Source organism: Lagopus leucura, unplaced genomic scaffold (genome assembly GCF_019238085.1).
Source record: "Lagopus leucura isolate 7727_CA_CO unplaced genomic scaffold, USGS_WTPT01 Super-Scaffold_100012, whole genome shotgun sequence".
NCBI classification, from domain to species: Eukaryota; Metazoa; Chordata; class Aves; order Galliformes; family Phasianidae; genus Lagopus; species Lagopus leucura.
In genome coordinates this window covers 2563268-2635356 of record NW_024962267.1, presented here as the reverse complement: position 1 = coordinate 2635356, position 72089 = coordinate 2563268, and the positions used below count along the sequence as shown (strand labels likewise).

At 35.3% G+C, this 72089-nt stretch overlaps 1 long non-coding RNA gene across 1 annotated transcript; it reads left to right on the top strand.

The window, feature by feature from the left end:
* The first annotated feature begins 16511 nt into the window (after nt 1–16511).
* LOC122181696 lies at nt 16512–69840 on the top strand. Its single transcript, XR_006179546.1, has 3 exons — nt 16512–16553; nt 62803–62871; nt 69831–69840. It is a non-coding gene; the product is annotated as an uncharacterized LOC122181696 (long non-coding RNA).
* Nucleotides 69841–72089: the final 2249 nt, after the last annotated feature.

Below are 72089 nucleotides of genomic sequence, written 5' to 3'. Positions count from 1 at the left end.
CTTTGAGGCAGCAGCAGCAATAAATTATGAACCTCAAGCTTCTATCGCAAAATCTCTAATAGAGGGAATAACTGATGTCAACTATCCTGTCTTAGATACTTATATTCTTATCATGGCATCATCTGCACATCAGTACTGTGAGAATCTTACAGAAATTTCTCAAAAGCAATTCTGCACTTCATCTCAATGACTTGTCTGCTTTGCTTTGTTTTATATACATAGATTTTTTTATTATTATTATTATTATTTTTTTTTTGTAAGGAAGTAAGGAAGATTCTCATGAATAAATTAGATTTCCACCATTCACTAAAATTGTCATGTTATTCATTCTTATTCTTTGCAATCACCTGAAAATTGGTAATTGCTACTCTGGAAATCTTTAAAAAGTTTGTATGGAATGACCCTCGATGAAGGAGATTTACCCATATTTGTGTCTTTCCCAACAGACGATACTGTATTATTGGGTGCAAATCAAATACTTTCAATAAAATTCACTCATCCTTCCTACGTAGGAGGTTAAGCTTGCTTGCCAGAAAGTGCTTGTGTCTGACACTGGATAATGAGATTTTGTCTGAGCAGCTGTTGTGCCCTTCAGATCTGTTCTAACAGTGATTTTACAGCCTCTGTGGAAAGATCAAGGAATTGCTTTCTTTTCCAGAGTGCCAGTAATAGTTATTTTCTGATCTGGAGTGTTGTTTTATTGTTGTTTGTTTGTTTGTTTGTTCTTAAATCACTGATATAATGTTCTGCTTATACCAAATATCAAATTATTTTGGCAACAGAAAACAGTAACCTATGAGTTTGATGTAAAGCGTACAGTAGCCAAAAATTTAATAATTGTTCTGTTCTCCCTAAGTCTCAGCCTGCTGGTTGGCTGGTTGTTCAGTTACATGTTAAGCAGCTTTATCACATACAAATATACTTTTGCTCCGGAGTATGAGCTAGCAAACAACTCCAGGTCAGCATTTTCAAAGCAATAACAGTGAAGATCATGACCTCTTCTTAGCCCTGTGGCTGTGAACAACAGGTGTTCATGATGCCTGCAATCAAGTTAAAGATCAAGTCTTTAAACAAGCAGGTCACGGTTTTGTGGTAAGCTTTCATTGCTGCCATTTTGGACAAGATTTTAGTGCTTTCTACCAATAATAGACCACTTTTCACTTTTCAGAATAAATCTTTTATAAAATGAAGAGAGCTACAAGTAATGACTGTGGTCTCAAAAAATCAGAAAGATAGTTAAATGTTACCAGCAAATGTAGATGTCTTGAATGCTGAGCTGTGCAATATTTATGAAATATTTGAATATCTGGTAAAATCTTCAGCTATTTAGATTAGTGCTTAAAAAATGAAATTCTTTTAAGCATTTATCAATGGTTTGGATTTATCCAGATCAAGAGATCTGTGTTCAAATGACATGCTTTCTTTATTTTGCCTGAGGATCAATTCAGTGACCTTCAGTCAGGTCAGCTACCTAAGTATAAAATCCCATTTTCAATAGAGAGCAGATACATTCCATAGTAATGGGATTTTGTGGTCTTTCAGTAAGTTATTCAACCTAAATTCAAAAACTGTTCTACATAGTTTGAGTGATTTTATTTCCTGTGTCTGTATCTATTTCTGCTAATGATTTGTGCCTAGAGATCATATTTTTGTGAAATGAAACCATCATAATGGCTTTGTAGAGAACTAGACTTCATTGCTTGGCCAGAAGTTATCTTCATATCACAAAAAGAAAACTCTTTTGTTCTGAGTAAGTGAAAAGGTCACATAATTTCTGTGCATGGTTCTATATTTCTTCACCCAGAAAACTGCAGCAAGGTTGGATCCCATAATCAGAAAAGCATATGCAAATTATTTAAGCTGAAAGATATGAATGAAATTATTACCAAAAAAAAAAAAAAAAAAAAAAAAAACCAAACCAACAAAAAACAAAAAACCAACCTGTTCTTTTCTCAAGTATCTCTGGCTTTTACCACAGATATTTGTCATGAAGCTGGTAAGACAATTAGGTTTGCCCTGTTAATGTTCATGTAAGTTGCAGGTGTAAACCTTTATAAATCAATGAAATGACCAGGCTTTTTGTTAACAAAGGAATATTTGAAGACCAGGCAGAGAAGCTATTTAAGCAATTTATTTGCACTATTTTTTAATTTATGATGAAATTTGACTCTAATTAGCAAGACTGACTAGCTTAATTAATGTCTACCCAAGGCAGTCAGCAGAGCTACTGTTTCGAAGGAAGGTAGAAATCAATACTTTTTATTTTGTTAATATTTCCACAAATGTGTCATTATTCTTTTCTGTTGTGCCTTGAACACGAGTCTCTTTAATTTCCCATCACTTTTCTTTTCTTAGCTTACTCAAGCATTTGTTTCATTACCTTTTTGCTTGCTCTTACTAGCAGGACTTTACAGTTGTTAGACTAAACTACTTCCAGAATAATGATTACGGTGATAATCAGTTTGTGATCTTGTTTTAGCATTTTAATTAGTTGTAATTAAAATGTTGTTTTAAATCCATCTTTTTTTAAAGTGCACATCCTTTTCCATACCCCCAAGTCTTCATTTGAAAGGCAGTAAAATACTACTGCTATGTAAGATGGAGTTGCTTGTAATGAAGGGGTACACATAACCCAGCAATAGATTAGGGTTTGTATGAACTCAGGTGGGCTCAGGTTGTAATTGCATTCTTTCCCACTGTGAAAAATACTGCTGCCAGCACTACTGAGTACTCTAAGTTATTGCTGCAAAACAGTGCAAGTGAATGAGGTCTGAAGTTTTCCCAAGCTGTACTGTGGACCAAACTGTACCTGCTACGTCCAGAATGGGAAAAAATGGAGAGATGCAGCTCAGTAAGGATCCAGTTGGTCCCGATAATACAATGATTAAAACATTCTAGAAAAAAACATTCGCACAGGCTGCGCAGAGAAGCTGTGGATGTCCCTCCCTGAAGCTGTTCAAGGCCAGGTTGGATAAGGACCTGGACAGCTTGATCCACTGGGTGGCAGCCCTGCCCATGGTGGAGGATTGGAACTGCAAGGTCCCTTCCAACCAAAGATATTCTATGACTTCATAGGTTCTTTGCAATTATCTTCCCAATTTACTAATTGCTTAGACACCATGAGCACATCAGCCATCCTCCAGACAAAATGTATTTTACTGTTTAACCTTGCATCATTTGTGACGGGTGGTTGTTTTATTTGTTCTGTTTGTTTTTAGTTTTATATCAGAAATCTGCTTTCAGACATGCTGACTGCTGCATGTGTAATGTAGTACATTCTTAAAGAGAGAATCCTACGAGTATCAACACTATGGAAACACTTTCTTGTCTGTAATGAAAACTCTTCATTAAAGCATATAATTATATTTTCCACTGAGCTGTTTAACAGGACATCCCTCATTTGTTAGTATTAAAAATACCATTGTTACCTGTACAGATTTCTGCTGGTGCTGGCGTTGAGCAAAGGTCCTGTTTGAAGAGATCATCTTCCCTTTCTCAAATTGCTTCCTTACTGTTGCCAGGCCACCAGACACAGTGGAGGATTTGGTTTTCTCTGGAGTCTAGAGGAATAAAGTAAGGCCAGTTGATTTCCACTTGCAGTAAGAACATGTTTTTTTGGTTGTTTTTTTTTTTTTTTTTAAATTTTTTAAAAATAGCTAAGAGCAGAACACCATAATGCTTATTAATTTAAAATGGAGACTTTGAAAGCACTTGACTATGTCTGTACTCTCTTATATTCTTATATTATATGCAACTTCAACTCACATAATCTGTAAATTTTTAAAACTTCAATACTGCATAGGAATTAGCATTCAGAATAGATATATAGTAGTAAAAGAGTTATTTGACGTTTGTCATCAAAATATAGAACACGTATACTGCTAAGATTAATTTTTAAATCTCATTGGCCTACTTTAGGATGTTTATTTGAGATCAATAATTAGGACTTGCAGATTATAAATTTGTTTTGGAATTTATTTAACACTAATTGCTAAGTGTGTCTGTGTGCAATAGATCCAGCTGATGTAGCTGCATATTCTTCTCTGCCAAAACTACTGTCTGAGGACTCCACTTTCCTCAGAAACTTTGTTGCATATTTTCAGCCATGTAATGCTCTTTATTTGCAAGAGTTACTCAAGTCATTGGCAGGGAAGACAGACAGTCATAAATAGCATAGCTGGCAAATTCTTAGACCACTGAACAAGAACCATAAATTGTGATTCAGAGAACAACAGGATTACCTCTAGTTGAAAAATAAGGACTTTTGGCTAGAATCTTTAACACAGAAATAGTAGGTCCCATCTACTTGCTTGCCAGTAGCAGTCACTTTTCAGAACAAACCTTCTCTGCAGTTCTCTCTTCTAATTGTATATTTTTAGTTTTGTTGCCTTCAGTATCGCCAGCTGGCTCTTTCTGTATTTTCTTAGTAGCTATTGTGGAAAAACATACAGAGAACTTAAGGCAGACCTCTGTGAGATGATCTTTCCTCTTCATAAAGGCTAGAAGAGTGCCTTCAGGCTTCCTATTCTGGTTCTGTTCCTTATTTGTGCTACCTCTCAGACAGCAAGCCAACAAACCTTTAAGCATTTGAACTTATTAACCAATATGCAGAAAATAAAATCCCTAGTAATTAAAAATTGCATTGTAATGAAGATTACCAAATAAATCTGCTGAGTAAGCAGATACTAAGAAACATAATTTTTTCTCCCAAGGGAAGCATAATTCTATATAGAAGTAGATGAGTGAATGTGAAAAGTAATTAATGAACAAACATTGCAGGCACACCTTGCCAGCCTTTTGAAGATATTTAGAGTAGTTAAATGCAGTTATAGATCCTTTAAAGAAGTACGTTGATTCCCTTCAATGGAACCTCATACACAGTTCTTTATTCAAGCAACAATCAATTTCAAATGGAAACAGCGAAGTTTAGAGTATAAAGGAAGCAGTTGGGATATTCTTGACAAAATTAGATTGGTTAGATTGGGGCAGGCTTCTTTAGAGAGGTAGAACTAATTTCAGCAATGAAGGTGTGCAGGAAGAAGGAGTTAACACCTCCTCAGACAGAAGAATTGAAGGCATCTGCTCTTAACACACAAAGGCAATTAATGCCAGCAGACACCATTTTCATGGTTTGAAAACACCTGGTGACTGCTGGCACCAGGTGGCTTCTGAGCCAGCCAAGTACTGGGAGGTCATCACAGCTGCTGCAAGCCCCTCCTCCCAAGGGCAAAGTGCAAATAAAATTGGGAAATCCTACAACTCTTTTTCTATGTAGGCAGACATAGTGACTGGTTGGGGCTAGACCTGGACTGGCTTTGTTCTTTTGCCAGGTGCATGCTCTGCTTTACAGAAATCCCTCTTTTACAGTTAGGGAAAAGTGCGTGCTCTCTGTGCTCTGAAATCCTAGTGTAAGTAGAGACCAGCTATTTTTCTATTGTTGTAACAAGCCAGCACAGTGCCTCCATTTCCTGATGAAAGTTGATTGAGCTACAATTTCCAGCTAGGATTTCAAGGGAAGGTAAAAATGCACTTTGTATCCTTTAGTCTTTATATATGCATTAATTAATAGAACTGAAATAGACTTTAGTGATTTTGCTGGCTGATATCTGAAAATTTAACTTTCCTATTTTCCTGATAATTAAATGTGTACTGAAGTGGTCTGCTACTAAGATAATAAGTGAAATATGACCATAGATAGAAGGTGCAACATTATCCTGCTGCACAATGGGATTTCATATTTGTTTGTATTTTTAGATAGTATTCCATACTATGGGTATAGCGGAAATACCAAGTCATGACATGAACCAGTGATTGAGCACCCAGGGGAGCTCAGGTGCATGCCCTTGAGTGACCAAAAAGGATGGATTCAGGATCCATCCCTTCCCAAACCTCATTTAAGGGTTGGCAGTGAATGCAAGGGTATCTTGCTAGAAGTCCCTACATACCTGAGGCCTTTTAAAGGTAATCAGCTTTTTTCCTTTGTTTCTGTGCCCATGGTTGTTGCATTTGAGCAAATCCTCACTTGCCTAGGTCCTTGCTACTTTGCTGCTATTGTTGTCCTTTCCATTGTGTTACAATGAGTAGTATCTTATTTGAATATCAAATTAATACTCTTTTTGATTCTTATTTCCTTCATGTGCAAGACTGTGAAGCTGTATGTTGTAATCCTACCTCTCTTCAACTCCAAGTTGAATGGATCTATCTATGTCTTTAGCAGATTTGTCAGAGAATACTGCTCTCTGTAAGTCCTACACAACAGTCTTGATTATATAACAAATAAAAGGAAAATTCAGACTAAGATGCAATGTGGAAGTTACAGGGGATGCTAAAAAGTACTCTAGTTTATTATGCAAAGAGCTAAAAGATCCCCTTTTTTAATCAGTAGGTGCTCAGAACACACATCAAATGTATTTTCAATTGAAATGTCTAGAAAGCAGTATGTAGTAGGATCGCTCCCCAGTCTCTATAGCCTATAACAGTTCATTGCTTTTTACTATTGAAATACCTTTCTGAGCCTTACTCTTACATTAAAAGCTTTGTGGAATCTGTTGTTGAACTTCTCCAGGAGAGAAGTTTTTTGTTAACATGGTTTTTTATTGTTTTGGTAAAAATTACAGTATTTTCTACAATAACGGCAAGTTTCTACTATAATAAAAAAATAGGAAGTTTATTTTCTTATAGTGAAATTTTGGATTGCTTCCACCACCATCAGAAGTGTCATATTTCATTTTATTTTTTAACACTTTCATTGTCTGGTAGTTTCATCTTGGGTTTTTGAAGCTGAAGACCAACTTCTTTGCTTTATCTTGCAGCAAACTTGTACCTGAAGTTTTCATTAGATCTTTTGATATTCTAACTTGATTCTCACAAACTATAAGCTCTGTTTTCCACATTCTCCTATGGTACTGAGTGGGACAAAGGTTTTTTTCTTTTAATTAAAATTCCTTCAACTTCTTTAAACTGTCTGTACTATTCATCCCCATCACTTTTTGGTAGTAATAGTAAACTTTCTGTAAAATGCTCAATTCCTAGTGAAAGGTGTGTAGAGATAGTTAAAATTACAGTAGTCAGGTTTTTAAACTAGTTCTTATATAGTGACTTTATTTTCAATTATTTTAGTATGAAACAATGCCTTCTGTTATATCTGATCACATAGAGTTGCTATTTTGTGATGTAATAATTCTGTAGTTTGAACAGCTGGAGTTCTAAACTGAATCTCTTGAATGTGCTATTTATTATTTCATGATTGAAAATACTCTTAGTGATAATCTGTCATTTTTTGTTATCATGAGCTAATAAAATAAGTATATTATTAATCTCTTATGCTTTCACTCCTAATAAATGAAATTCATGCAGCAATGGAATAAAAAAAAGAGTAATTCCATGAATTAAAGGCAGTTGTCTGAATGACCAAAGGTACATAGCATGAAAAACCTCATTCAGTAGAGACAGAGACTGATGGATCAATATGTTTACTATGTAAATTTGATAATTTATGCTTTAAATTACTATCCACACAGTGTTCCACAAGCTTATACAGACATGGAATGCTATGATGTGTTGGTATGCAGAGCAAGCACAGAATTAAGAGCATAGTGAAGCACTGTTGTCTTACGCTAGAGGAGTTGCTGCTCTCTGCCTTGGACACAGCAGCCTCATACAGAGCCAGTTTTTCTTTCAAGGAGACAGTCTCCTCAAAGTCCATCAGCGTGTTCCCAGCCTTGGCAGTACTCTCTTCTGGTAATCCTCTTACACGTTTGCGACGACCCACTGCAAATACAAAGGGATCATGATTCCTGAGTAGGAAACAGGTGCATTTTTTTCTCAAAATCTTGAAAGCAGAAGTAGGAACTCAGTGTAATAACAACTTGTTAGCAATGATATCTTATTTCCAGGTTAGAAGTTATTTAGGACAGACAAAATGAATTCAGTGACGTTTTTGAAACTAGGGAACGTTTTGGTGGAAATAACATTGTATTTTAAACATCCAGTTTTAGGCATGTTTGTGTTGGTAGTACTGCAGTGTGGGGATAATATTAAGAAACTATTCATTGAAAATGTTTAGGGAAGTGTTGATGTTCAAAGGCTAGTTCTGAAAGCCTGTGCTGAAAATGAACTGCAGTAGTGTCCCTGAAGTCAAAGAGTTTTTGCTTGGAAAAGGAATTTTGAGTTGCCTGTAATACCTGTGAGCAATACCAGCTTTTAAATATAGCACAGAATTCAATTAAAATAGCTGTAAATCATTCTGTACCCTATTAACCGTATGTGACAAAACACAACCAACATAGAAAAGAATATTTAACCCACATATGATAGCACTTTATGTGACTTTCCAATCTCAAAATGTAATCTAGCCAATTTATGAGCACAAGCAGCTAGTCCATTTTCAGGTGTTAACTATGATCATGATCAGTATGCAGTGCAATAGCACTGCTTCCATAAGGCTATTTCAGCTTGGGCAAGGGCTGTCAGCTGTCACTCCTTTTGAAAGACTCAGCTTTCTAAATTCAGACAGTGATACTCTTGATCATTTGTTCTATTTCTGCATCTTTTATTCTATCCATCAGGTATTGCAATTAGGTTTCACTAAAGAATTGTCTGATTTGCAGAAATGTAATTTCATTATAAATTAAACAGTTGAAATAAAGCATTTGCTAAGGGAATTTTACAAATGATGTTGGAAAATACTTGCAGGTCATGGGATAGTTCCTGGCTGTTCTTCAAGCACCCACAGGTATCACTGTGCTTTACTTATTTAGGGTTGTGCAAAAGGAGGAATCTTACTCATCACGCGTAATGCAAGGCAAGAATTAAAGCTGAACTGCATTTTTCAAAATTAGAGGATGTGAATGTTCTTACCTTTATGACAGTATGTTACAGCTTATCTGTCTGCAGTTCAGAAACAGTGAATGTGGAGACAGTGGTTCAGAGTACTCCTGAAAGAGCAGCGCTGACTTGTTAGCACCAGGAAGTCTTTAGTTCTAATAAATTTATATGAATTCATTAGAAAGGTGCCTTAAATTTAGCATTGAGGTATTTTTCCTTCTTGTTTCAGATAAAGAGAAAAAGAATATGCTGTAAGCATCTCTGTCATCTGTAATCAGAAGCAAAAAGTTTAATCTAATCCACATGCTGGAAATTCCTCTTGTCCTACAAAGGTTTTTTTACAGTCCATGGAAAACTGAGTTGAATAACACTGAAGTTCTGTAAATAGGCCACTCCCATTTTGGGAGGGAGGCACCAATACTTGAGAATTCAAGAACATGTATTTTTAGCAAAGCCAGCAGAATCTATTTTTTTAATCCTTGTGCTTGTACTGCACAAATCAGTGTGCCCTGATCTTCCCTAAATCCATCAGTTTCTCCTTGTTGTTGCAGAATAGGATGAAATAAATTTGTCACAACCAGCCCTGCTTTTATTCTTAAACAACTGCTTTTTCTGAGATTGCAGAAGCAGGCTATAGCTGAAATGAATTGTCTTTTTTTTTTTTTTTTAAAAAAAAAAAAAACTACTAAAGAAACCCAAAAAGCCTCACACTGTAAAATAACAAAAACACCCACAGAAAAACACCCTTAAAAATACGAAGCATGATTTTTCTCTTTGAATTTATCAAAGTTGAGGAAATTACTGAATTAAAAACTAAGAGTAAGAAGCAGGTAGGAGTACTACAGGTATATCCTCCTGTTCTATCAGCTTGCTACCTGTAGATGTGCTAAAAAATTAGTATCTTTGCTTCATACGGATTCAGCTGTCTCTTAATGTATATATAAAACACCAATCACATACTAGAGTGCACTTTTCTGTCTTTCAGTGCTAATCAATACCATTTACAGAATGGTGTTACCTTCATAAAAAAGAAAAAGCCTTTCCAAGCAGTTACTTTTTTGTCATTTTTTATGTCAAATTTCCCAGTCCACTGAAATACATCATCCCATGGAGACCAGCTCCACTGAAGCACACACCACTCCTTTTCTGGAGCACGTAGAGTGGTGCAGGTGATTTTTGTCTCCATGTTTTTGAGTGGAACTTGCTGGATGTTTTTAAGTCTTGAAGCCTGTGTAGCTGTTGCCAGAGTCAACTCCTTGTTCTGGAAGCCTAACTGTAAGGGTTGTACATGTGCATGACAAAAATGCAGGTTCAGTTAATCACGTTTCTTCTTACCTAAGTTGGCTGAATTTGATTATTGTTTTACTAAGATGGTGGCTGGGAAGAAAATATACATATCATAAACCTCCCCTTTTTCTTATGAAGTGACCGTTGTTTAGCTTTGGCATTAGTAAAAGCAGCAGAGAGACTTTTCAAAATGCTATCTGTTCAGCTAGATAGAACAGTGCCAGGGAAGAGGTATCCCACCAAACAGGGAAGAATGCCAGAGCATATCTAGTCTGTCTGCCCATTCACTGTAGAGCTGTTTAGCTGGTATAGGTGTTCAGGTCCAGTTATAGTAAGCAAATAAAACAAGCAATCACAGCCTTCCATAAAATCAGACATAGATGCAAACACTCACTGAGGAGTAGCATTCAGTGTAAACACACCCAGCTTCTATGTATTTTCTTCTCACCCTCCTTAAAACTTTTATGTGAAGATAATTTTCTATTTACATTTGTTTCTGTATGTTTGTATTTTGGATGCAGTAATGATCAGCGAAATAATTACTACAGCTTAAGAAAGTATAGAAACAGTTACAATAAATGAAAGCTTGCTGGAAAGAAAATGGTTTTCAAAGGAAGTAAAATCGGGAGAGATTAAATTGCTGTCCTCCAAGTGAGAATTCTGTACATTAAACCAGATGTAAAACAGTAGAAAGATTGAATGTGTTCTTTAAAAACAGAGAAAAATAGTCAGCCAACAATATCATTTCGTTTCAAAGGCATATGGCAGTATTTAACATAGACTACTACTAGTATTATATTTCTTTGCCCCTGCTCTAATTTTCAAAAATGTTTGCAAGTTTAAAACATTTCTTGGTGTTGTCCTAATTCAGCAAGGCATTCTTGGATTCTGCCTAATTGTAAGCATGTGAATCAAGAGAAATGGGAATACTCGTGTGGTTAGACATTCTTAAATTCCTTGCTGAATTGGGGCCGATTAATTTAATGGACTGTTTTAAGAAACATTTTAATAGATACATATTATTAGCCACTTGAGGAGTGAAAGTAATAGAAACTATTCTCCTGTTACCTTTAAAAAAGGAAATGTGCTATCCTTGGAAGCTAGTTATTGTGTAAGTTAATACAAAATCCTTTTGGATAGACCACAGGTTGCTTAATCCCTCATACTTTCTCATTCATTTTGCTCTAAGATTTTGCTTGTTCAGGACTACTCAGGGGTGTAATATCTTCTGATTCTTTTGAGGATAAATGTGTGTTTATGATGAAAAGTTTTGTCATAGGAGCCTTGTGTTTACCTGTGTGAGGTATGTCAACAAAAGCTGTTCTCTTCTGTCATGTGGGACTCATATGATTATTTCAGACTATGTAATTCTTTCTTAAGGATAATATATCAACTATAGAAAGTAAATAAAGCTTGACAAATTTTTCAGGCATAATAAGACTGGAGAATTCTGTCTTACTGCTGATCATACTCAGTGATACAACTACATTAAATATCTGTTTTGGGCTTCTCAGCATTTTCGTAATAGATTAAATAGCATTCTAAGCATTGCCTTCATTGTTCTTCAGTGGAGACAGTGGAAGTTGTTGGTACTCAGCCAAAGAGCTTGCTGTAAATGTTACTTGATACTTCTAGAAGAATAAGGCTTTGGCATAATTGAAACACGTAGTAAAAAGTTCCATAGCACTGATGTGGTTTGAGGGTTCTGCTTCTGCTGAAAAATTGAAGCATTTAGTATAGAAAACCCAAAACTCATGGGAGAAATAATCTGTGGATCAGCCTTATCTTATATTTTTCAGGTTTTGAAGATTTATTCAAGTGCATAGTTGCAGATTTTAGCTCCTAAGTTCAGCACCACTAGAAGTTGAAGAGTTTTCATCAGTGCTTTCAAATACTCAAATGAGTCTATAGGGAATTTGCATCTCATAAGACTGTCTGAATGCAAAATGTTACATTACAGCTCTCACAGGACCTTTCAGGAAAAAAAAAACACAACATAAACAACCCACTGTCCTCTATGGGTCTATCACATATTTAGAAAAACTTTCACTTGTAAGAGACATGAATTGTTGACTATGCATTTTTATGTAGTTCATAGGCTTTCTTATTCCTGACAGATCAAAACTGCTTCTGAAACATACATTGCTCAATTTAGAATCAGAGACATGGTATGGAATGTAGGATTCATTTCTCTTGTTAGAAAGGAGAAAGAAAATCTTTAAACTGAAAGAGCTTAAAAGGAAAAAGGAAAAAAAAAAATTGCTTACAACCATTTTTATAAAAAAAGATTTTTGAAAATCTCAAGAACATACAGAGAAGAAAAATATTCCCACGTGGAAAAATACTATTGTATCTAATGGTAAAGAGGGTGAAGAGCTGATGTGATAACAGTTACCTTTCCAAGAAAAAATGAGCAGGTTGAAAATCTCTTTAATTTGCCAGGGGGAGAGGGATTTGGGGAGGGTGGGAGGGAGGGAGAGGAGGGGAAAGGAGAGAAAGATGATATCCAGTGGTTCAATCTGATAGGAGTTCCTATATTTAGTTTGAAAAATAAGCACAATAAATCTATGTAACTACCAGATGCTTGCACCCACCGGGTATGCCCTTAGAGTGGCTAAAAAATGCAATTGAGATTGACAGCTGCTGCCTTTATTGAACAGTGAGGGTGCAGAAATGGACATAGTTCCAACAGAGGTGGAGATGGGGCGTGAAGAACATGCAACTAACTTATTAGTGTATTTGAGCTGATGGATTTTATTCAGGTAACAATTATTTGAAAAAGCTAGGAACAAGACAGTAATTAGGTATGGGAACAAAGGAAGATTCTGTTTAGAAAACACTGTTCTGTATGTCCTAAAAACAGAGCAAACAGCCACTAACATGCTGCCCGATGTTAGATAAGTACTCAAAGATGCTTATCCAAATTGGATGCTAATTCATTACAGATTAAAAGTCAAACTATCGTCTTTTCAAAGATGGATTTGTTTTTGCCAGTAGAAATTAATTTGGACCTTACATGCTGACCTGTCATTTCTCTTGATTCTTTTTAGATTAAGTATGAATTCTCTTATCTGTGACCACATAAGTCTAGGGTAACTCCATTGAAGTTGGTGGACATGATGAGACAGAAGGTAAGGCCCATTAACTGCAAAGGCCTGTAAGTTTTTGTATTCATCAACTTGTGTTAATTGATAAGAACATCATACAGTATTTTTATTACGGAGTCAGTCTAAGCCTATTCTATCTTCTAATCAAGTTCATCAAACTCTTCTGTTACTTGCACAGTTGCAAGTTTCTTATTATACTTTATTATACTTTTGTGAAAGTAATCCTCTTCAATTCAGGATTCAGCCCATTGACTATCAATTAAACAAGTTTATTTCAAGTAATTAATTATGTGCTGTAACATTTAAGTTGTCTGAATCAGTGTTCATTGTAAGTCATTTGAAATGCAAATAACTTTCTGTAAAGCCCTACAGCCCTAGAGACCAATGTAGACTAGTTGTAAATGACTTTAGCAAGGATCTTCTTTTATAAGCTGTACTGGGACAGACTTTTAAACAGAGCAGTGGATGAAATAGATGTGCAGTAATGTATACCTCATTTAAATGTGCAAAATAGTTGCTGTGATCACAGCACTGTAAAAAGACTTTAAGTTAATGTGGGCTTTCTGAAACCTGAGTAACAACCTGCAATTTAAATAAATCAACTGCACTTCTGATTCTTATGTCACTTTGTCATGTCCAAATGCCTCCAGCTCATAAATAGCAGATATGTTTGCAAAACATCATGTGTGTTACCTACATACTAATTCAACTGATAGTTTAACTTGACAATTATTTGCAGAAAACAATGTTTATACCAAAAACAAATGAGAAACTTAATTAACCTACAATTTATTCTTCAGAGAAAACCCTACCAATTACAGTTGCTCTCTCCTGTAAATAATTTTACAATCAATTGTAAATAATCTTTCATAAAACATGCTATTGTCAATATTTTCCCATTTTTTTGAAGACAATCTAAATTAAGCACAGTGGATTTTCCAGTTCATAGTAGGTACTCAGATGAATCTTATTACAGAGGATACACATAACAGTTAAACCTAATGCAGAACCTGGTGACACTGGGTTACCTGTACAACTGCTACCACTTGCTTGCTCCCCAAACTAAGCTTTGTTTGATTTAGTTATAAATAAAATTCTTGCTATAGCCTCGGGCCTATGTTAAGTGCACTCAGCAATAAAAGTTGATAATACATCCTTAGGTCATTGAAAGGTGGCATTAGTTCATTGAAATAATTTTTATTTTTGAAGAGTTTAAGTGCTAAGATTTCTTCAGTTGTGTCAATCCTTTGGTGAGAGTCCCTTTGTCCAGAGGTGTGTTTCTTCCTAGACCTAATAAATATTCCTTAGACCTAATAAGTATCATTAGTAAAGCTCTGTCACTTCAAAGCCATTTAACAACTTCTGCTGAAGCTGCAACTTGTTGCCTCTGGAAATGAGAGGTTTCACAACATTGGTGTTTGCACAGTAGCGATACCTTCAGAATTGTTCATTCTCACTCTCCTTCTTGGACTGCAATACACCATTCTTATTACTTGCGAAGGTACAACTTTTTTAAGGACCTACACAATAAATCAAACCAGTGGCTTTGAGTAAAATAATCCAAATTGAAATAAGAGCTTTTTTTATTTTGATTGTTTTGTTTATCGTCTTGCTTTTCTTATCTGTGTCAGTTCTGAGGTCTGGTTCACAATGTGTGCTGACTGATTCAGCAGCACAAATGAGAGGCACTGTCATTCAGTGTGGTGACAGGGTTAAATGTGAGGAAAGAAGGGAATGAGGCTCTTTAAGCCAGCATTGCCAAAGATGTGTGAAAAGTGATTTCCTACTAAGAGCAATTTTTTGCTCTTGCCTCAAATCAATTTCTCTCTGGATTGTAGAATGCAGTTCATTATAAATTTAATGTATTATAAATGAGGAAATTTCTTACAAATATTCTTCCTCTTCTTTGCTACAAAATCTTATCTACTGCCTTTTGTAACAAAAGACTTTTTTAGTTTTGTCAAAGCCACAAAACTGGCTTCTGTCTTTCAATGTTATTATCAGTCAAACTTAGGTTTCCTGTTACTCAGATGTCTGTGGAGAAAATAAAGTTATTGTGTTTAAAAAAAAAAAAAAAAAAGAAAGAAAAAAGATAAAAGAAGGTAAGGTAAGGCTAGGGAAACAGGTAATAATTCTACAGCAGAAAGTAATCTTGGCTGCTAATGACGACAAGTTTGATGCCCTAACATTTGAAGAGCATAACTACATCAAAATAAGAGTCAGTAACATTTTTGAAGTCACTGAAAGCCAATAAATATAGCTCTCCAAACACCATATGTAGATAATATTTTTAAAAATAAATCCACTTTTACAGTAATGACTTTGACTGACAAATAATCCTGATCTCTGAAGAAATGATCACTCGTCCTTCAAAACATTGCAGAAGAGAGATTTAAATAAGTATCACAGTAGTTTACAGATAAAACAGGTAATGGTGGCGTTAGTTAAAAGAGGTCTTGCTCACTGAGGTTTACTTTTTGGTCTACTTGAGTCTGGAATTGCTAAACATGCCGTGAAAAACCAAACAGAAGGATTCTTGTGATTCATGTTCTTTTTTTCCTTTTCCTTTTCAAAGGAAATAGTTGTTTCTGTCTTACTAAATAATACCTGAATTTATGGCATGTGGGTAAACAAGTGTTATGTCTACTTAGCCATGTGATTATAAATGTTTCACTCTAAGATATTAGAAAAAAATACACTTCAGTTTTGTCAGATCTTTAATATCAACTGATGCTGTAATTTTACATTGCAATATAACTGAATTCACACTAGGTAAGTAACAGGTAATTTTTAGCCTGCATGTTAACTTCTTACTTAAGAGTTTCTTATGGTGTTACAAAATGCAGATTACTTTGGTAATGTTTGGTAAACATTAATATGCTGGAAAGGGCTTGTCATTCTCAGAACAGTAAATATTCCCCAGCCTGAGCTTCCAAGAAGTCCCCAAATGCCATTATGGAACCTGCTCTAAGTGACTATAACTATAAGTTGCTGTGTGCCTGGGACTAGGTTCAAACAAGTATCAGATGCTCGTCCCTCGTGCCATTTCATTTCACCAAGATGAAACTTTTATTCAAGTCATAAAGTATATATAGTATTTGTCTTAAAGAAAGTTCATTAAAATATTGATCTTATCACTAGAGCTTTCACTGTGGTGGAAAAAACTGCTTCAGCCCAATGAATTACAGTTAATCTGTGTGACATCTTCATTCTTTTCCCTCTGCAGTATTAATGACATAATGCTGATGGTATGAGTGTTCTTCATTCCTGAGCTGATCCTGTTTGTTTGAAAACTGCATTCAACTACAGCATTACAAGTCTCCAATAATGGATGTAAGTATTCAGTAGTACTCACGGATAGATTAAAAAAAAAAAAAAATGTTACACATGTCAGTGTGAATTATTATCCTAGTTTTAGTGGTTTAGAATTTGAAAAACAAAGGGAGGTTGATGTTTGAAGTATGTCATTGAAATCTCCAGGGAGGGGGGAAATTGGTAGCGTTACACTACAGGGCTAGTTACTGGAAACATTAGAGCTATGTTCATGAAAGTACTTCTCCTGTGATCCACCTTTAAAGGGAGGTCTGTTATTTGCCTCCTAATCTCTGCCTGAAGCTGCAAATAGTTTTTCGAAGCTTTTGAGGAGAGGTGCCTCTTTGAATATCTTTTGTCTTTCTAAAATGTGAGGAAAAGATTCGGTAGAGGGAAAAGGTGTGGCAATTCTATAGGATCTGTCAATCAATCATATAGGCTTGGTTCAGACCCCAGCCCATGCTTTTTGTGCATTGACCATGAGGGGAAAAAAAAAAGTTTCTGCAGATTCACTATATTTAATCATTTTAGCTTTCTTCAGAGTAAGCATTTAAATTTATCTGTGCTGATGTTTAAGGTGTTTTGTTTTAATGTTAAATTTAATGTATTTGAAAGAAGAGTAACATTTTGTAATATAATACAGAGTTATCCTGCAGTTTATCTATAGTAAACTTGGACCAGAAGTTAGGAAAATGGAACACCTTGGGTTTTGGAGCCATTTAATGTTGTGTAGCTATGTTGTACTTGTTATAGTAACAGAACTAACAGGAATGATACAGCTTGCTGAGGCAGCGTGGTGTTTACAGTCTCAAAGTTATGATACATGTTTTACCCAAATGAGATAATGTATCTGGCTAAGCTCTATGAATCTGTCATGGTGCTGCACTCGACTGAGAGTAAGGTTGAGCTCATTAAAATTAAGATTTGCTCTGAACTCATCAAACAGTATGAATACTCAGCTTACGAGACTAATGAACAAGTAAATTTTATCATCTTGCCTTTTATCGAAAGATCCTTTTTCTCCTGCTCTATTCTAGCTCTGTGCTATTAAAGAAAAAAAGAAAACAAACAAACAAACAAAACTATATTTGATCAATGAGTGTTCTATTGAACTGAATTCTTCAATACTAAATATTCTTTTAAGTTCTGCCTAGAGATGACACGTTGCAGTTGATATGGCATGTAAAATTTACAAGCAGAAAGCCACAATTAAATGTTAACATATTATAAAAATAACACAACGCCAAATCCAAACTATCTCCAGTGAAATATAAAATCAAATTACTGCTTTTCATAATAGACGAATGCTGTCCATATTTTTGATAACTTATTTGTAGATTTGGGTTGTCCTCATCAAAAATTATGAGATGAGTAAACTTTAAATTATTGACCTTTGAAGATTTCAAAAACATTTGACAATGTTCATAAATGAAAATTATATAGAATACATTTGCAAAACATATGAATCCATTCTGTTATATTTTATTGAATAATTACTTAACAGACTTATGACACCCGTCAAAAAACAAACTAATTTTGCATTGACAAGCATGTCACATTCCCTTATTAGAAGCTTCCCTTACTGTATATGTGTGATTGTCCATTGCCATTTCTGTGATGAAGTGAATTGTTTAATTTATGTATAAAGGAATTAAATGCACTATTCTCTCTGACATTACCAGCATAGACTTGAGAGAACAGGAGGAGTAAGTGGAAGGGGGAGAAATAAAAGGGAGATAGTCATGTAGTGAGCTATTTTTGCACTAGCATGGTGATACATTGCATACACTTACTATATAAGTGCAAACAGAAGTATACAATTTAGGAATCTCAAATATGTTTGCATGTTCGTGTGTTGTATAACAGGTATTTGACTTTGGAACCAAGTGTAATCAATATTGTTTCTCTATTAAACCAAAGCACAGGCTCTCTTAAACTGTAGTGTGGTCTTCAAAGTAGGGTCCAGGATCTGGACAAGACAATTGAGCTGCAGGAAGAAACTAATTTATATCAGTATATTTTAACATTTATTTAACAATTTAACGTTTTAAATTATTTATTATATCTTTCATTCTTTTTAATACCTATTTTTGTGTACATAATATATTGGTACTTATAGAATAGTACATGTATATTATTTAAATATATATATATGTACACTGGGAGGGCATTCTCAAAAGTGTCTTACTGGTAGGCGTATGGGTTTGCCATCAGAAATGTTTGGAGACCACTACTGTAGACTACTGAAAGAGGAAATCAGATCAAAGTGGTAAAACTAACCTTCAAAGTTGTTCTGCCCATTCCCTGATGACATCTTCTCAAAGATTGCTCTCCCCCTCTTCACACTGGACTCATTCAAGATGTCAGATTGGCTCCCAGGATGACTCTTCACTGTTGATGAAAGTGAACTCCTCTCACTTTCTGCTTCCTGTGAGAAAACATCACAGTGATGTGAGTTGAAAGCTATTAGTAGGAAACAGATATAGTTTTCAGGGTGGAAAAGGGTATAAAGAGGGAGTGGATTGGAAGACAGTGCTCTTATGGGGGGGGTAATGGGCTACAAAACGCTCTGGGGTAAATTCTATGGCACTGTAGGTTGTGAATTAGTGGGTGCAGCTTAGTTTATAATTCAACACATCATCATGCTTGGCAGTGTCTTGCTGTGTCTTGCTTGCTCATCTTTCCTTTCAGAAGTGAAAAGGTTTCATGGTAAGGATTGCAGTAAAAGATGCCATCTGCTCATATAAATGCTTTTTTGTGCATAGAAATGTTGACAGAAAATTTTATTAATTTCATTACCTGGTATGCAAGGTTTTGTAAACACAACAAATGAGACCAGATGAACATGGGCATTCATTATTCAGAGGCCTGTTTTTCGGTTATACTTTGATATGTATTAATTGAATATGGTTTATTGCTATCGTGATCCAATGTTCCAGTATTTACCGAATATCATTAGTTTCCCAATGTGGTCTCAGCCCTATGAGGTAAAGTGAGCAAATTATAGCTTAGCAAAATGTTTGTGTCAAACTTTGTGTTTTGGGGTGTTTCTGCTTCCTCTCATACAATATAGTGCTCAGTACGGAGAAGTGCAATGTGTTGGATATAACACCCATAAAGTCTTGACTACAATTGTTATGTGAAAGATCTGAAACAGCAGGAATAGTAAAAAACAAAAACAAAAAAACCAAACAAACAAACCACAAAAGAAACAAACAAACAAAACTACTTTTTTTTTAATTTATATTTTTCCAAAGGAATAAGGTGAAAAATCCTCTGTAAACTGGGGGAGCATACTGGTAGCCTGAATATGAAATAATGTTTCCTGTGCTAGTACAGGGATGGAGAACGGAACAAGTCACTTGTAAAAATTATCACTATTCCAAGTTTGCTTCAATTAGAGTTGCACAGGAATGGGATATAATAGATCACAGCTTTTCAAACGCTGTATGCAAGTTCTCTAGATTAGATTTCTGTTTTCTTTAGTCACACTAAATAAGATATGGTACTTCATATTGGCTTCAGACTGTTAGATAACTGCTTGGAACTTTCAATACTATGAAATAGTATTTAATCTGACTTATAATGCTAATTAAAACAGGCATTTAATTACCTTCTGTTCTTTGTAGTAATAGTGTATTGGCATACAGCATTTTCAGACTCATAACTGACAAAATGACAGTGTGAAACACAAGTTATATTTTTGGTGTAAATAGCTAAGTGTATGACAAAAGGAACTTTTTTATTTGGTAAATGGAATTAATCAGATTTCTGCAGTTTTCCAATTGTATAAGCTATTATCATGGGCAGATGGATATCAATTAGGCAGAAACTATTCAAACAAAAAATTTAGAAGCCTCCAGTAAAGTTAAATCATATTCCTGAAGTCAGTTTTCACTCGCAGTCTGTGGGACCTGCCGATATTGTAGTTGTAACTCTGAAATTTCTTTTGTGGCCTTGTCAAGTCAGATTTGATCTACTGCTAGAACTCATGACCTGGATTAGATCACTTAGCACAGTTTCATTTTGCTCCAGCGTTGTAAAGCACCTGAAAATGAACATCCATGTGCATTGCAAAAATCTATTTCATGGCCTCACTGAGGTGTATGCAAGACTTTCGAAACAATTTAAGTGAGATTTTAAAAATATACTTAGTTCACAAATGTGGAACTTCTAACTGTTAGTAAGACATAAGGAGAATAATTATAACTCTTCCACTTCTGGCTAAAGAGCACTCCAAACCTTAGCTCTAAACTCAGCATTACAGAAGAAGCCAGGGCTATGGCAGAATGGTATGGTATAATGTCTGTGCTAAAAAGAGGTCTGTGAGTACATGCAAGTTTCCGTAAACTCATATCTTCCTTTTAATAAGGTAACAGTCAGGTCTGTAGGAGCCCTAGAAGGAAGGTATGATTCTCAAGATCTCTATATGAAGCCACTGAGTTTCAAGACATCTTTTAAAGTTAATTTATGACAGCTTAAAGTAGATCAGCAGTCAGGTTGTGTAATGCTGCTGGGGAAGCTGAACCAGTGAATGAATGTGGGGGAGGATGACTTAATAAAAGAACACATATTAATAAAATGTATATTTATCTGCATAGAATAGCCTACTAATTCATTATAACGCATCCTATTTTATATGATACTGAATTTAGCTTCAGTCTTGTCTAGGAATAACATATAACAAGAGTTAAAGGAGCACAAAGGTAAAATCATTTGTACGCTTGCTGAAATAATTCTTTAACAGCAGTCTTCTGAAATAATTATGTAAAAATATTTGCTGAATTATGTTCATATTTATGATGATATATTATGAGGTATGTACTATCAGTAGTAAATTATTTTATGAAACTGAAATGAAGTTGCTGTTTATAATTTTTGCCCATAATGTTGTTTATGTGAGGATAGGCATTTCTATTTTCAAAGAATTCAGATATTTTGAAGCTTATTGAGAAAAAGACTGAATAAACATTTGCACTTTTTTAGTATTACTAAACTATATGAGAACTCTATTTGATCTTGTCTGATAGATGAACCGACATATAACATAGAAAAGTGGGAAACTGGGAAATGAGTTACTGTGGGGATAGTTTCTTCCTGACCTCAATAAGTGCTTGATGATTTTAGAGTAACCATTCCAGCATATTTAGTGTGTTTGGTATTCAATCTTAAGTATGACCAATTGTATAATATGTAAACTCATCAAATGTTTAACTGCATTCTACCATTCTATCTTTCAAATGCATTTTGTGATTACTGTGCTCCAAAAGTCAGATCAGATATGTTCTTTAAATGTCACTTCAATTTATCAACATGAAGGAATTCTGTACTTAGTGGTTCCAGCTTCCATCATGCTCAAAAACTACTTAAAGTTGCTATTTGAAATCTACAGCATTCCAGATTCCAGGTGACTGGCATGTAATTCATTTCCAAGATTCTGTTGGGAGTTAGCTTTGTGAAGCCATGCCCATGGCCAAAGAATTGTGAATTTCAAAAGGAAGACACTGGTGGTTTCACACCTAAACATAAGACTTGCAATTTATGCCTTTAATATTTGGACACAAGTCCATGGTACTTTCATGCTATATTCCACCCATTCTAGTTGACATGATTATGTTGCAGAAGCACATGCAGGTGCACTATTTTTCTGGAAATAATTAGGATTCTCAGAGGTTATGGAGCTAAAGATTCAGATAATCAGAAAGAGAGCAAGTTTGGGTCAAAGGCAAGTGTTTATAAGACACTAAGTCTGAACACCACTGAAAATGCCACAGCAACATAGCATGGCCTGTATCCTACCCTACTGCATCTGTCCTTCAAACGGTCGTCAGGGAAAGCAAGGAAAAAGACATTTGATTTTCTAACAAAGAATTGTAAACATCAGGGCAGAAGGCCAGCAGTCACTCATTGGGGTATTTCAGATGAAGGGAAGCGCATAAACATATGGAGTCCTTATGATTAAGTCTGAACATATGCAACTGACAGGGAGTCAAAGGAAGTCTATTAAGAATGTTTAGAGAAAACTAGGGTGATGCAGTGACACAATGTTTTTCTTAAGATGCATAGTTATGAGCTAGCAACTGACATTCCAGTGAAACTGGAAGATAGAGTCCTGGAGGGTCTTGTCTTCCTGGTATAACATGGAGCAAAAATTAGTTTGCTGTAAGGATCAAGAGAGCATGTTTACCTTAGGCTATTGCTTCATCTGAGAGAGGCTACAGAAAAGCAAGGGGATATAGCTGCTCAGCAGAAATAATTAAAATGAAAGAAATAGCTTTTAGAGGTGATTGGGGCGAACATATAAAGTAGCCTATTTATTAATCATGCTGTCCATTAACGAACCCTCATGCTCTCTATTGTAGATTAGAATACCTATAAGATGAAAATATTTTCAGACAAGTAGCCTTAATTCTGAGAAAATATGAAAAGCTATTTAAAAAATAAAATGGTACCCTGAGTATTGTAACTCCCATGTTTCAGAACATATGCTTGTGGCGTCACCAGTCATTACACATATTGTCTCATCATTATCTCCCCTATCCCTTCCCTCCTCAAAAAGAACAGTGCTGCTACCATTTTGATGGAAGTGAGTGTGAAAGAAAATTTTGAATACAATGGATGATAACTTTAGTAAATAGACCAGGAGGTACAACCAACACACTTGAAAACCTAAGCCTGGTTTGTTTTCAAGGTATAAGGAACTTTAAATAACTCTGTGGGATTTTCTGTTTTTTAATTTAGTAGATTTAGAGGAGATAATTGGTTTAAAATTAATTTAAATTATTTTCCTGACTGCTTTTACTGTTATAACCATTTTCCTTGACTATTAAGAAAAGTATTTTTGGAAGGATCTAGCAAGTGGAAAATTTCTGGAGTAAAGAAAGTATCTGTCTTTCTGCTCCATGCCACATTCATGTTTCCCTTCCACGCTGCTCTGTTGAGTACTCACAAGTTGTCCATCCAACTCAGAAATGTCACAGTAGCGCAGTGCCAGTAAGATAATCCCTTAGAGCAGACTGGGTTACGATCCAGGCACAACAGTGGGTGATTTTAGCACCTGAGGTTGGCTTGGCCAGAATGTAGGTAGGCTGAGAGCAATGAGATACTTCTCTGCCAAGGGGATCAGGAGACAGCAGGTGGCTGAAATGAATAGGATGTTTTGTGTGGGAAGGGATATAGCTTCAAACTGCTAATTGTACGTGCCCCTTTTTCAGGGCTGGTTATCTGTTACATTTGCAACCCAGTATTAATGGTGATGTTTTGGTTTATAGCAGATGAAGAGTTGACTGTTGTATCTGAAATCTGGCGCAGACAATTTGTAATGAGGAAATAGTTATAGAGAGAAAAAATGAAGGATGGAGACAGGATAATAAGAGAAATAATAATAATAATTTTAAAAAATGGAGTTGCACATGGTGTTAGGTCAACCTGAATGTGGCTGTCTCCTGCTTCTCCACTTCTGCAACCACCCAGTGCCTGGCACAAATAAGAACAGCTTCAGGATCATATTGCCTTAGTATTATGTGTGCTTTCAGCAGCTGTTAGGATACCAGAGACTCACTTTAATGATGTTCTAACTTCTGCTGTATTAGAACAACAATAACAAAAAAACACTCGAAACACAGTGTTTTCAACTATTTGCTGTCATCTCTGAATCCATATACTGTTTGTACTCTTAATCAATCAAAAAAATTCTGAATACATTTGTCTGCAGTTACCAGAAATGGCTAAAAGTCTTCAGAATTTACACTTTCTTATTATTGCAAGGTCTGAACCAATATAAATGTTGTTTATATTTTTCTTGTAGCTTGTAGTATATGTTTGTAACATCTTCAAATTTTGACTTCTGCAGTAGCTATTCTTTTATTTATAAAGTTTATGCAAGCTACTTTTTGGACATAAATTTTAATATATCTTTATATCGTTTGGCCACGTTTCATATAAATTTTATGAATATTGATCTTCAGATTTTTTTGCCTAAATATTTTTATGGACAGATTTCTGAGATGTTGGTCACCATGCCAGCAGTTATTGTCATTCAAGCTTATTTTCATATTTCTTGAAATTTAGAAAAGCATATTTATCGAACAAAACAGAAAAGCCTTTTAGATATAAAATATTACTAGTTGACTTTAGTGCTCAGTTTTTCCATCTGCAAGCCTATCTGAATCTCAGGTTTTGATTTGTAGTGCACATCATTCCCATTTTTCAAGACTGCAATGGAGTTTTTTAGTGTTTGTAATTTGGGAATTTCAATAAACACTGTTGATTACAAGTTCTAGGAAAGCTCTTTGTGCTTTTGTGCCATGGTATTAATTTGTCGTTCTAGTTCCACAAAACATTTTATTATAGACAAGTGAATTTCATTTCCTTTAACTTCATATTAAGTAGCTTGAAACTGGTGTTTATTGTTCCAAATCACTTTGTTAATTTGTCTTTTCATTTCTACCTACTTCTGTCTTTATGCAAAAAGAGAATAACTGTATATTCCTCTATAATTACACAGACAGGGGGGACTGATAATATATTTGTCAAAAATATGATTATACTTCAGTAAACTTAACATTTTGAATATATTCTCTTTTAGATGCTCTAATTAAATTCTCATAATTTTCTTTGCTAATTTTAGCTTTTATCACAATGATCTGTAGTTATTCATAGTCTTTAAATGCCTGATAGGTGAATGGTTTCTTTTAATGGTTTCTGAGTGAGGACAGTGCTGATCTGGAATGCAGTGATGACTGCTGGGGCAAAGAGAGCGGCGTTATTAGCACTCCACAGATTATTTTTTTTCTAAAGTAACCAATTCCATATGCATTTTCTTTTGTTCCTTCCCTTCACTCTCACAGTGGCCCCCACATGGCAGTTTCCAGGATGCCTTTGTGCCAATTCACAGGCAGCAATCCTGTTTTGCTTGGGTTTCTGAAGGATGATTTTCTTGCACTATGCTCCTGCTGAAGTGGTAGGGCTCAGATTTATTTTAAGAAAATGATATTTCCTGCTGTGAAAAACTTATTGAAAGGTGTTACAATTACCATAAACTCCTTTTAATCTGGACAAATTTAATTTGCATACTGTTTTATTGGGATATCTCCCCAGATAACCTAATGTCAGTGAGTGGCATAGACATCTGCTTAATAAGGATAGAATTACCATAAGTGCCACTTATTGAAAAAGCACTGAGGTAGTGCCAAGAGGTGCTTAATTAGAGGCTAATATATGCAACTTTTGCAAAAATTGCTAAATGAAAACTAAAATAAGATTTTTTTTTTTTTCCTGATTACTGCAGGCTTTTATAACTGTATGTGTGTGGTCGGGATGGGAGCAAGCATGCAGTTGATACAAAGACTTGTGTGGAGCACCCTGTTTAGCAGTGTTTACTGTTTTTTGTTGGACACAATTTGTTGAAATCTGTCTATATCTAACTTTTTATCATTTAATTACTTCAGTTTACTTATGGCTCTGATATTACATTCCTTTTTTTGATGGGCTCCTCAGAAAAATGTGACGCAAGAAGCTATTTTTATGTTCTGATATCATCCTCTAGACATGATGAAAAGTATGAAGCATTGGACTGCCAAATTTCATTGAATGTGCAGTCATTACACTTAGAGATGTCAAAGATAAAGATTCCAATTTCAATCAGCCTACTGATTGACTATGCTTCATTTGGATAGTGGATTTTCCACTCGTTATGCAGTCCTGCACTAATCTGAAAGTCAGTAAGCCAGAACACATAAAGTTTTAAATAGAGGAAAACTATTTACTAAATTACTATTACCTTTTTGAATGCATTGAACTACTTTAAATAGAAATAAGAATTTGCAGTCACTACATTAAGTAGGCTGCCAAAATCTATTATTAATGTTCAAAGTATTTAATCTTCTTTTAAAATAATACATGTTTAACAGTATTTGAAAAATGCACACGAAATACCCAGAATTCTGGTATGTCAATTTCTCATTTCCATCCCATCATATCTTAACTAATTTTGATAAATGTTCTATTTAAATGAAAGTTACCTACCACCAAACTTTCATTTATTTATGATCCCCACTGAAAGAATGTGTCTAAAAAACAAAAAAGAAGGGCAGAAGGAATTGACCCAAAGAGAAATTGTAAAAGCATAGGTTAAAAGGAAAATAATGAACCAATAAATGGATCATGACATAGAAAGTAAAAGAAGTAGTAGGATAAACATTTATAAATTTGATCTGTTGCTATAAAGCTAACTAAAATCTTGATCCCACAATGCATTTTATAGTGACTGTAACTCTAAATACCCAAGAGTTGCTTTTTGAAGAATTATTTTCAGTGGAAATTCAAGCGCTTGCCTCAGAGCTTTGCTGAACTGGGTCTTAAATGTTACTGTTACCTAATAAGCCTTAGTAGTAAATGCGAGGTCCCATCACAGGAATTAAGTTCTTTAGTCATATACTACCTTTATTTCTAAAAATGTTTTCTTACTCTTCACTGTAAAGATACCCCAAACTAGTGTTCATTCTCAGTCGTAACTCTTCTCAGGCTCACTTTTTGGAAGACATTTTAATCACTTATGCTGCCTGTACATTTAATAAGAAATGTAAAACCTTCTATCTTCTGATCTGCCTGATTGCTCTTAATACTTGATAATATTTGTGACCAATCAAGTCTGGACTGGAATGGAGGTGCTCTTACTGAGGTAAAATATGTTGTGTTCTGCTTATTTTTGAAAGCTTTCTAGCACAATAATTTTATCCCTGAAGCTGGCACCTTATATTCCAATTCAAAACAAGAAGATGCTTAGCTGAAGAGTACACGAGTGATTTGGATTTAATTCTAGCTCTGAACAAGCTGAAAATATCTCCTGTTAATGATTCAATCTTTGTGAAATATAAAAAATAAAACAAAGTGGCATAGCCCTTGCCTGCCTGGAAGAAAGCCTTTAGAAATGCCAGCATGAGACAAGTCTGTTTCTGATATATTTCTCATTTGTAATTAAAAATATGATGGAAATCCGTTCTGGTGCAATTTAGAAGCAGTGAGTGCATGGAATCATGTCTACCATCTGCTGAAATGCTGGTGGCATTATTAAGATGGATGACAAACCCCCTAAAGTGACTATTACTGAGAAGTGCTAATAACACCTGCTACATAAACTCTGTGAAGCCACTAAGTAAACTGGGGAAGCCACTTCTTAGCTGATTCTCTGCAATGCACCACTTCACTAAGACAGGATTTCTCAAGAGGTTTTTAAAAAAACCATCATGGCTGCCTGGAACCTGCTTGTTCATTTTATCCCCAGCCCAGATCCAGAGATGCTTATTCTTTTCAGCTGTTGCAGACAGTTTTGAAATAAGACAGTATTTTCATTTGGAGGAGGGGTATAAAATAACTCTCTTGTATACAGAGAACAGATGCCCTGAAGAAAAATAAGATATATTTGCAGAATTGTCATCTCAGAATGGGGCTCAACATGAAGAAGAAATGTTGAGTGGCTGCATTCTCTTTTAAAATTTGTATTATGATTATAGATTTCATTCTTAATTATCAGTTTACTGATTTGCTATTTATTAACATAGCAAAATTCAGACAGGGTCCCTGGTATTACTGCCTAAAAAGTAACAGCCTGATTGTATGGGTCAAAAAGGTAAACTCATTTAGTTGTCAAAACTGATCTCTTCCTACTCTATTCTATGAAAGGAATGTCAGTTATATGCAGCTTGTTTTAAAAACTTAATTTTCAATTTTATGGCAGTTTTTACAGTATGATAACAAATAGTTGTGTTAAATCAGCAACTGCACAGCGCGATTACTAAGAAAGTGTAGAGCATGCAGTAGTAACAGATACTTTCCTTTCCAAATGAATAATGTGCAGTGGTCCATTTTGACAGGTATTTTCTAGAGGATATAGGACACGCTAAATAGATGCACATAAGGAAACTGAGGCCACAGTTAAGTCCCATGATAATAACCAAGAATTTTTTAATGAGTTTTCTTCAAAACTATTACACTAGTCTGAGTAAAATCTTTTAAGGCAGGCCAGCTACAGTATCTACCAAATATAAATAAAGGCATAATTACTGACACTCTGAAATAAAAAACTTAGTAGTGGTAAATTTTTGTATATCATTTTAAAGCAAGTTGAAATAAAATCACAAGTTGGGCAGGATTTATCCTAAGCTGTTACTAGTTGTCCATATAACTCACTGGCATTATATTAGCAGCAAAACAAGAAGGAGAAGTCCAGATTTGTGACAACTGTGTTGAATGTGAAATGTACTAGAAAGGGCAACAGCAAAGAAACTGAGATAGTAGAGTCAGAATAGCTTTGTAACCAGGATTAATGGGCTGAAATTTTCAGGTTTGAAAAAGTCATGGTTTCTTTCTAAATGAAAGTCATCAGTAACCAAGAATGTCACTGAAATTCTCTTTCCAAATTGTGCCATAAGTGCATAAAATGCTATCTCACTGCAAAAGAGACAGAAGTTAAGATTTGAAATGTAGGAAAAATTAAACACTGTAGCCTTCCTCAACTATCTCCTCTTGGTTGTTTTTTTTTTTAACTTTTCTATTTGCATTCATGTGTGAAACATTTCAATTGAACATGATCGTTTGTGATTCCTATTTTTATAATAATTGGATAGTAGTTTTAGCACAACATCTGGAAAGCACTGTTGTAAATAATCCTGCTCTATTTTAGCATGATAAAGTTTTCTTTAAAGCTCCTTTACTGTAGTGAGCTTAGTAATCTCTTAGCATGCAAGTGTAAAAGGAATACTACTGCATACTATGTTCCTGGGCCACCTCAAAGGCTACATCTTTGTTCTTTAATATTTTTGCCTTTATGATGCTTATTTTAAGGATTTAATTTTATAATTCTCAGTGTTCTCTATCCTTTTGTATTTTTATATATAAAATATATATATTTTATATATATTTTATATATAAAATATTATTTTATATATTTTTTATATTTTTATATTTTATATATATTTTATATATAAGGTTTTATGCTTTTTGGTTTGTTTTTCTGGTAGAAATTGAAGAGCCATTGTTTTACTGGTTATTCTGTCTGTGAATACCAGTGCCTCTACTGTTAACTGAAGATTTGGAGTTGGAAACAAATGCTGTTTATTTTGCTTTCATGAGAGGATGCGTGGGCTTAGGTTTTTTGTTTGTTTATTATAAATTCACTGACAGATCTAGAATATATGCTTTTCTTTAAAAACTCTTTTGCTGAAACTTGCTTAGATTCAGAGAAATATTGGATTAGATCTTTAAAGTTCTTAAAATATTTGTGTGCATCTGCCTTCAAGCAAAACAAAATAATAGTTATGGCAGTGACATTTTCTAACATGATCACTTTGTGTCTAGTACTGCTGCAGACATTTACATTCTTTCTGTTATTTTCCACAGTCATTTGCTATTTGATGATTTTTGCAATTATTTTAAATTGCTGTAAATTATTGAAAGTACTCTGCATTGTGAATCAGAAAAAAAAGAACAATAATAAAAAAAAAAAGTACTAGCAGAGAGGGGAGAAGCAAATGTCCTACAAAATCGCTAGTATTTTTATGTTGTGGTAGGCACTCTATTTCCCTATGGCTCTGTATGCCAACCTTCTCCCTTTACTCTCTGCTTTGTTTCCTTCCAAAATATTGCCTAGCTTCAAAGATTTGATCATTTCCCAGTATCACAGAGCAAGCTACTTCTCAATGTCCTCTGTCAATACTTTTAGAAACAGGATGAAAGAAGCATTTTCCTTCACTTGCTCAAGCTGCGGAGGTAGATCTTGCTATTGTAGCCCAATGCAGAAAAGGAAAATAGAGGCTTACTCCAACTAAAGGCAACCCATCCTTTAGTAAGAGCTGCAACTAGTGAATACATTTTAAAGTCTTAAATGTATTTGTTTACATTAAACATACACAAATTCTAAAAGCCTGCACAGATTCATTTACAAAACTACAGTAAGTAGTGTGTGTTCTAGTGCCTGCATTTTTCATTTATCCACTCATATGGAGCACAATAGGAGAATCTTTTAAGTCATTTGTTTGGTACATCACAGGGGGAATACACGCGGGGAACTTTTGGTGAGGTCTACAGCATCTTGCCCTTAAAAATCCTTGTAAACTTTCCAATATCCATTATGTGTGTTCAAATTAATTCTTTTTCCACAATACTGCTGACTGTAAAAGCTAGTAAAATGTATTATCAGCATTCCTTTTTTTTAGGAAATAGTATTTCTTTGGTCAGACAGTGGACTAAAGTTTGAAAATGAGTGATAAGGAAGAAAATGAAACATACTTTATAGAAGAAGATTGACACAGTTTATAGAAATGGTATTAAGTAAGAGAAGTAACTACAGAGAATTAGAGATGAGCTAAAAATTATAGTAAATGATGGAGACTGAGACAGAGGGCATAACTTGAGAAATTCACTGGGCTGGTTTCACCAGACTATTTTCATATCCACAGTCCAGCAGTAATTATTATTATTTCTGACAAAACTTCATATAGACATCTTCAGCAAAAGACAATACATGGCTTGAATAACTCTGAGTAAGTATACAAAGTTCAGGAACTAACTAGTCCTGAATAATATCTACTATTCTGTTTCTACTCATCATGTCTTACTGTTGGAACAAACATGCCATAACACAGGGAAGAGAGAAAAGAAAAGGGGTCGCAGTATGACAGTAGTATTTTCTTTTCATTTTTCTCCTTCTTTTACTAAATGCCTAGAGATTGCTCAGATAAAGGATAATGTGCCATGTTACCATAAATATAAGCAGAAAACATCTAAAAAAGGTTGCCATCATTATGTAGATTTTTTGAAACACCATGAAAAAAGATGTGACAAAAAAAAAGGCACAGATAAAGGGACACAAATAAAAATGTGACCGAGTTTGTAAAAGAAGGATCTTTGAAGGATCTCTTCTATTATGACAGTTGATACAGTAAGGTATGGTTAGCAGATCATTTCTACCTTCTGCACTGTAGGGTTCACAATAGCTGGTCAACCCGTATATGGGTGCTACCTTTGGTTTGGACATACAGAGATCAAACATATTTTATTCTGTATTTCTTATTGAAAATGCACAAAGTTTTGTACATTCATGTGAATTCAGAACAGTAGCATGAAACTCCTGAGTGCAGTTATTTTTGACCATTTAGCTCTGACCTCTTGATAATAACGTCAGAAAATATGGTGAGGCCATTTTGCTTTCTGCTTGTCACTGGCAGAGAATAACACTATTGTTAGAGGTTTGTTCTTAGTGGAGGGAAAAATAATAGGATTAGACAGACTGGGGATTTTATTTTCCATAATTGATAGCCTATTGAAATATTAATTGTGAGTATACTTTGGTGCAGGTGCTTATTTGATTGTTAGCTTGCAGTTGCTCATTTTCACGTATTATGCAGTGTAATCTACAACAACGAGTAATGTCTCTTTCCTTCTTGTTTAATTTATGGTTCTGCTTTACCCTGCATGCCACCACCTGTTGGTTTCTTATACTTTATGTCACAAGCTTATTGCCTTCCTAATCTACTTAACCTAGACGTCATGTTTCCCTCCCAGCGCTGTTTTCCAGGACGTGCTAGTAATGAATGTATTTACTTCCTATCTTTCCAATTCACTTTCATTGCTTCAGGAATTGATTAAGATGCCAAAGGCTGCTATTTTTTTTTTTTTTTTCCAAATGCCACTAAATAGAATGACAGTGAAATGTTTTAAGGTTTGTTGCTTTCTGCCACAAGTGATGAGTATGTGAGAAAAAGATACTTGGGATACTAAGTATTGTCTATAAAATGGTGAAAAATAACCTGAACCTAAATCTTAAGATGAAATGAAAAAACATGATACAGAAAAAACACACCTTCCCAGACATCATTTTCTGGGCACTGACCTTTGAAAGGAGGTATGTTTTTCCAAGTGCTTTATGGTTGCGTTCCCATAGAAGTTACCAAGCTCCACTGCCTCCAGCTAGCAGGTCAAAAACCATGCAACAAAAATAGCCTCAGGTAAAGCAAGATATTTACTAGCTTATGTGTCTGCAAAAAGTAGAGATGATTTTTCTGATGACCCAGAAAGCACAGTTCTTTATCTGTAAAATCAAACTGTACAAGACTCTGTGGACATTACATGCAACTTCTAAGTTAAAAGGTTTTAACTGTATTGATCTTTGCAGATTTTAAAATGTTGAAGCTTACTTCTACAACATCTAATCTTTAAGAGATTCATGTCTTTAAAGTAAAGCCCTTTCATGATTTTACTTGTTTTTGTGCCTTTCCTAAGAAGTCCCAAGGTACATTTTACTTATTTCTCCATTCTCTCTGTGTGCACACTGTCAGGTTAGAAATACGATCTGCAAATGGAAGGCGGAGTTACTCTGATTTATTCTCTCTTTCAAAGACTTGAGCTAAAGGTTACAGTTTGTCATAACTCTGAACTTAAAAGAAAGTAATTTCTGCTAGATCAGGACTTAAATATTAATCTCCTTGTATCTGTTAAAAATAAGATTACTTGCTTTTAAAAAATTTAGTCAGCGAGTTTCTTTCAAAATCTCAACTTTCTTATGACTGTTACAGCTTAAAATACACTGTGGAAAGTAAAAACAAATACTGCCCTAAATTCTCCCCAAAAAAAGAAAGGAGAGCAAAATGAGACAATACTGTATTGGTTCTTCAGTGCCATTTTCAATGTTGCTTATATAAACAGACTTCCTGTATATTGGCACTTCTATTCTACTACTAGAAATATCCTTATATTACAGTTATAGCACCCAGAAAAAGAAACCCAGCCTACTACTCTTTGTTGTTTCAGTTTTCCTGAATTGAAAAACTTCTCCATTTATTCCATATCCAAATTACAGGTTCAGTTGGTGACTTCAGGTAGCGTAAAATTAAATATTTATCTTGAGTTTTGCTGGTCTTTACTGAAAGAACTAAAAGCAAAATAATGTCCTGTCTACAATGACACAGGTAGAAAAACTGAAAATATTTTGTGAACTGTCAAAATCTGAACATTATGAAAACACCTTTCTATGTACTTTTTTTCATTTTCTATACATTTATAGTATTTTGTTAAACTGGTATGTGAATTTTTCTCATCCAAGAGCAGTTTTTCAGATATTTAAACAGATTTCCCTGTCATCCTAGAAAATATCATTGGATGAACAGGATAAATGTGTTGTTTTTTTTTTTTTGTTAGCTTATTGTGCTCCGTTAAAGAGCCAACTCATTACAACAGATGCAAATCATCTCTTTAAATTAAAATAAAAGTGACAAGCAGGCTAGATATCTTTTTAATATAGAGACATGCAGTATATATGAAATGGAATCAGACAATAATTAGATAAAAAATGAGATTTGCACCTGAAATCCATGCAATTTGTTAAAAACCAGTAATCCTAAAAATATGCAATCCTTATCTTCAGCACATGAAGAATGTTAGTGTATTCCGAATAACCAGTAAGGTAAGCAATAACAGAAAGGAAAAAAGCATGTATTAAGTCTTAACACAAAGGTGACTTTCTCTGGAAATTTTTCTTAAGGTCATCTGACTATCTTCCTTCCCATCTTGTTTCTTATTAAAAAAAAAAAAAAAATGCAGTTGATTCAACAGAATAATTTTTATTTCTCATAAAGGACTGGAACACAAAAGTTTCAGTTTTCTATAACTGATCTGTCCTACTTCTTTTTTCTTGCAAACTTTATTGTTGCATTGACTCAAACAATAACATCTCACTGTAAGGAAATGTAGATGATACATAAATTGATTCTTGCCTTTTAAGGTGAGATTATATTATAGATTGTTTCTTCTGCTTTATCCTTTTCCAAATAAAACACATAAAATCATAAAGCTGAATTTAGGGCAGAAGAATAAGAGTTCTCAAAGGTACATTAAAAGAATGTATAAGAATTTGCTATTTGGAAAATGTTCAAGTATTTGGCATAAGGTTGCTTAATATTTAGATAACTAGAGAAAGTAGTGACAAAGGCTATTGGAGAATGAATGCTGGAGAGTGCACGGGCATGATGGAGAACAAGGTGTGAAAAGTTGAGTTGTCACAAGTGCAAGTCATTTGTACTGATTTCAAATCCTCAACACCTTAAGAAAGGCAGATACACTTTTCAGAAAATAGTCATTTCTGTTTGTATACACAATTAAAGAATAACAGCAAAATTAGTGAAGAAAGTAGCTCAGAAGAACTGAAGAACACATGCGCTACAATTAAACAAGCCAAGAGGATGAAACCTCTCTGGGAGGTGATACATTTATGGAATTTGAATCCCTGCATGTGTTCTGATTAAAGGGGAAGGAATAGAAATAATTTGTAGAAAACCATTATATGTGCTCTATCTATATATCTAAGTCAATTCTGTGCATCTTCCAAACTACAAAAAGCCAGACCAGTTCAAAAATGAGTTAAATGAGAATAAACTAAGTGAACGGAGAATTGTTTCTTCAGATGACTTTTAAGATACCTGTTGAGAGCCAATGCATTTGGGGTTAGAGTAAAATTTTTCCAGAAGAATGTGAAGTTTTAATTAATACCTATTGATTATGAACAGACAGTATATCCTTTGCCTGATGTGTAATATTTTGGCATTAGATTAAAGGTTATAATAACAAAGGAATGGAGTGCATTGCCTCAAAAAAAGAGTAAGCTAAGAATTAGATGAAGCCCAAATCCACAAGGTTGACCATATTGCACTCCTTCAAGGCCAAGGTTTTTAGAAAGGATAATTGTTTGGCCATTCCATGCATTCCTTATGATCCACTTTCTGTCATCTGTAACAAAAATACAAATGATGATAGTGCTAGCAGGGCATAAAGACCTACAGTTGTAGTGAGGTTTCTGTTCTTCTCAGTGTTATGCCTTTCCTAAATTAATATAAATGTTCTGTAGGGTGTTAAGAGAAAGATGATGTAGCACGTTTAAACAATTATAATTAATGTCCAACCTTTTACGTTAAGCATCTGTTCCCTTCATTTACTTTCTGGCAGTGGTTCATATGTTTTCTGTAAAGGACACAGTTTAAATTTAATGAACATATACCAGGTTATTTATATGAATGGTTTTAATAAGTTCTTTGAACAGGTTTCTCTAAAAAGTAAGCATGAAATTACTTTCTCTGTTTGGATGCATTAACATATTTTAAGAAAAACGTACATAATCACTTTCCAGCAAACACAACCCCTAGTTGAATTAACATTCCAATGCTTTTGATTGCTAATAAAGTAAAGTAGTTGTTGCATGGATGTGGCAGTCAGTATAGTAAATTGATGTTTTAATAGAGTATGAATTCATAAGAAATGATTTCTTTCCCTCAGGAAAAGGGGACATACCTTTTTGTTTGATTGGAATGGGACATCAGTTTATTTGTAAATAATGGAGAGCTAGGGATAGGCTTTTATTAAGATGCTTCAGTAGCACACTTACTCTTTAATACTCCTAAGGAGTTCAAATTGGATGAACTCATGCAAAAGTAATTTGACTTGACCAAGTGATTTAGCTTCAAAACCACTAAACTTAGACTCTTGCTCTATTTACTCTATTTAGTTCTTTATATATTCTTTTGTATTAATATGCAGTCTTAATTCACTCAAAGAATTAGGATTAGACATAGTTCACGTGTAGCTGACAGAAAGAAAAATACGTAACTTTTGCTTTAGAACCAGCAATACAGTTGATCTAATTGTTCAGAACTCGCTTAATGATTTAATGCTCTCTAATTGCACTGATTTTTCTCTGTTGATTTTATAGGCAAGTAACAGTACTGTTATGGAAATGCAACCTGAATGAGACATTTTAGTATTTTTAATCAGAAGAATTTTGCTGTCTTAGACTGAAAATATATTTTTAATGCAGAATAACGTAGTAACACGGACCCTGGTATTGAAAGTCTAATTAGTCAAGAGATGGTCTGTTTAAACATGGTTATGACAGTTGGCGGTCTTTTTCTGAGCATAAGGCTAATGAGCACATTCATTTATGTATAAGGTAAGTTTATTAAAGTCAGCTGGCACAAAGCGTTAGAAGACATTTTATTTCATTTTTAAAAGTTCCACTGTGATTTCTATGGCCTTGACTAAGCTTTATATATAGTCATTTTTACATCCTTCTCTGTTGCTTCCGGGTGAAGTCACTACAATATGAAAGAAAAATACGTAAGCTAATTCTGTCTTTTAACTCCCCTCCCATGGAAATACACTGTGGCTGGCAGAAATCAACGCTTAAGGAATCTGTTTGATAAAATCTTTGTGTGACCTTGCCTTGTGTTGTGATACAAGAAATTTCATCTTTTCTGTTAGAACTACAGTCCAAACGTATCCTCAGTACATACGTACTACTTCTGATAACATCTAAGTACATATGTACTACTTCTGATAACATCTAAATATGGATACATAGAAAATTTATGTGGATTGTTATGTTGGTTCTTCCTAGGTCCTTGAACAAATAAGAAATAGCCCTTTGTCCCAACATAAACAGTATCAAACAGCAGGAAATTATAGCAAATAATTGCCTTGGGTTCATGCAACAAAGCACCCCATTGATTTTAAACTACTAGAAGTAATTTAGGGAAAAAGTACACAGCATAAATCTTATAGTGAAATCTGAAAATGAGTTTAAAAAAAGTGGTAACACTTTCAGCTTTTATTATTTAATAGTTTCCTATAATTGTGCTTTCATCAATTACAGTTTTCATAGCTTTGCTTTCCTGTCAAGCTTCCAGTCTATTCTTCGTCAATCTGTGTAAGTTAGGGCTGTCAGAACTAATAACTCTCCTTTCATTTAGCTATACATAAAAGGGCAATGGCTTCTGCACAGATCTCATTACAGTCAAATAACATATACTAATTGGAAATCTCAGTATTGTAATGCAAACTAACTTATTTGAAATGTAATTTTGATTTTGTAAATATTTTTCAAATTGTAATACATATGACTAAAAATTGAAGATGCTTTAATGCAGCTTTCTGAATGTACCCTCAGTTATTAATGACTTCAGTGATATCATTCAGTGTCAAAAATATTACAACTTAAGTAGATTTCTACTAATTTTATTTGGATAAAAATGCATATTTTATTAACTATCCATTCAAACTCATGGAATCTCCTTTAATGCCTAATACGCCAGCTTCAATTCCAATTGAGAGAGAAAATAATGTTTAGCCAAGTTTAGAAGACCTACACTGACCTATACTCAAATATTTTTCAGATGCATCTTGGCAAGTAGATGAAATGAACGCTTTCTTCACTCCTTTCCCCTCACCTCCCATTCCTTCTACTGAGTCTTTGCTTCTCTTTTTTATTAGAACTTCTTTTCATTTGGAAGGTCACCTGGCAAAAAGGTATATACTTCAAAATAATTTTTTTGAAGCATGCTGATGAAATAATAATACTAATGGTCAGGTTCTAAGCTGAAAGTGAATATGAAGAAAGCATTTACAGGACAGTAGTAGTTAATTTTGCAAAAAACAATATTTTAAGAGATTAATAAGATATTAATATTTTAATATTTTAGTAGTGGAAGAGACTGACAAGAGGAAGTCAGTCCCCAGAAGTTCTGTGACTGGGAGTAAGTTCTATTACTTCCTAGGTAATTATTGTTTAAATACAGGTGCCTGTTAAGTGAAGAATGCTAAGTAAAAAATAATAATAATAAAAATTATTATTCACTCAGTGAGAGGTTCTTTATATTAACAGTATTAAAAAAAAAAAAAACAGACTACTCCCACAACAGTGGTCATGCCTGCAATACTGAATATAATTCTTCACTGGAAACAGAAATTTTGCCATGATGCTCAGCTAAATGAGCAAAATGGGCTCTCCTTTGAGTATGTCACTTAACAAGAATCTATGTGTTGTATGTGTAAGGTATCACAGAGATTCAGTGGTCCCATAAAGTTATAACCTTTATCAAATTGGTACCTGCTACTTACTGTATTATGTATCTAACACCAGCAAAAAGATTTTTCATGAATCTCATGAATTTCTATTGTACTGTTCACATTAAAAAAAAAAAAAAAGTTTTCTAATACCTTTTTATCAGAAGGATTTGGTGTATGGATTATACCATGGTCAGTACACACTATCCTGAACCCCAGTTTCTGGACCAGAAAGCCCTATTTAAATCATTCTAGGCACTAAAGTTAAAAGAGAATGGTAGAACACAAAGGTTGTATCAAAAGAGAAGGTTCTTGTAATGAGTGAAACCAGTTTTGTCAGGCTTGTGAAAAAGTTGTACTGAAGTTCTAATGAAAAGGCTGTGGGTATTATGAGATTCCTACTCCATGATCCAGACTCCATTTATCGTAAGATAGCAGGTGTGTCTCTTGAGAGTATTGAAGTAATTAAAATAATGCAGTCAAAACCTGCATTGTGTTAAAAAAAAATCAAACTCCATGAGAAAGGAACTTTGCCATTTGCTCTCATCTACTTGCAAAACAGTGTTATTTAGTATAATCACACCTGCTTTCATATTTTCAAAAGTGATAAAATCATAAAAATCTCAGAAATATTTCAGGAATCATTTTGAACTGCAGAACTTTGCTTTTCTGGGTTGTGGAAAACTCAACCTTCCTGTTCCTTTATTCAGTGGGAAATTGAATTGCTCCAGCCTGGCAGGGGCCACAGTCCAATGGCAACAGTGGCAGCATTGCCCATTCCCATCAGGGCAGAGAAAAAGGAGTGGCTGAGTCTGGGAAAGCTGCCCAGCATCCTTGGGGCACATCTCCATTCCCTTCAGGTGTTTTCCCAGCCCGGGCACTCACCTTTCTGCCAGCCAGGATCTCAAAGCGACTCTGCAGCTCCTTCACAGCAATGGTGGAGCGCTCGATCTGGCGAGGGCCGCCCAGGGGCTCCTCCTTGAACACCTCCACCCTCTCACTGTCTGCCAGTTCTTTCTCCACGTTGCTGCTCTGTCTTGTTTTATCTGGCACTGGAGACCGCAGGGCTGGTAGGCGTCGGAGTGTCAAGCTGGATCTTGGAGCACTGGCACACTCCCATCTCTGCGTGAGGAGCTTCACAGAGCCCTTCTGCAGGGGCAAGTCAGGCAGCTCCAGTGTGCCCTGCCAATACAACATATACATGGGCTCAGAGACAGGTAGCCCTGTGCTGGCAGAGGCCCCCATGGGGCAGCTCAGGATCCCTTGTGGGTCATGTAACAGGCCACAGCATACTCTGTTCCCAGGGCCAGTAGCTACTTGCCAATGGAAAGAGAAATCCCAGCTACCAAAAAACAGGTGTAGGAAAATGCCAGTTCCACTCTATTTCCTTACATGCACAACAAACTCACTCAACAAAAAAGAAACAAAAAGAAACCAAACCCTATTGTTGTTTAGAGCTGGAAAAAGCATCACAAAGAATATCCACTCCAAATCCACTTAGAACAGTTCATGGTTTGGAGCAGATCCATGATTTCCTGCTCTGGAACATTGTAAAAGCATATGTTCAAAATTGCACAGAAGAGTTTGGTCACTGTGGTGTATTTTCATTAAATGGAGACTGATTCCCAAATACGGATCTGTGGATGAGTGGCAGGATAACATTATACCTATATCCATTCACCAGGACATGCAGATATGAAGCTGGATGCTCTTGGATGAGCTGTGTGTGATTTAAGGAAGAGGGAAGCTGGAATGTTCTTGGTGTGAGGGCTGGTGTGTGCACAGCTGGATGTCCGACCAGCAAGGTTAGGGAGGGATCTGTGCAGTTATTATGCATTTCAGACACTTGTATGGTGCTTCCCCAGCCAAATGAATTTTGTAGAAACTGCTGAACTCCTGTTTGTTATTCTGTTTATTTGTTTATTTGTTGTTTTTTAAGAGGAAAACATTTTCCTTTAAATAGCTGGAATTGATATCTAGTGAGGTGGGGAAGTTGCAAGAAGGATCCTTTTTGTCCATCTGCGAACTGTTAGCATCTGAGTTTATCTTGAGTGCTAAATACGAGATTTGTGTATTAAAGTAATCTGTAATGTGATGCTAGCACGTGCAAAAAGAACTGGTCTCAAGTATTTTAATGAGTAAGCTGTAGACTAATTAAGCTTTGTTCATTTTTTCTGTACATTCCAGGCTGAAAAAATCCAGTGTTAGTAAATGAACCTGGAACAGCTTCAGTTGTGATGGTGTCAGTATTCATGTATTTTTAGCTATGTATTCTAGCAAACTCTACTTAACTACTTTGCATACAGCTAGAAATTTTGGAGTCACTGGCCACTGTGACTTTGTGTTTTGTCTAGTACTGCACATGTAGTTGCATGAAGCGGAGGAGAATGTTGGAACAGAATTGGAAAACACATTCCAGGTATTGTTTCTACTGAAAATTAAAGAGTATGGGGAAATGACTGTATAGATGTGTTTCAGGTGATTTCTTTTCTTCATATTAATCCATTGATGTTGTGATGCTATTATAAGTTTAACAAGTTTTATTCTGTCTTAAACTACAGTCAGTAGTTAAATAGTAAATACTAATGAATAGTTGTTAGCACTTTAAAATAGGGACCAGTGTGAAATGAACTTGAGCTACTAAAGCAGCATTCAAAAATTTGGAAAAACTAAACAAATTCAAAGAGGATTTTAATTTTTTTAAAAATTATTTTTTACCAAAGTCACTATACATTACTATTTAATAAGAGTGAAGTTTGGATGTAGTAAGAGGAAAAAGGACAGATGTCTTATTTAGAGCAGTGAATTTGGAGGGTGTGAGGATAAGAACTGCATATAGCATGGGGGCAGTATCTGTATAAAGGAGATGAACGGAATGTCTTTATGTTTCTCAATTTGATATTTTACTAGGTTTTTGCGGAGCAGCCCCAACTCCCATTTAATACAACATATATTGCTTGCTCATTGTAGAGGAGTTGGACTAGATGACTTTTAAACATTTCTTCCAACTCAAATGATTCTATGATTATGTATTCCATGTGGAAAAATTGCTGAGATTGATATTTCATTTTGAAAAGCAGTCACTTTGGAAGTTTTATGTTTTACTCTAAGATTTAATCAATCTCAATGCAGTCATCAAGTCTGAAGTATCATCTGAACCATCAATAGACTAAGAGTTAGGCTGTAGTTCTGGGTACAGTTTGGACATAGGGAAAGCATAAGTAGGATCTACTGTATCCATCTAAGCTGGTAGCGAGCAGACCTTTCCACTAAGGCAACATATGGTCCCTGAACAGATTTAATCGTGGCAACTGTATGAGAGCATTTTTAATTCATTTGTTATTAGCAATACCAATTAAATATTTGAAGTTATATGTATTTTTATATGAAGTTGCAGCTCTTTTTACTTCTACGAAACATGTACCTTTGATGTTTTTGTTGTTGTTCACACAAGTGTATAATGTGGCCTTTCATACAGCTGAAAGAAAATGCAGGGGGGCTATTCCTGAAATACGATTATAGCAATATATTATAGGTTATAGCTATTGTAATGGGTATATTAAAGGTTTGAAAAGTCTTGGGAATTGGGTCCAATATCAACATACTTAGAAGTCATGGTAAGGAATAGTATTAATTTCTAGATCCTGAAGACTGAACAGTTTCACATCTCCCTGTTAAACTGTACTGTTGCTCACACTTATTGCAGGCTTTGGTGTTCTAAGAAAGCTGTATTTTTATTGCAAGCACAATCAATATTTTCATTCCTTTTTATTCCTTGAAACAGTATCAGGGCTTATTTCAGCATTACAATATTCCAGCATAATTCTGTTAAGAATAGCTTGCTGTGCAAAATGGCTAAAAGAATTACATTACAACAGTATTGGGTATAATGCTTGCCTCATGTCTAAAAGCTGCACTTTTAAAATCAGGCCCATTAAAACTTAATTAAAGAAAGGATTCTGCGCCAGTGAAAGGGGGCAGTGTCTTCGTACAGAATGAATATGTTAACTAAAGAATGAGCTAGGTGTGGTGTTCAGATATTTTATTCTTAGGGTTGACAGGACAGTTGCTGTCTATCCAGAATAGAAAAGCAGCATGCATTTAGGAAGAATTTAAAACAAAGTGGGGCTAATGAATGAGTGAAAAGTAATCAGTGCATGCTGCACTAAAAGGTGTTTAGACAGATGACTGCTGGTTTCTTTCCGATTTGATACAATTATCAGTGTTGTAGGGCAGGGCACAGCATTTTAATGCAGATAGAAGATAGGAGGGATACTGTATTAGCTGTGAGAACCAAAGTACTTCTACAGTCTGAAAACACATCCCACTACAGAGCTCCAATTGCACAGTAACTTTTCTAGCAGGTAAATTACCAAGTGCTGATATCAAATCTTTCTGATCATTTGACCTCCGTGTTCTCACAGAGGCTTATTCCATCTTTCTCACAGCACATTTGGAAAGGAAAATTGCTACTCCATCATTTTTCACCTGAAGCCTGCTATTTGTTTCCTGAAATCAGCCCCAAGAGGTTTGATTTCAAGGGGTTTTTTAGGCATAAAGTGCTTTCTAGCAAATACTCCAAAGTAAATGTTCATCTCTCACTCAAAACTGAATTTGAATACAGAGAGCATGCATTTAAAACAATACAGAGAAATAAGTACTAAGAACTAAAGGCCAACCGTTCATCAAAATCTCACTTCATTAAGCCCTCCCCTTGTATTATGTCCTATTACATGCTTAAATTTGACTTAGCTTTGATCTGCACTGTTGGGTTGGTTTTTTGTTTCTATACTTTGTTTTAAGACGAAGTTAACCAGAATTAGACTGGTCTGCAATATTTCACTTGGGAATAACAAACACAGGAGAAAACACCAGGTATCTGCATTGGGAAATTCAAGATCCCCCTTCCTTGAATGTAACAGGAAAGCATTTCTTGCCTCAAAGCTTTCCCCTTCCTCCCCGCCAGGAACTGGCTCAAAACTTGTCTCTGCCTTAGCTTTTTGGCAGTTCCAACTTGCCCTCCTCTTTCTCTTTCCCCTTTACTGATATATCTGTCACCTGTGCTTTCTCCTTTCTGCACCTTTCCTTTCTCTACCACCTGTGCATGTTGATCTAAGCTGTCTGGTTCCATCAGAGGTCTGAGTTTTAACACAAAATGAAGTGCAGCTGCTCAATTCACCTGTGGCAAGAATGTTCAGCCTCACTCTCAGCACTTCAGAAGTGCTTGTGTTTTATGTTGACTTGATGGACTGGCTGCAGACTATGCAGACCCAAGCTTTTCCTACGTTGGGTGTATGCAGTACTGTAACATTCCTTTTCTCCTGAGTTTTGCTGTAATTGTGCTTCAGAATGACTCAGTACTAGAAGTTCCCTTTGTTGTTTTCAGTGTAGGTATTGTGGTGTCTCTGAAAAGCAGTCTGGTGTTTGTCTCATTCTGCCTCACAGCACTCAACATAGGTTGAACTGAGAATGTTAACTCCTTTTCACTGTTCTAGTCTGGGACTTGTGTGTACTGGACAATAGATAAAATGGGTGCATTTGCACTATGTGCATGATTAAATTGCTACTTTGAGGTGATCAGATAGAAACTGGATGGAGATTTAGCAGTTCATAGACTTGTTGAGTTGGTGCACTTGTTTTGTTTTTTACTTGTAGCAGTAATTTCATTGTAATATCTGCACTTGTCAGAAATAATTCTGCAGAGTGGTGAGGCACTGGAACAGGTGACTCAGAGAAGCTGTGAATGCCCTATCCATGAAGGAGCTCAAGGCTAGGTTGGATGGGGTCCTGGACTGCCTGATCTGGTGGGGGGCAACCAGCCCACAGCAGGGGGTGGGACTGTGTGGGCAGTAAGGTTCCTTCTGACTTCAGCCATTCTATGAATATAGCCTTAAACCTGAGGAAATTCATTCTGAATAAATATTATATGTTGAAATATTTGATGAAGATTGCTATTATGAACATCTGGTTCCAGTCAGCGTGCACAGTCATGAATCCATGGTGTGAGGATCTGTAGCTCACTTTCAAGTAAATTTTAAGAGAAGGACCAACATGTTGTAAATTGGGACTGTGTCTCATGCAACCCAGTAATTATTGCAGACCACAGAAACACAACCCACAGGACTGAGAGGAATTGACAGAACAAGAAGCAGTGGACCTTTTCATTTATGGCAGTCCTGGGAAGAGAGGCATGGAAAGCAAGAGAGGACCAGAATCTAAGGTAGTTCTTCTCTCAGTCACGTGGATAATATTCACTGGCCACGTTACTAAACGATCTCTTTACTGAAGATTCCTTGAATGTGTACATGAGAGCTAGGTGCGTGCTATCAATTGAAGAGCTTGGAGTTTCTTCTGCAGGTAAGCAGATCCTTAAGGATCTGTAACATTTTTTCATTTGCATTTCGGATGCTTCTAAATGAAGCTGTTCAGATGAGCATATGAAAAGTGCCAAAATAGTTCTTGATCACTACAAAATTCCAAGTACTTCCAAATTTCCAGTTGTATTTTTAGGAAAATAATTTAGTTTGAACTGTCATCTAACATGCCAACCATTATTTTGATACAAATACTCATAGCTAAATGACGACACTTTATCTCAAATATTAGTTAGGAGATAAGCTTAAACTAGTAAATGCTACAAGGTTCCAATACATTGAGGTAAATAACATTGAGGCCAATTCTGTTAACCTTCTGTCCTGCAAAATCAGTTTCTGGTCCTCTCTTAATAGATAAAACAGTATTATTCTATCATGGGACTTAAGGACATACATGCTTATTTTTTTTCTTTTGTCCTCTCATTCTCATTTAGCCCATGAACAGAATCAGGCCTCACACCAAACAACGTATTTAAAAAAAATGCATGAAATTTTATATTTGTAAGGAGCTTGTCTTACCGCTGTGTTCTTCTCAGTCAAGTTTTCCTGTTGTGACTCTGCTACACTCATTGTGTGTCTGTTTAAAGGAAGACAAATTTAAACGTTCTCTAATTCACTAGTCTCATTTGACTAACGAACATGAAGCTTGATCGACACATGCCTGATAGTGGTTGTGAGACACCAAATCTCCTGCGCGTTTGTCTTGCCAATGTATTATTTAGTGAGGCACGGAGGAAAAGTATGCTTTCCACCATACCTCTGGCTGTCATGTGTGTACTCACCTTACACTGCCTAGCTGTGGCAAAGGCTGGAAGCATCAGCTTTTGTTTCAGTGCTCTTCAACAGTATACAAAGCATTTTTCGGTAAAATATGAAACAAAACTTTTTAAGTACTTGGAATAGGTTTGCAGAAAAACTTCAGTTGATAACTTGTGAGTCAAGCAAATAAGAAAATATCATGTATAGTTAGTGTCATTCAGACCACATTGTGATATCATACCTCAGTGCAGCTACTTGTTTAAATAATCAAGATAATTGCTTTTCAAGAGTTTCATTTAGGATGGAAACAACATATTACAAATCATGCAGGGAAAAAAGGTACAAAGATTTTCGTAGATATTCCTCTCCCTTTCTTTTTGTTTTTCTCTGATGTGGTATAGACCTAACTTGACCTTCCTGGGCAGTACGTGCAAACAGCCAAACCCACAGTTGTCACGTTACTGTCTCCATCCATGGTCATACATAATGAAGGCAACCAGGCTGGCACCCTGGTACAAATCCTTATTAAAAAAAAAAAAAACTTCAGAAAAAATAGACAAAATAATAAACTTACTTAAAGCACAAAATATGATTTTTATCCCATAACTCTGAAATAGCAACAAAGCTTACAATGGAATAAAACGTAACTATGTTGTGTGTTGATTATGCATGTCCTATGCTTCAGTCCAGCATTTGATGGAAGGCGGTTATATCTGTGTGCAAAAATGCTCAGTAAATACACATAGGGAGTCAAAGTTAATTCACTGTTGTGGTTGAAATAACATTGCTATAAAATGCTTAACAGCAGAATCTCCTCTGTCATACCCTTGACAGTTATTTACATTCCTATCTAGTTGATGCAGAGGATTGCCAAATTACAATGTTGCTATTTTTTCCTCCCCCCCCCTTCCCCAAATTTGGTCATGGCTACAGAAAATCAGGCTTTTTATTTTGCAGTGTGTTTTAAACTTAAGGCTCAGAAAATTCATGACAAATACTGCTGAGCATGAAATCCCTGTCCTAAGGCTCATTTTTCTCATTTCTTCACCTCAGTATTTCTCACCAATTTCTTACCTATTTTGTCTTTTTGAATGAATATATATATATATCTCCTATAACTAAACAGTCTGACTGCAATAACTATAAGAAAGATATTGAATTCAGGTTCTGTTTTAAAGAAATGTGTTTAATCCCTTTTAAGCAGTGTTATTTATTAGAACAGTGTTTGTTAGTATGAGAATATATACAAGATCGCTACCTGCTTATCGTTTGTCCTGACAACTCTAGCTTCAAGCTTCAAGCGTACCCATTGTAAAGCAAATTTAAATAATCTGTGTTCCTTTGAATATGGCTTATTCTGGTTAACCTATTCTTTCTAAATGGGAAACATGGAGAGAAGTCCAGTTGGTCTTGGAGAAAGAGATTTGGCAAGAGAAGTCAGAAGTTTGTAGTTGCAGCGACAAAGCTGGAATTCATGAAGCAACTCAGTGCTGCAGGATGTGTTAGAAGGTGGTCCAGGATAACACATTACATATTTATGTGGGAGTACCTTCTGTTGTGTATCTGTGTACAGATAATAAATGTCCTTGGGAATACATTGTAGGGGAGAGTGCAGAAAAAAAAAACAAAAACTTTTAATGTGGTTTCATCTTAAGCCCTGCTTGAGTTTAACTAATTATTACCAAGTTAAATGTTGGGTTTCAGAATAGATTTGTTTCCTTTTTTTCTGCACAGATAGAGCAAGGGAAAGAGGAGGAAATATTTTTTGCAACCCTGTCACTTTAGGCAGTGTTCTGAGCTCAGAATTGCAGCTACACGTAGCTGTTGTGGCTCCATCTTGGCAGAACTATACTAGCACAGAAAGTGGTATTGTTTGGGGAATGGAAGAGCAGAGCAAGCATTGGCAACATCTGTTAAATGTCTGAAATTTATGGGGTTATGGCAAGACTTGGCTTAACTGGATGACTCTGATTGGTCAGTTATTCTGAAATGGAATTAGTGCAACTGACTGAATTACTGAGAAGAATTCTTATGATTATAGCACATGGGAAAGTCCTGCATATTGGAATCAGTCAAGATAGTTGGCACTAAAAAAAATTAAAGAAAAGAATGGAGTAGTATAGTTTGTTTTGTTTTGTTCCACCACAAAACAGTTAAATCTTATACCCAAATGGCACAGATCAGTTCTGTGATGTTATTATTTCATCATTATTAAACCACTAAAATAGGGAAGTCAATGAACTGTGAGATACATATGTCTGAACCAGTGCTGTTAGATGTACATACTATGGGAGCTTGTGGAATCTACTGTAAATATCTGTAAGTCTCACGTTGACAAATAATTGCAAAAACTTAAGGAGAAAAATAAACAATAATGAATTCTCAAAGACAGAAGTTCCCTTCTTCAGTTGATACACTCTTGCTTACGTACCTCAGAGCTTTTCCAGTTCATGAACTGGAACATCTAACAAATTATGAATCTAAATAAAAATGGGTCCACCATGAGATTTTCACTGGGCACATATATTTGAGAGTTCTTGTGATTTCTTGTGATGATATTCTTGTGCTTTCTGTTCGCTGTGAACAGGAACTTTTGATTGATCAAATCCTAACATGCAGGTGCTAGGTGATCATTTGGGGTGCTGGTATCTTAATAAGAAAACATGACAAATAAATTGTCACAGTATGGAAAATACTGATGTTGTGCTAAGTGAACTGAATAAAGACACTGTACTTGATGTGTGGGGACAGGTTGGTATCAGTATATGACATGCTGCAGAAAGGGGAGGCTTTGCTAATGTGAGAAACAGCAGTGCTGCAGAATCTCTGCTTTCCAGGAAAATAGCTGTGGGAGTGGGAACTTTGGGAAGATGTTTAGGATTTCTAAGTTTCAGGTTTGGATTTTTTTAAAAAAAATTTTTTGAAAACAAGATCAAATGACGTGCTCTGAAGGATGAAGGGACAGTGGCATGCTCTAAAACCTTGTGAACTCCAAATGCTTTTTGCCCACTTATGTTTCTTCTGAGGTGTAGTGATCTTTCCGGGTGCAAACAGAACTGAGAAGGAAATATCAATTGTAGAGATATTTTTCTTTTTCTTTTCTTGATTCATTCAGCAGCACTTCCACAAGCACTTGCACAGCTTTAAAACAGTAAATTATGTATTCTCTTTTTGTTGCACCTCTTACAGAATTAAAGAATTGTTTTTTTCCCATATAGAACTGCAGAGCAGATCCAGTTGCTGTAGATTTTTTTTATTAAAAAAAAAAAAGACTGAGGAGTGTGAGAGTTTGATATTAAAGGGCATTTTGAAAGAGAGCTGCTGCAGCTGAGCACTTTGCATAACTGTCATCTGCTGTTCTGCTAGATGTGCCAGAAAAGTAGAGCCTTTTTCTAAAGTAACAAGCTTAACGGAGATAAAACTTACCATCAAGTCTAGAGGCAAGAATGAAGATACTTTAGTCAAGAGGCCAGTTTGTAGCTTCAGAATTGGCAAACACTGACTTGGAAAATACAGCTGTTATTCAAAAGATTTAAGCATTCAGCTTTTAGGATTCCAAGGTGCCTGCAACAGCTCTGGTCTTTCGTTTTACTTCTTTTTTTCAATCCTACAAATGCAGTCTGTTCTGCAAGAAGCCACTGTCTGTCCCTTGTTGCTGCTGGATGTGCAAGAGCTTGGCCAGAAGGAGATGATGCTATTTAGTACCACGTAGAAAATGAATCTTTTTTTCTCTTCATCAAGAACTGAACTTGATTGCTTTCTTCTGTCATCTCAGTTTTTGGCTGTGCCTCTCACCCTGAAAGTGGAGAAGATTTCATTACTGTTCCAGAAATAAATTATTTCATCTACTGGATAGAGATACTGCTAATACTGCTAAAACTTGGAAGACAGAATCTCAAGCCGTTCTTGGATGAACAGCTGAGTAAGTAGGAGAAAATAATAGGAGGCCTCAGCATTCCAGTTTTTATGAAGCACTTGAAGTCAAAATTAAGGTAGAGCTATTCACTATTCTTTTTTCAGATTATTATATTCACTTTCGGATGTGTCTATATTCTACTGTTCAGTTTGCAGTTCTGTGCACAGATAGTCACTGGTTTGTACAAAATTACTGTGGAAGAAATTTGACATGGAGTTTTCAGGAAACGATTATGAAATGTTCTGCAGGTTGGAGTAAGAAACACATATAAACGGGGCTTTTAGAAGGAAAAATCGAAGGAAGGAACACTTTTTAAATACCACTATCGATGAAGATAACAACAGTAGCAGGAATTTTTAACCTGGAAGACTTCTACTAAGAAGTGGATATGACATCAAGTAGCTGAGCAGAAAGAGCCTGAGCTAAATCAACTCTAGACAATTCCTGTCCAGAAGAACTTTATAGCTCTGTAGTGATGAGCTGCTAGGAACAGAGTTAAAATCCTGACATTCAGAATCAATGAAAAGCTTACATCAAACATTGTTGAGTAAAACACTACAAATCATTAATTTGTTTTGCTGCTGTAGCTTTCTCTTCCTTTACCCCAAATTTCCTCTTGCGTGGATGACATAGTAGGTTTTCTATTTATTTAATTTTTATTTACACTGTGTTGTGTTCCAAAAGATAATATTACAAACGCAATGCTACGAAGAAGAAATGAAATATTCTCAGTTTTCTTTGAACATTTTATTGAGCTCTTCTAGTGTACTGTTCTCATTTCTTGTCCCAGCAGTGAAGGGGGTTGGACTTTATTGTAAGGACAGAATGGTTGAAGAAATGGTCCTTTTTATTGCCTTATGCAGTTTGTTAAACGTGGCCATGAGAACTGCAAAATCAATGAAATGCTTTCTTTTATATCTGAAGGAAGCCGTAGGTATTTTTTTCATGATATTTAGACAGCAAGTAGTCCTATTGCTCAGCCTATTACTGTAATGTACGAATCTTGAAAAATTTTGCTTGTTTGCTTGCTTAGAGGCTAATGTGGTATGCCTTGTATTCACTTATGCATATTCTTGGGACTGAATGTAAAGTCTATTAATTTGTTTTCTCTTTGGGTCTAACTATGATTTTTTATGACAAATGAAATTACAAATTTTGCCAGATCCATGGGATGCTATAATGCTTCATCCAACAAGGTATTTTCTGTCCCACTTCAGTTAAGTATCTGGTTTAAAACTTTTTTTTTTCCAGCTGTATTTTCTTCTTGTAATATGACTTTGAAATTATCATTCTTGCTTAAATTTGTCCAGAACTTCTAGTTTATCAGTTAGGTATCTATTAATTCATCCTTTCTGATAATTTATCCTATCTGATAAAGCACTGTACGTATTTTTGGGTGCATGCATGGTGGTGAGGGGGGAAAGGAGAGAGGGTGGGGAATCTTACCATATTCCATGTATTTTGTATCCAGTTCTGGACAGAAGAATCATCTGGTGCATGACTCAGTGCTGTGATACATAGGCTTGAGTTAAGCTGTCTTGTATGAGTGAATTCCCTTTCAGAACACCTGTACTTTGAGCATGGCTCTTGAACTTTTTCAGCTGCAGGAGGCAGTTTGCTACGTTCCCTTTTTTATCTGTCTATTGGAAAACTGAAATATTATTGGCATTAACACAAACCTATTACAAAATACTTAGAAATAACGTCACTAGTAAAATTTGTGTTCAGAATCTTTTTCCAACAGAGAATAAGATTAATAGGGAAAAGACTAATAAGGAAAGACTAATAATTCTCTCTCTTCCTTTCTTGCAAAGAACTTTATCTTAACCAGACTTGGATAGAAACTGATTTGGTACATGACTAAGAGCTTTGGAATAAATTAGGTATTCTACCTTTTAAGAGCTAAATCAGTGAGGCTCTGGGAGCAGGGCCTCGTCCTGTCCCTTGTGTCCATGTCTAAGTGATTAGTGATAGAGCTGTTCTGTCATCAGCAACTCACGAAACACAGCATCTGGAAAGCTGTTGTGAAGTTGGTATCATTGCCAACACAGAACTTATCTGCTTCTATATGCAGTGAGTTTGAGTGTATTAAAACCAGTCCAGTGAAACTTTAAACAAACCTGTTATAGTTATTTTAATGAATATTTTATTTGCTAGTTTTGACAATGATTGGTCCACTTACTGTGTCTGCACTCAAATCCTCTATGAGGATTGATTTGATTATAAGTGTTTGATTATAAGTCCTTTACCCTGGAGATTGTGCTCCCATGTCTGCGAAGAGTGTAATGCAGCAGTGCTGTAAGGCTCCTTGGAATTCCTGGGATTGGGTGTTATAAACCCTGGTCCAGCAGAGCTGTGCAAACCATGCATTATGGTCTCACTGCTTCTGGACTCATCCTGTGCTGGGTTTATCACCATCCTGAGTGGCGAGTTTATGCTAAATGCATGATGCATAACCCGTTCTTTTTTAGGTAAAATTGTTTTGTTTTGTTTTGTTTTTCTAAATTTCAGTGTAGTTTTCATTCTTGTTGACATCTCACTTTTCAGAGACTCCAGGAATTCCCTGAAATAGCTTCCTGAATTTTTGAAAGCGAGAGACATCCTTCAGGCAACAATATCATAGTACAGATTCCTGATGGTGTCCTCGCATTCTATCACTTGCATTTCTATCACTTGTTAGCTGTGTGTATGTTTGTGTGGTAAGGCCTCAAAAGATCAAGATGTTGAATCTTTTTGAGTACTCGAAAAATAACCTCATTAGCAAACGACTGATCCAGTTAGTAATGTGATTAAGGAAAAATGTTAAGGTATACATTAAGGTAGAATGTAGTAATCTACATCTCTCTTGCTCTGTATCTCTCATCCTTTAACTGAGAGATGCAGACTTCTTGCTAAAGATCATTTGTCCTTCAGCCTGATTAAATTGTTTAAACTCATCATGAAAGAGCTCTGGAAATTTTGCTGATGCAGTTTTTAGAAGAACTAAATGATCTGGAACACATATTAAATTGTATGTGACTGCTGTGGTAGAAAAAAGCCACCTGGAGACTTTTTTTTTCTGGGCTACACGGCAAATTTTATGTCCAACTCCACATCAGTCCTACAAGAACATAAATATCAAACTGTGTTAACGTGCACCCAGTTGGAAAATATATACTTCATGAAAAGAATGACATTATTTAACAGTACTGTACCCATAGATTATGAGTCTCCTGTGAATAATAAACTTGAACCCTACACCATATCCAGTACTACATTACTGAAAAACTTGCCTTTTAGAAAAGTTTTAAACTGTGTCCCTGCTACATGAAGAACTCAAAAAAGGAAGAAAAAGTTCATGGAGTCTTAAAAGCTGTCCCAGTTTAGAAATTACAGATCTGTTTCTGTTGAAACATTCATCATCGTTTAAACACATAGAGCTTGATTTCATTTAAGCAGAGAGTAAACAAAAAATCAAGATCTATCTTCTGGCCAGCATTAATCATTCTTACTTCACCAAAGCAGTCCTCAACTCTGAGGTGGTCTCTGCATTAATAAGGAAAGTATCTGTGTAATGCAAAAGAGATGCCAAAACATCTTGTTTAGCAAAATGATATGAGCCTGTGAAAAAAGTTATTTGGGGAAAAAATAGTTTTTCAGAGTGGAGGCAGGGGAGAAGAGTGAAAAAGAGAATAGAAGCCATTCAAATATTGACAATAGATACCAAGAAGGGAAAGCCAATTAACGAGCTGCAAATTAAGAGGCACACAGCTTTCAGTGCTGTTAACTGCAAAGAGTGTTAGGACTCAAATAGATGCCTGTTCTGAAAGATGCATGCATTTTTCACTGCAGAGATAAAACAGCCTTCTGCCCCAAAGCAAAACAGACACCTAAGAAATTAGGAAAATATCTCTAGCAAAATTTTATTGTTTTCTAGGAGTCAATTTCTACAAACAGTTTCTGCCCTCTTAGATTCTCCTGTTCAGCTCCAATAATGTTTTACCTTCTCTGATACCCAGCTGAGAGGTTCCTCTTGTGGCCTCTACTTGTATTTAAGAACTCTCATGAGTTTACTTTGTGTGCATTGTGACTCTTATTTAAATACAGAAATTGTATAAAAGCCTGCAGTAGAAGCTGTCTTTCAGGCTATTTTATCTCTTGAAACATAGTTCAACTTGTTTTTTTTCTTTGGTTTTTTTTTCCCCCTCTTTTTTTTGTTATGGTCTAAAGAAGATAATAATTAAAGGAGTCTAAAATTTTTGTTACTATAATGGTAAAGACTCAGAGATTGCCTTTGAAAGTTATAAAGTTCATAATGTATGATGATTCTTAATGTTAATAATGTAGAAAGAGCAGTACTGTATTACAGAGCAAAATGTAATTGTCTAGGTCATTGGAGTGTATAAGAAAAATAAGTATTTCTGGTTTATTCAGTATAACTCTGTAGTCTCAGTGTATCATTAGTACAGAATTCACATTTAAATTTTTCATTCGCATACGAATTTTTAATGAATGAAATAGGAAAAGGCAGAAGGACGTCATTAAGCTTCATGAAGGGCTTATGGTAGCCCTTAAAGGCATATAGGGAATTAAATGTAAAAAAAAAAAAAAATTACAAAAAACCCTCATTTTTTTTCTACCCTTTTTAAATCCTAGCAATGGATTTTTCAGTATAAGTCAGTGTGATTAAGTTGTATTAATAATTTCCTAAGCATCTTTTGTGTGTGCCATTCTTTGATTTCAGGTAGCCTTTACAATAAGGATGCCATTTGGGTAGACATTTCAAATGCTGTCTCTTTTCCATCCTTTCTGTCCTTTGTATGACTAAACAAATATTCTGATGTATTCTCATGACCTATGCTTTGTTTTCTTTCTTTTTTTTCTTTTTCTTTTTTTTAACATTTGTCTGTTTAATTTAACTCTTTGGAAGTGGTTGCAAGATGAGATCTTGGACTTCATTTCTTCATCCTCATCAATCTTTCCAGTTTCTAAACTGGAGTCTTTTAAATAAGACTCTGAAAATCTTGGTTCTTACATATCTAAAATTTAATTAAGAAGATTGGACATGGAGGCTGACTCCAGAGACAGAATGCCAGAATCACATGGAAGTGATAGCCCAGATTTCCCTATACTTGGCATGAGGATTTTCATCTACTGTAGGAGCTGTGTTTTCCTTCAGTGTTAGTGTTGCTCTTGATGTGATAACAACGTTCCACTTTGTTCATGAGAGCAGCATGTGCTAGAGTAGCCAATCTCTTTAAGAGGTTGGGGTGTCTTAGGAGGGCACCTCATCCCTTCCCCTTATTAATGTTTGTGTTTTGCATGAAAATAATAATCGCAGTAATGAATACCTGTCTTAATTCCAATATCAGATTCTCACATAATCAGAAAGCAAAGAGTTTGGAAAAGCTCGGAAGCTGCAACAGGATTAATTGAGCAAAAATTAGAGACTATATACCTAACGGGGCAAGACAACAACAACAACAGCAACAACAACAACAGGAACATTTGTGCTTTTCAGCCCTGTTTTATTCCCAGGCTAGTTTTCTGCCAGCCCACTGCAGATTAGAGTAGTCTTGGAAACATTCTAAACTCTTCCAACTGGCCTCAAAATAGCTGCCTGCCAACAGAGAAGAGATAAATCTCAGCAGTGTCTCTTGGGAGACACTTGGGCTTGGGAGCTGGAGGGAATATGCAAGCTTTGGCGTCTGCCAGAGGGGCTCTGCAGCATTTCTGCAGTCATCAGGAGATCCTTAGCTGTGAAAATTGATTTGGTTTGGGGGTCTTCATGTGGTCAAAGTAGCACAAAGACAAACAGCTTTCTGTATATTATATTTATATATTTAATGCATTTTGTGCTATCTTGTTTGTGCCTGGGTTTACCTCGAAACAGAAAGGATGTGGTCCAACACTGTTTCATTGCCAGAGCACCAGCAGCGTATGCACTGACAAATTCATTGGTAAGATTATCAAGCTAACCATATGGTTGGCTCTTGAGGCATTTACCAGTTTATTTTTTGGACCAAAGTTTTGACTGATGAAGACATTATCAATTAACTGAGCTTTGAGTTTAGTCATCTTGGAAACAGTTCCTCACTAGATTAACCTCTAGGCTTGCAGTGACAAAGACCTGATTCAAATTTAAGTTTAGATATCAATATTGTGAAGTGAGCAGCTGTATTAGATCACTGCAAAGATTTCACACGTCTCCTTGATGAATATGCCAAGAGAGACAACATTGCATTGTATTCCAATGATACTAAAGACTTCAGGTGTAAGATACCTACTATTCTTCTATGGTCTTCAATCTGGCAAAACACAGCAGATATCTGCACTTGTTTTGTGTCTGCAAGCAATTGCCTTTTCCTCTTTCACCGCTCTCTGCTGCTGTAAATTTCTTTCCCATTCTTTTGAGAGGGTTGAAGAGAAACCATCTGCATGGTGATTACCAAGAATCACTTTTACACCATTTGAAACCTTTGTACAATCTGGATTAAATGGCGATAGTGAAGCTGTCCTCCATCCATCTGGGCAAGTATTTATAGCTGACTATTTCATGAGCAGTAACAGGTTTTCCACCAGTTGCAGTTTTCTGTAAACTTAGCATTGACTGCCTAGACATTATCTGAGAAACTGGCTAGTGGGAATTGTGTTCTACTGTATTTAAAGAAGTTTTGAGCTCCAGTAGTGTTTGATACTGAATTAATACCTACCAACAATAAAAAGCAAAAGAAAAAAAACAAACAACTACAAGGGGAGTTTTATACAAAATGGTGACAATTTTCTTGGACAGCTGAGGTATATTTAAGATCAAAGATGGTTGGATTTGGCTGTACAGAAGTACTCCAAGAGTCTACTGAGTTAGAAGATGCTACTTACATGGCTCATCTATTGGCTGATTTTGGCATTGTAAATTATTAGTAAGATGTATTTTGTGAAGTTAGATTCTGTGTCACTTGCTAAGTGTCAATTGATGCTCATGGAAATACTTAGCTACTGATTAATATTAATATATTGCATGCTGCTGTTTATATGATCAGTTGCCTACTCTCCTTGAATGTCTAGCAGTCCTCTGGGAATTAATGCTATATTTTGAGTCATGCTAATCAAAAGTTGGTAAAAAAAAAAAAAAAATCTGCTTTCTAGAGAACTATAGAAATACTGAATATGTTGACTTGTGAATGAATCTCTGTACGCCATCTCTTTCTTTTATGCCTTCCATCCTTCTATCTCTCTCACTCTATGCCAATAATCATTACAATAATTTTTCAATTAATTGTTTTCAAGCTGAAAGAAGTAAATGTGCAGCCTGAAAGCAAGGACAAGAGTCACCCTTCTCTTATTACTACTAATTTGAAATTTTGATGCCTTCCTAGTCAGGATACATTTTTTTTGTTTTGTTTTGTTTTTGTTGTTGGTGGTTTCTTTTGTTTGTTTTGAAGGCATAGAACAGACTGGTCTTATTTGGTGTAGGGAGACTTCATTGTTAATTTGCTACTTCATGTTGCTAATTATTAAAGCCAAAGTACTGCTTTTTAGCATGATGATATTTAATATACATGCTGTTTATCCTCCAATTACAGCTGAGAAACGAAAGTGTCTTGGATAATTAGCTTAATTCTTCTTTGATAGTTGGCTAACCACAATTAAAATCCTAATTATTTTTTTCAAATTTATTGATTGATCTTTTTATATTCTTTAAGTGTATGAATATTTCAATCAAATAGTGATTTTGAATGAGAGGTGTACATTAAACGGAATATTAAAACACTGGCATTAATATATTCTCTGGTAAATTATAGTGACAATTTTAAAATGACAGATTATATATTTCTTTAATAGTTCCCCAATAATTATGTCCCAAGGAAGACAAAACTTGAGCATGACATTGATTAGAAGGCCATGAAGGAGGGACTCAGCAACACCTGAAGAAAAATGTCAGTTCGACCGTATCATGTCAGGCACTGTAGTCAGGGGACAGGAAATCTTGCTGGTAAACTTTTTGCTGTAGAAGAAAAGAAAGGTGGAAGCTTAGTGTAGATTGCATGATTCAGTATGGCTGCTAATAGCTTGTTTTCTTTGAATGCAGTTGCTATAGGGGTTATCCAGGAGCCAGGCCTCGTACTTTTTAATCTCTTAGACAGGCTTATGATCTCCAAAATTTTTGCTTTGTTCATCATACTGAACTTCTGTGGAGTCAGAAGTGTGAGGATGTTATTCCAAATTATTCCAATTATTCCAAAAGCATCTTGTCTGGCTGACTTGTATATCTAATAGGGTTCATAGCACTTACCTTCTAGTGCAGTACCAGCTCCAGCACAGCAGAGGTCAGGAAGAAATCATTCATTCTTTGTAATGAGTGTGTGTTTTGTCATTGCATTGGTTGGTGTGTAGACTATGAAATAGTGATTATTTTTCTAGTGGCAATATTTTTGCCTACAGTGTACTACAGGTAAATTTACCCAAAAAGTGTTAGTCATCCTCACATTCAGTATCTGTTCAAAATACTGGCTTCATTACTTCTTTGATGCTGTCTCAGTAGCATTAACTATTTTTCTGCTGTCATGAAATGCAAGGATGTGTTTAAAATTTTTCTGTTTTAGATTGAAACTCTTGTATAGCAGTAAAAGCATAGCTTCTTTTAATACTAGTCAAATAGTTATGACTGACATTTTTTTCACAATAATTTAAGTTACATATGTAGAAATAGGCTTGTAATAGGGATCACACCTGATGTTTCTATTGTATGTTTGATTGATTCTTACAACCTTCTGGATTTTTTCATTAGGCGTTATTATTTTTAGCTCTATCCCATGTTTGACATTGGCTTAGTAACAAGTTGCTTACATGTTCCTGTCTACATCTCTAAATGTTGCTTTACTACAAAAAGTCCTAGAAAGTATTTTGAGTTTTTGGGATGAATTTACCAAAAAAAATGGAATACTTAACATTTCAGTCTGCTACATGAAGAAGTAATTAAAATAAACACAAGACCTAAATAGCATAGTTTTTTCTTTCATCATCTTGTGTTTTTTGAGTTGTTGGTGACATTGCATAGAACAGAAGTTCTGTCAAAACCTTCAGCATAGAATTTTACCCACAGTGGAGATTACCTTCAGATTCCAGAATTAAATTGTATTCTTGTATCATGTAATTGATGTTGTGTACAGAATGAGGTGGGGTTATATGATCATCCTGCATAGCATTTGTAACACCAATTTTTAACTTCAAAGGCTGAACTTGAATCATTTCAGGTGTAGCCAGATGATCCTCACAAGTTATAAGTAAATAGAGTGTAACTGGTCTTTCAAAGTAAGATGATTTTTGCTCATGGCATGCTGTTAGTATTCTTGGTTCAATAACAGTGCAGCCAACTTGCAGCAAGTAAACATAGAAGAGGCAGAAAAATGTCATCACCTCTTAAGAGGAATCAGAAAGTAGAAAGACTGCATTCTGACAAAAGAGAGAAGTTTAAATGTTTAAACAGAACTATTACAGCAAATGAAACATTGTTTACATAATGGAGCAGAAATTGTTCTGTGATTAATGCAACTGACAGCACATAACCTATAACAGAAATCCTGCACTGAAATCATGCTAATTGAAACAACTGTCATTTCATAGTGAAATGACATAAAATGATACCAAAAGAGTTCACACCGAAATATACAAAACTCAATCATAGTACATTTTAGCTAATATACAATTTATAATTTTTTGGAAATACCTTTCATTCTTTTGGGCTACATACAATTCCTGTAGAATGGGAGGCATCAAAAGATATTACATTTTTCTTATCAATTAATCTAGAAACCTTCAAGAGAAACTGACCAGAGGCTTTCAAACCAAATTTTCAAGGGAGTACAAACTTTCAGCCAGGTGAGGAGATAGAGCAGTTATTTGCTAATTCAGTTGAATCTCTGGGAATATTTTCTACCTTCCTTATATATACTTTTGTATGTTAGCATTCAGAAAACTTTGTACATCAGAATGTATGTATTGTATCCAAAGTTGTATATGCTATATGGGAAATAGCACTCCACCCTGCAATTTCTCTCTTGTTGAATAAATTCATATTCTTTTCAACTTAAAAATAATCTTGTATTAGATGCTGACTTTCATTTTAATTTAATTTTTATTCATAACAAAAAAAGTGTTTAAGGTTCTTTTTGTAAAAGAAAATCATCATTTTCTTTAGAATTCTTGATTTTCTTTATTTTTTTCAGAGGGAGAGTTTAGATTAAACGCAGAAATTTATTTAATGGTGTGAAGTGCCTACAGGCTTGCAACCTATAATTTAATGTTTTATTCATAGTTTTCTTCAATAATTATAGTTATTTATTGATCTTCACACAAATCTTTCCAATATAACTTTGAATTTAAAGTTAATGACATGAATTTTTCTCTTCTGGAGATTTAGGATCTGCTTTTGAGTTGTGAAACCGGGCATGTATGTGCAATTCACAGTCTGCCAGTTTTTGTAGAGTGCTCAGTTAAATGAATTATTTAATACTTTTCCTTCTTCTATTTCTGTTTGCCAGAACTGTTTCCTTTCTGTAGATACAGTAATGCCCTTGATTTGCTTTTCATACGTAGACTAGCTTAGATGCTGTTTTTGTGAGCTTCTTAAAGCTGAGTGATGAACTAAATGAAGATGAAATTTAAACATAAGAAACTCACTTTATAGTTTAACGTGTTCTGCATTTTCCACTGGATTTTCCTCTGGCCAAACCAGACAGTGTTCTGGAGCAGGCAATGGACCAGTGCCATCTCATATTCACATGGCAGAGCTTTTCTGCACCTCCTCAGCGCTCAGCGCTGCACATCTTTTCAGCAGAACTCATTTAACTAAAATGCCCTATGAATTCTTCCTTGAATCTACAGAAATGCAACCTTCTCATTTATATCCCTTTCTGATAAGAGACTGCAGCATACAAATCTGATCACTACAGCCAATTGCTCAATATTCACCAAATTGATCTCCATATAGTTTTCCTAGTATAATTTATTTTCCTTTTTGTCTTACAAATACCAGTCTGTTTCATCTCCAGATGGTATATTTCTATATAGCTCATTTTACATTATACCCTTAAAAAAGAAAACAAAACACTACAAGCAAAAGGGATATTAAATATTTTCCTGCAATGTGTATATTTTTAAGTATTCTGTTGAGTTGATTTCTCTCCCATCTAGCACATCCTAGGAACCCTAACACCTGATATCTTAACTAAAGTTATAAAGCATAATTTTGAGTTATTCTATAGAATAGAAATTACATTTTATGGGTGTTAGTTGTTAAATAACTTTCAGATATATTCAAATATTTAGTTAAAATGAATGATTAATTGGAAACATTTTTTAATTTATGCTGAGCACTCAATAATGGTACTAAAAATGTGTGTATATATATATGTCAGTCTTAGAAGATTGTCTTTGGGGTTGTGTTGGGTGAACACCAAAAAGGTGAATTTCTTTGTAATGGGCAGTAACAAATCTTCATCAATGCATCTGGTAGAAAACTATCCAGACTTCGTCTCCTCCTAGAGCCTCAGTTGAATGAGGATTCATTGAAGCAACACTAGATGATGACATTACTTGTTCACACAACAGAAAAACTGGATTGCAAGGTCTTTGTTTACCTTCACTTTGAGGGTTTTTGTTTACCTTCACTTTGAGTGTGATAGTTGAGTAAGACAGAGTGATTTGGATATTATTTCTTCCTTTCCTTTCTTTTAAATGCTTGGTTAAACAGCATGTTCCTTCAGCAGTTAGCCTTAATCACCTTTTGTAGGCAATTTTTTTTGTTAAATTCCATCTGTTTTTAAGGCTGAGCATTTGAGCATCTTGGTGAACTATTCATAGACTTGAAGACTTTAATGTGAGACCATGATGTTCATTTTCTTATGTAACACAAGGCATAATGTCTACACTGACACTGTTTCACTGTGGTCAAAAAGCTGTGCAATTACTTATAACTGTTCTGTTCAGAATAATATTGATGCTAAAATGGCTTTTCTCCACCGTATATGTATCACGCTCTTTTTTTCGTTAACGTATGGATTCTTATTTGTTAGGCATATGTTTCTTTTTCTCCTTTCTAAATATGATGATAATTAAGTTTCTTATTACTGAGATTTCAAGGCTGCTAAAGCTGAGCCAGTCAGAAAATTTAGCTTATGTACAGGGCTGTGATTTCTGTAAGTTGAGTGTGACTATTTCACTGCTATGTTTATGGAATTATTTTAGCTCTGTGAGAAGTAGATAGTTCTTCCCTGCCTTTTTTTGATGGAGAAAATTACAACATGATAAGACACTGCCATTGTGTCTCATGCAGTGAAGTGTATCTGGAGTTGGGGATTTCAATTAAATAGATATTAATTGCATTGTCATACCCACTTTCTGGTTCATGATGGGAAGTCAGAAAATGAGGGTGGAAGTCTTCCCTGACAGGAAAACAGATTAGTTAATACAGCGTGCCTTCTACATACAAATACTTTATGCAAAAATGGTAATGAAATCTAAGGCTAAGCCAAACCATATGATATGTATGTAGTGTGGAAAGGAATTTATGCTTTCCCTGAGAAAATGACTAGGGAACATAAATAACATAATTTTTGCCTGGATTAGGTGGCAATTTATAGAATGTATTTCAAAGACCTTTAACAATTGAGCAATATGGTAAAAATAGATTATCATAACAAGAGTAACTGCTCAGGATACAGATAGGCAGATATTTTTGAAATGTAAATACTATGGCACTGTTTTCTTGTTGGTTTTCTATTTGCATCAGCAAGGGAACTTCAGTGTGTGCAAAATACAACTTGTTCCTTTTTCCTTGAGAGCCTTCAAGATATACTTGAAAGTCCTTGAGATGTTTTGTTAAAATACAGCACATTCCACTTAAAATAAAATTTTTATAGGCAAAATGTCACTGCAAGCTTCACATCTGATATTTAGTCTTAACGCATACTTATAAGCAGAGCTACACGGCATCCTAAAACCACAGTTTCTTCTTGGAAGTACAGCTTTCAAAATGGATGAAACACACAAAACTGCCTAACACTGTAATTAATGTGCAAATGTGTCCAAAAAATAGTGTTGTTACATAAGGTAAGATGGAATGCAAAAACTTTATGGGATGTTTATAATATGGTATAGCAGTACAAATTTCTGCTCTTTCTCTAGATCCCAAGTTCTAAGACAAGTAGGTATGTGAGGGCTATTCACTTTTTTTATTTCATATTTGTACCCAGACTTTATAGAATGTGTGTGTGATGTTTTGCTACCTCCTGTTTTATAAGGCAGGGCAGAGCAGTAACTGCAGTGCTGTATAACGAATCTGTTTATCTTCCTGTTCCAGAGAGAAACTTTCTCTGCCCATCCAAAGCTGCATTTGCAAAGGCAACTCTGTTTTTTTCCTGGCAAATCTGTAAGTTCTCACTTCTGCATGCATTTTGATCAGCGCACACATTTCCTAAGCTCCTAATTCCGCTCACATTCCCAAAACAGTGTGTGGGGTTTTTTTGTCTGTTTGGTTTTCAGATTGTGGATAATTCAGAGCTTGCACAGACCAATATTTTGGGTGTTTGGGGATGAATTCAGAGTTTGCATCTCAGGTATAAAACCAGATGTTTATCACTGAGCCATTCCTTGGCTTTTTTTTTTTTTTTTTTTTGCTTTTTTTCCCCCCCCTTTATCTTTATAAGGCTGTTATTCCATAACACAGCAGCTACGGTTTCCCCATGCTTCTGTGAAATGCAGTGAACAATTTAAAAAGCATTGAAATAACTAGTGGCCTTGAAGATGTGAATAGGAAGAAGGCTTTCTAAAGGCCTGTGTTGTACGCTTATTTTTCACGTTTAAAAAATATTTTAAAGTATTGCTTTTAATTTCAGGTAATAAATTGTTAGGGACTGCTGGCATTCAAATTAATAGTTTCAAAAGCAAATGAGAGTTGGGTGTGGAATTTTAAGTAGAATATTTGCAACTGTCCATAACAAGGAATGTTATTCAGGTTGTAATTTTCTAGATTGAGAGAATCATGGATAGAAATCCAACATCATATTTCCTTTGGGCTCCTTTTCACGTTTTGGACTTCGAGCTTGTATTTTTTCTGCTTTGGCAATACAAATATGAGAATGGAACTGATCTATATTGGTGGCAACAGCAAGCAGACAAAATTTTTAGATTTGTTTAACCATCAGCAGAAGGGAATGTAGCTTAAAACAGTCCAACTTTTCCCAGTATTGGGGATTAATTACTAAAAATTCCTAAAAGCAAAGCAGTATTAGGAAATGTTAAATACACACAAGTGTTTTGCTGAAATGCTTTCTTCAGGCACGAACTGCAATAGCACCAGGACACACATGTATTTCATCTTTTCACCTTAATGGGAGGCTTTCAAACCAAATTATCATGTACAAGGGCCTGTAATGTTCACAGAAACATGAATGGAATAATAGACTCTGACTTAGCACAGCACTAGAATTTGAATTAGGCACTTTGGCAGAAGAGCTTTGATGACTTCTGTGACCCTTCCGCTGATGCTTTGACAAGTCTGGAATCATTCTCAACCTTACCCTGTGCTCCCTGTCTCTTAACTTCCCTATTTTGCATTTATCCTAAGGACACAGGTAGGAATAAAATGGCAAATCCATGTGTTTTATTTTGTAATACAAAACATATTTTCATACGCTTTCTGTGATACCAGCTGCCAAACAGAACTGCCAAACAGAGTTATCAAGCAGTGAGGACACATTGATTTAATTGAAATGAGTATATAGTTAAAATTAACAATGAAAAATGTGATAATCAAAAAGAAAGAAGCTAGAAATTTCTTGGAATTTTACTAATTCTATTATGAATTACAAAGTTTTAAATTTATGCTATTAACACAATTAAGATTTAATAATTTCTGCAAATAATGTGTGCACTAAAAGTAAAGTATTTTATAAATATAAATTATTTAATTGAAGAATTGTATGTATCTAATAAGGATCACTTACTCGTCAGCAAAGAAGCAGTCATCTGCAAGGCCTCTTGATTATGCAGATGTAAGATGACTGATGCTGGCAAGAATGAATTTGAGTTACTGTTTTCTATGTAAAAAAAGGAGTAGCTGTCAGTCATTGTATGATTATATTTGTCCACAAACAGCTGGATAAGTTATACTAATTTTCACTGGATGCTTCGAAATAGCTTTTGAGCAAAGTACTTGCAAGCATCCTCATATTGTTTTCTTCCCAAGCAAGTGGTGCAAGAAGGTGGTACACATGAAAGCATTTTCATTCCTAACAATAACAACAACAACAAAAAAAACCACACACAAAAAATGCTTCTCGCTCAACAGTCAGCATGTATAAATACAACCCCATTACGCATCTGCAACATCTGCTGCAGAAGTAATAATGAGTCTTTTGCAGTGCATTGCTTCTGAATGAAGAAAATGCTACATATATTCCATATGTATCCACAATAAATACATACAACATAAATACAACACATTTGTTTACCAAGCATCAGTGCAGTTCAGGTATTGCATTTCATCCAGAGCTATGTTTGATAATTCAATAGACATTATTGCATATGTAGTCAAAGTTAAAGTTCCTGAGTTTTATGTAAGAATGTATAATATATTCAAGGAGCAAAAGTTTAAATTATTGCTAGATACCAGTTATAATCAAAGCAGGAGAGGATTGCATAAATGTACATAATAATGATGCTATCATCCTTCTTTCACCTCTCTTGGTCAGGTCTGTATCTTCTTCCATGCCTCAGCATAAATTGGAGTCACTGTATCTCAGCTAAATTAAATTGTTTGTTGCCCGTACAGAATCACTGTAGAGACTGATCTGGCCTCAAAAGATCGTCCAAGTCTCTCCTATGTGTCAATGACAACTAATTCCTGAACAATATGAAGACTGTAGTTTCTGAGGATTATTGTTTCATGTCAGATAGTCATGCTGTCGTCTGTCCAGATTGTCCCTGGTGGATTACAGTATCTTTAATATGCATGCAAATTTGTCAGGTTTGTTTTTGTTTTTGTTTTATGACTTTGTTTATTTTGATTGGTTTTGTTTGTTTTCTTTTTCCTCTTGAATAATATTGCTATCTGAAGAAGCTCATTGTTTAGAGTCAGCATGGACTTAAATGATTCAGCAGTCATATTTAATAGTACTTATGATTTTCCATAAATTGAAGAAATTATAAAACCATGAAACAATTCTTAGTAAACAATTATTTGCTAGAAATCATTTTACTACATTTTGCCAAAAAAAAAAAAAAAAAAAAAAAAAAGAAAGAAAAAGAAAAGGAAAAAAACATTTTAAATTCTTAACAGACTTCTAACTGAGTAATGATAAGCCTTCATTTGTACTTTGGGCTTAGTTTATCAAATCATAATATAATGTTACATGGAAATAAAGAGGACTCATTTATTTCACTGACAGGTAGTACATAGATATTTTTAAACGTCTGTGGCAGAACAGTTACTAAATATTGAGTGGGTTCCACTTGAGAGAAAGCCATAGTGATTCATAGTACAAGCACCTGGTTATCAGTAGTTAAAATACTAGCTTTGTAGTTGTGACTAACGGATGCATCTGATTGCATGTTTGTGCAGAATACAACCAGAGCCTTTCACGGACTTTTAAAGGTTGAACTTAGTAGTAGGGCTAGATCCTCATATACAAGAAGGACAAATGTTTTACTCCAGTGGAAGATGTTTGATACTATGCAGAACAACCAGTCTAAGCCTATTTGCCTTGTGAATAGTCTTTAAAATGTTTTCTGTGGGTTTTTGTTTGAAGTATATTTTCTTGTGGACATTTGAATACATGGTGTACGCTGACACAGTTGCAGTTGAATACAGTCAGCTCACTAAAGGCATTTGGAACCCAGGCATAATTTAGAATTTAGCAATAACACTAACTTAACTGCATGCTTCTTGTTTGAAGCCCACGGATTATGAGGCAGCACATTAATTGTTATGACAACTACTGCTTGTGTGACATTGAAATCTAACTGCTCTTTTTTGTTACCAATTCTCAAAAGAATGGAGCCAGCAGATTTAAAAACTCAACTCTAAGTGCTGTTTGGTAATTTTTCTGCTTCCTGCGGAAAATATGGGAATGGATTACTCTACACCATAAAAACTAAATTTACAAAAAATGCAGACTTCTGACCACGTTCCCTATTCTTGCTGGTCTGGCAACCTCAACTAGAAGCTGACCTGCATTTTGGCTAATCAAGATGCTTTGCTTTGTCTCTGTTTTGTCTGCATACAAAAGCTCATGTCAGGAAAGCTTTCAGAGGTAATCAATCCAGAAAAAATAGATCAGAAAGAGGAAAACATTGTGGATAAATATTTCATTGCACTATGTAAGCTTGCTGTTTTAAAAAGCAAAACAAACAGCTTAGTCTGTTTTCTGTACATATTTTAATTATTCATTTATTTTGTAGACAGACAGTATGTGTGTTTTGAATGTTTCATGCAGAATTTGGGGTCATACTCGTGACCACAACATGTCTGGTAACTGTGCTTCCTCAAATGCGGTGATATGTCATCTCAGTGCATTTTTGTGCTCTGAATAGGGAATCCCTTTCTGTGAAGAATTATCATGGTTCCAGCAATTTTTACCACTTAATTGAAATTAGATGTGCCCATGGGCCTGGTGATGATTGGACTCCCCTGGCATATGCAGTCATATGCAATGTGTGTTTCCCAAGAATAAAGCAGCAGAATGCCATGCAACGTGCCCTCACAGCACTGCAGTCTGCACAACAAAAAACGTTGAATTACAGTGATGATGCCTGTGGAATAGTGGCTTGTGGTTGTCAGTTGGCTGCTCAACAAGAGAAAGATCAGATCTTCTGGCTGTATATACAGGTCTAAGTTCAGACTTCTCCTTTTCGGTGACTTAGAGGAAATTACCAGGTAGATGCATACACATTTTCCTTTTCCGTGTTTTTGTGGGATGTGTTGAACACTTTTGTGATGTTCCTACCAGTAAGTCACTGGGCATAAATAAATTCACAGTGAACTCCAGGCTTTTTTTTTTTCATGAATCTGAGATATGATTACTCTGTACTCAGCAGTGGTGAGGTCACACCTTGAATAATGTGTTCACTTTTGGGCTCCTCGCTGCAAGAAAGACACTGAGGCCCTGGAGCATGTCCAGAGAAGGGCAACAAAGCTGGTGAGGAGTCTGGAGCACAAGTCTTATGGGGAGTGGCTGAGGGAGCTGGGGTTATTCGTGCTTTCAGGTTTAATTAGAATGTCCCTGGTAGTTGTTTCAGTATTTTAAATCTTATCAAAAATTTTAAGTATATGAAAGATATACTTTACTATACTATACTACAGGAAAAGTATTTTGTTAAGAGAAAATTCAGCATAGTCAAGTACTGATTGCTGCCAATTGCAATGTGTTGCTGAAACTACAGTACATATGGAAGATTCAGTTGTGGTGTTAATAACAATCTGAAAACTAGATAGAAAATGAAAAAAATTCTGTTGCTAGGGTCAGATGATAGTCCAGATTCTATTTTTTATTTATGATTCAATCTGAATGTGGGAAGCGAGAATAAAGACATATTTTTTTCCAGCAGAATTAAGGATACCAGCCTAAGGTCTCCAGGGCAATGTTTCAGTCCTGTTGCTCAGGGGATGGGGAAGGTTCTGTATCGGGGACTTCTTTGGCTCTGTAGAGCAGCTGACTTAGCACAAGGCTTACTGCAATCTCTGAGTTGACCTAAAGAAACATAGCAAGCATCATAATTCCACCAAATCAACTCCTTTACAAGCATTTAGCAAATGCCTTAATAAGGCTTATGGAATTGTTGAAGGAATCAAGTAAGATTCTTCATAATAAAAATAAATTAGATTGTGAGAAAATTCTTGTGCTTTTTTTGGTTGCTTGCTTTGGTTTTTTTTAGAAAGACAATGCAAATCTATCTTGACTGATTGAGAGGGTAGCATCATCACAGAAGATTTGGTGGACAAGTGTAATTAAGCAGTTGTGGAGAAAACGAACACCTCACCCTTGTTTAATTAAAAGCACTCCATTACATCTCCATAAAGTTCACTTTCTCCCCCATTCCAGCTTTCAGAAACAATCAAAACCTAAGAAAACAGAAGCTGGGTAATTTTTAGCGCCAAATGCGTGTTTGGTTACTCTGTGTAATTGCAAAAGCATAGAGTGGGTAGTGTTGAATTAAAGTATCTGTTCTGTTATGTCCTGATGAATCAGATCAGTTAAAGATTCAAAGGGATTGACAAAATTGATCACTGTACGTGCATCAGTCTTGATGCTAGAAGTACAAACCCTGTGAGTAGAACTTCAGAAAAAGAATTGGAGGCAAACACAGCCCATAAACAAGATATCCAGAAAATAGATTTTCCTATTGGCTATGTTATATCCAATGAACAATAAATTCTTTTTTCTTCCGGGAATATTAAGCATGGTATAAAATAGAAAGTAGTACTGAATGATTTGATAAATGTGAAGAAAATACCTATTGAGAAAAGTATATAATGAAGAGTGTTATACTAGGCTACTTTTTTAATAGTCTATCACCAACAGGACATATATATACACACACACTAAGGCAGTATCATGTATCATGTATTTGCTGGTGAATTTGTATGTGTGTTTGTCTCTTTGCTTTTTTTTCCTTTTGTATGGCTTTGTTTTGTTTTGATTTTGGAAGCGAATATAGCTGGATGACTCCTGACTGTACCTGTCAATATTTAAAAGTAAACTTCTAAGCTTTTGTAAAGATAAATTCTCTGTCCTTGACATTTCCATACATTTTTCATTTAAACTTTTTTTGGGAAAAAGGATAGGAGGGAGTGACAGAAGAGAACAGAAATGGAAGGAAAAGATAAGAGAAGAAGTGGTGATATATTTCACAGAGGTTAAGTGAAAAACTAGACTTTTTTTCCTATTTCTGCCCCTAAAATGAAGCATGACTTTGACTTTGGGAAGTCAGCTAATATTTTGGGCTCCAATATGCTGAAGTCTATATCTTGAGAATCATTTATCTCTAGGCTCTAGAAATACAAAGGAGATGTAAAAATATTAAAATTCTTATTTGTAAGCAGTTTAAAATAGTCTCTCTACTGGCTGACTCTGTGGGTTTTAATTACCCTCTTCTAAGTTCTGATTCAGGAAGGTCCTGAATCACACTGCCAAGTTCAGTGAGCATTGCGTTTGATGGTGGGTCCATGCCCAGACTTAGGGGTGTTGCAGGTGAATGGCAGCCTCTCTAAGAGTAATAGGCTGGACACAGATTCTTTTAGTATTGAAAAATATTTGATAACTAGCATGTTACTATTGGAGGAAATTACAAATTACATTTGACTCTCATAATCTCTGTTCCTCTCCCCAGGATCTGCATTACCACAGCAGCTTTCTCAGTTACACCAATGGGACTGCTCTGAATTTTAAGAGATCCAAATTTGGGTGTGGATGAGTAAGCAGATGCAGTATGCACATCCTGTGCTTGTGACTTCAACAGCAGGTTGCAGAAAAAGAAGAATATCTGATCAATTGCCCTGTCCCAAACTTGCCACGGGAAATGTTGCTTCTGGTATGATGGGGCTTGACAGATCTCTATCTGATCTTTGTGTATTACTACTCAAATATCCTTGAAATTTTCAAAATACTTTTCAAAAGCTTTAAGAAACAACACAAAATGTTTGATAAAGTGACATTATTTTATAATATACAGAATAACTGAGATAGTGACATGAAACAAGAGCCTACAGTATGTTTAATTTTTTCTTGAAAATTTGATTTTTCAGATTGTAAAAATTCAACCTGTTTCCCAGGAAGAAACAGAACAAAATATTTCTTGTATTGGCTACACTGAACTTAAAAAGCAAAGCACAGTAGCGAGGGTCCATGTCCGACTTTACATTATACATTCTTCATTTTTCAGGACCTGGCTCTGTAGTTTCTTTGTATCTAGACAATCGCAGTAAATCAGCTGCTGGTTTTGTGCACCTCCCTCCATCCCCTAATTATGTGGCTGCTGCTCAGACCCTTCACATAAGCAAAAATTTTCTAAGCCTAGCTGGAGTCTTGTCTTCACACGTGGGGTGGTTCTGTCTTGTATAGTAACGCATGGAAGCATTTAGATTAGCCATTTTACCTCTGAGGAGCTCAAGCTCCCTTTACAATGTCAGCACTCATCTTCATTTTGCATCCTAGAAGTCTCAAAACACAGCAAGCCTAAGAAAATATCTTAGTATTGTCCCATGAGAATGGTAAAAACCAAAAAAGTATTTTCTTTCTACATCAAACCGTTTACTTTTTGAATTCAAAATACAAACTCTTTTTAATGACGGTGAAGGAGATGTTATAACTCAAAGCTTAACTTTCTGTAACTTGGAAGTTGATGCTATTTGTCTTTGGGCCCACCGGGAGCTAAGGAGATATCTAGTGATGTGTTTACTCATACCTCACTCCTCATGTTATTTTTCTAGCTAAATTCACAAAAGAAAATTTTCATTCAGGATATATTTATTTAAATACCAAGTAAGAAAAATATACCTTTACTACTCTTTCTGTCATGTTGACCAATGGGCTTAAAGTGGTTGGGGTAGGAGGGGCGAACCATAATTTTCTTCTTTAAATCACTGTGAAACTTCTGTAGAGTAAAGCTGAAGAGTAATTTTAATCTGAATAGCAAGGCGTATATTGAAAATGATAGTGCTTGTAGGTTTGATATACATGGATAATTTTTCTTCTAATATATATTTAGAGGCATATGATTTCTCCTACCCTCTTAGAGATCAGTGTGAACAAATTACGGGTAGAATAAGAATTTTAATGAATTCATGTTTAGCTTTGCTAAAAGCCCTACATATTTTTCCATTATTCATCTTTCCCTCTCAATCCTTTTCTATTTGGACCAAATCTTTTGTAAAGAAACTTCCTAGCATGCTCCATACATCCTGCTTAATTGTTTGATTTATTAGGTAGGATATATCTTTAAGTTGAAAGCATCCCAAACAGTGCTTACTTGGTGAGATCACTAAAGATTTGGGGATTGACATCACACATTTGATGAAAAAGTGTTCAGGCAGGGTTTTAAAAGCAAACAGTGACAACTCAGAGCCAGCACTCTTAGCACAGTTTGAACTTAGATATGTAATAACAACAGCAAAAAAAAACAGAGGTATGAAAGATTACTGGCTTTCTAAGCTGAATGAGGTAAAGTAGCATTGATGCAGTGAGGGTTGTCTGAAAGAATGGTTACAGCAAATCTGAACTTTTGGTGATCCCTCTGTGGAGAAGATATTTGATGCCTTTTTTTTAAAATCATAAATTCTAGAGAATCTACATAGATATGGCTAAACACATCTAAACTGACTGAACATATGATAACATGACAATGTATAAGCTTTATTTCCCAATGTTGACATATAAATATTTTTTTTCCAGATCACTTTCAAACAGTTGCATAGTCTATTTAAATGTGTATAATAGACTTGAAATAATCACGTTCATTCAAATATTGAGGTTGTGATTTAGCAGAAAGAAAAATGCTATTCCTGGACTTCAGTAGAAAAAAATTACAGAAAGAGGACGGCTAGTGGTGGTCAATAAATTGTAAGTGCACATTCCAGTAAAAAGTGTTTAT